This window comes from Rutidosis leptorrhynchoides, chromosome 4, assembly GCF_046630445.1.
Source record: "Rutidosis leptorrhynchoides isolate AG116_Rl617_1_P2 chromosome 4, CSIRO_AGI_Rlap_v1, whole genome shotgun sequence".
NCBI classification, from domain to species: Eukaryota; Viridiplantae; Streptophyta; class Magnoliopsida; order Asterales; family Asteraceae; genus Rutidosis; species Rutidosis leptorrhynchoides.
The window spans coordinates 119,097,200-119,169,288 of NC_092336.1; positions in this window are offsets into that span (position 1 = coordinate 119,097,200).

Sequence of the window (72,089 nt, forward strand, 5' to 3'; positions counted from 1 at the left end):
TCAAGACATTGTTCTTTCGACTGAAATGACTACCTCTACAAAAATGACTTGTAACCTGTATTTTCGACTATAAACCTATACTTTTTCTATTTAGTTTCATAAAATACAGTTCAATATGAAACCATAGCAAGTTGATTCACGCAAAACAGATTTAAAACGAAGAAGTTATGGGTAAAACAAAATTGGATATTTTTGCTTGTTGTAGCTACGTGAACTTTGTAACAAATCTATACTAATCATAATTTAACTAACTTATATTATATTATACATGTATTCTAACATATATTATGTAATCTTGATAGACCATAGACACGTATACTATGTTTTGACATATCATATCGACGTCATCTATATATATTATTTGGAACAACCATAGACACTCTATATGCGGTAATGTTCGAGTTAACTATATAGGGTTGAGGTTGATTCCAAAATAATATATATACTTTGAGTTGTGATCAAGTCTGAGACTTGTATACACTGGGTCGTGGATTGATTCGAGATAATATATATTGATTTATTTCTGTACTACTAACTGTGGACAACTAATTGTGGACTACGGACGTTGGACTGTTAACTTAACAAACTTAAATCGTTAAAACATAATAAAACATATTGTGAATATATTTCTATCATACTTTGATATATATGTATATATTTGTTATAGGTTCATGAATCGACCAGTGGTCAAGTCTTATTTCCGACGAAGTAAAAATCTGTGAAAGTGAGTTATAGTCCCACTTTTAAAATCTAATATTTTTGGGATGAGAATACATGCAGCTTTATAAATTTTTTACAAAATAGACACAAGTACGCGAAACTACATTCTATGGTTGGATTATTAAACCGAATATTGCCCCTTCAAGTCTGGTAGCCTAAGAATTAGGAAAATGGCCCCTATTTGACGCGAATCCTAAAGATAGATATATTGGGCCTAACAACCCCCATTCAAGTTATGAATGGCTTTAGTGCTTCGATTTATATGGTGATTGCGATTTCCAATTTATGACATACTTGTGAGTATGTGGGGAATATTCTATATGCATTAAAGTTAATGTCGGTTACCAGGTGTTCATCATATGAATGATTTTTATACACTTGCGAGTGTAAGATTATTGAATAAATGAAATCTTGTGGTCTATTATTATGATTTGATAAATATATAGGTTAAACCTATAACTCACCAACATTTTTGTTGACGTTTTAAGCATGTTTATTCTCAGGTGATTATTAAGAGCTTCCGCTGTTGCATGCTAAATAAAGACAGGATTGGAGTCTGCATGCTTGTATTATATTGTTTAAAAACTGTATTCGAAGACTTAAGTTGTTGTGTAATATTATTGTAAACCATTATGTAATGGTCGTGTGAGAACGCTATATTTTAGATTATCATTATTTGATAATCTTCGTAATGTTTTTAAACCTTTATCGATAAAATAAAGGTTATGGTTTGTTTTTAAAAATCGAATGCAGTCTTTGAAAAACGTCTCATATAGAGGTCAAAACCTCGCAAAGAAATCAATTATTATGAAACGTTTATAATCGATATGAACGAGACATTTTAGTTGGTATCGGAGCGTTGGTCCTAGAGAATCAAAAATTGCATTAGTGTGTCTTATCGAGTTTGTTAGGATGCATTAGTTAATCTGGACTTCGACCGTGTTTTCTTTAAAAACGATTGCTTAACATTTTTTTGTTGGAAACTACATATTGTTAACATGTAAATATTATGTGATATATTAATCTCTTAACGTGTTTGATATTGTGTGATAGATGTCTACCTCTAGTACAAATCCCATCGACTCACCTAATAATAATGAAGAGTCGAATATATTTTGGGAAGATTCACAAATTCCCGAAGAGGAACCGGAAGAAGAGGAACCGGAAGAAGAGGTTCAGGAGGAGGAAATATTCGGAACCACAGTAAAACAGATAAATAAAAGAAAATCCTCAACCAATGGGCCAAAGTTAAAAATGGTCAATGGTGTTTCCACGGAGGAAGCAAAATATTGAGAAAATTACCAATTTTCTGATGAATCGGATCCAGACGAGGATTTCGATGATGTTATAGAAATTACCCCGGCTCAATTTAATAAGGCAAAAGAAAATAATAAGAGAAAAGCTATCAAAATATAAAAACCCGAGTCCAAAACCGATGAACTTTATGTTAACATGAAGTACCCTGATGGGGTGTACCGTAAACACCCGCATTTCTTAAACTTTCACTATAACTCGGGAACATCTAAGCCACCAGGTTTTTCTAAACCATTTGTGAAAACGACGGCTCGTATTAGAGGAGCACCATATATCCCTAGAAAATTAGCGAAACGAACCAAGTCCAAGGAGGAAGAAACAAGTGAGTCAGAATAAAGAGTTGTAATCATGTTGGGTAATATATGTATTATAGTATGCTTGTACTTTTATGTTATATGTAAAAATTGCCTGTATTATGTGTTAATTATCTTTTATGAATCTAATCCTCGTCTATTTTACAGTATAAAAAAACACAATGGACGTTAAGGATTGTAAAGACCCCGTCCTAATCCTCCTGGACGAAGTCATCAACATTTGGTTCCATTGCGATGATCGAATCCAAGTAATATCCTTAAAATGAGCAAATGCACAGTGGAAGACTTAATTCGTACCTGAGAATAAACATGCTTAAAAGTGTCAACCAAAAGGTTGGTGAGTTCATAGGTTTATCATAACAATCATTTCAATATCTTAATAGACCACAAGATTTCATATACACAAACGTTTTAATAAAAATATTCTAAGTGGTTGAGCACTTGGTAACCATACTTAACATTTAATCAACGTCGCATATTCCCTTTATTATGAAATCTCACTACACCGTACCAAGTGTAGTCTACAAAACGAAGTACTGTGCAACCGTTGAATACTGGTCGTCCAGTCCGGTTGGGGTTGTCAGGCCCGATAGATCTATCAACAGGATTCGCGTTTACAATACCGCACGTAAATGGTAGTTACCAAGCTACAGGGAAGTATGCCAGTGGTACAACTCAACGTAGAATATATTTTAAGTACTTATGTCTATTCGTAAAGCATTTATAAAAGCAGCGCATGTATTCTCAGCCCGGAAATATATATTGCAAAAGCAATTAAAAAGGGAGCAAATGAAACTCACCTGACAACTTCAGAAATAAATCACAGAGATGTGACCGAATATCGGAATGCAAGTAACCGTAGACCTCAACCTAGAGAACATATGTTGGTCAATAAGTATCTAATAAGCTAGGTCAGTCCATAGGGTAAGTATAGTCCTATTGCTCAAGTCCGACTCATAAATTTAGCAAAAGTCAACAAAAGTCAACGCAAGTCAAAGTAAGTCAAATGTAAGTCAAACGCAAGTCAAACACAGTCAACATGGTTAACACAAGTCAAAAACTCGTAATATTACTCAACTTGGTCAAATACTCAAACATAGGTCAAACAACACGTTTTAGTTCATAAATGGTCAATTATACAATCATAGTTTATTGTCATGCATAACGTTCATGTACATGTAGCAAACTTCGCATAATATCTCATAGCACAAAATTCATGGTAACATGGCAAACTCCAGATCACAAATAGACTCAAAATAGATTCCAAAAAGTCTGGCCAGGGTCTCATACTATGTCTACAAGTCGGGAATCAGAAGGGGTACATTTATCATTTACTAAATCAGTTTCTGACCGCGCACTGATATCGTAATGGTTATAACCGGAGCTAGGGACATGGAATTAATACAAGGTCAGTGGCAATGGTTCAAGGATAAGTCAAAATATAACATATCCAAAAATAAGTAACTTTGGTTTAGCCAATTGGTACAGTTTATTCAATAAATTTAGATGTCCTGTTTCAGTTCATTTCAGAAATTACCAAAACTATGGCCCTAGTGTGCACAATGCATAAGTTTTCAGAGGTTGCAATAAACTAAACATATATCCCATATCATGTAAAGATTCATATTCCAGAAGCATTCATGTTAATTCACAAAACACAAACCACAGAGTACAAATCAGAGAACAAGTGGAAGATTCGATCCTAGTTTAGCTAGTCACTTTCGCATGCAATTAGCCTAAGATATAGATACAATTAGACAATTATATCTACACGAAAAGTGAATTACTATCTGTGTATATTTCAGATATGAAAAGATCTCATCTCATAAGTCAATACATTTTAGCATACAAGTCCATTTTCATGCATGTGCTGGAAAAATCTACATTTTCATTCGATTAGGCATAACACGAGTTTTACTCAAACAAATGACATGATATCCTAGTGTAACCTGAGTGTTTTTGAATTTTCTATCCAATGGTAATCAAAACATGAGCCAATTCGTGACCCATCAATACCAGTTTTCTGATCAAGCATAAAAACACAACGATAATTCAAACGGTCATAACATAAGCATACGGAAACGAAATCAAGCGAATCCAAAGCCTAAAATCAATAGTTTTTCATGAGGATTATGAATATCACATAATATCATGCAATGTAAAAATTCAAATTTCTGTTACCATCAAATACAAATTCGTGATTTATCAAAAAGTCATCAAACGATCAAATTAACGAATACTATCATGCATACATACAAGGACTTGAGCACTAGACACTATATCTACCCTAAAATGTAAAAAAAAACATGAAAACCTAAAAATTAGAGTTTTTTAAACTTACCCTAATCAAGAAATTGTTGGTATATATGTGTAGAGGTCTTCGAGAGGAGTCCGAATATGTAAACGATTTTATGATCAAGTGATTATTGAAGGTGTTCTTGAGTGATTCTTTCTATGGTGTTTATGTATTGTTTTTGAAGCTAGATTATGATGGGTTTTTGCTGAGATGAGGAGGTTGAGAAGAGATTTCTAGTGTGTGTGTTTTATAGAGTAAGAAATGAGGATTAGAATTGAAATGGAAATGGTTAAGTGTGTATATAGTTAGGCGTCATTTTTGATTCCTCATAAAGGGATTCCTAAGTTGAATTTTGAGCTAGAAGTTTAATACTAGAAGTTAAGAAATGTTTAAACATGTTTCCCCATGATTAATAGGTTGAAAATGATGTTTTACTATTGGTATATATGAATAGTAAATACATCTAGAAATTGTATATAGTACATGTCTCATGAGTCATATATAATAACAAACATGTCATTTTCCATGATAAAAGGTTGAAAATGATGTTTTCCTATTGGTATATTCCAATAGTAAATACATCTAGCAACTGTGTATAATACGGGTATAAATACCGTATGAATACGAGTAGAATTCTTGAGAAAATCGAATGCGAATACGAGTATAGCTATCTTTGTTGAGTATAAATATGTTAGTAGAAGTATTTAAGTCTTTCAAAAGTGTGTATATTACATATTAATACAATACATATATATTCATTTTAACATAAGGGTTATTACGTCGTTAAGCGTTACATATATATAATGTTTCGAAACCCTTAAGTTAGTAGTCTCATTTTATATATATAACCCATTGTTAATATACTTAATGAGATACTTAATTATCATATATTCAAGTTAGATATAATCCATATATATCCATATATATACATAAGTATATAATTAATACAAGTTATGACGTTCGTGAATCGTCGGACAAATGGATGGTCAACTGTTTGTATAAAACTCATTTTTAAAAGTTTTAAAACTTGTCAAAATTCATTGCTTATCATGACGAAATCATATAGAGAATTGGTTTAAAATAAGTTAAAATTTTCCGGGTCGTCACAGTACCTACCCGTTAAAGAAATTTCGTCCCGAAATTTGATCGAAGTCGTCGTGGCTAACAATAAGAATGTTTTCATGACGAATATGAGTTGATAAATAGAGTTTCATCATTTTTGAGTAATATGGATAAAACAATTCGATTACGCGAAGAGTATAACTGAAGCTATCGCAAAGGATTGAAATATAGAAATAGAAATTCATCTTATCTTTTGACGTAGGTTGATTTCCAGAATTCAGGGAATTTAAAGAAATCCTCTAATCAGAAAGGAAATGTAATAGCACGATCTGATTTGTTAAATTACCAGAAATCACGGAAAGATAGAAATATCAAGAAAATATTTTTCTTAACACGTTTAGAGGTTAAGTAGAATGAAAGAGTCGTGTAACATGGCACCTGATGAGGATATGATTTGTGAACCATCATCATGTTCTATTAGAAATTCAGCATGACTTACTGTAATATAATCACGTTGGCCGGACGTCATTATATTATACTAACCCATGCTTCAATTTCCAACACTTCTCTACAATTCATTCATAATTTATACTTAGATTTTACAGAAGTTTTCAATATAATGAAATACAGAAAACACGATGAGGTAGATAATTTCGGACAAGAATATTTATAAAAATATCCTCAGAAATATCGAAGATATTTATGATGATATTAAGTTCGAAGGTTGATGAAGAAGAGTTTTCCGCAAGATTTTAACATGACTTCGGAGAATGATATTCTCTAAAGATTTCATCGGATTCAGAATTACCTGGATTCTTTGAATATAGGGTTTGGTCCTTGTATTTGTCCTTGGTCTCCTTCATGGTTAGCTCAATTCGTTTTTTTTTTCAGTACCAAATTTTCTATCGAGCGTTCCCAACATTCCATTCTTTATCATCAAACTTTTGTCCATTTAGGCCATCTACAATTTTACTGTTTTCTCTGCATTTAATGCAGTTATATCTGAATCATCGATTATCAATCCGAGGTGGTTTCAAGAGAATTGTGTTTTTAGATGATTAAACGCTGATGGTAATATGGTGGCATATAAAAGGTTCCCTGGTAACAATAAAAGAGCACGCATATATATCAAGGTTATAATATGATTGTTTCGAATGAAAAGTCGAAGTTGACTTGCTAGAGCTGTGACAAAATTGGCTATCTTAAAAAGGAATTGTAAAGTTATTTTGGGTAATAACAACACTAAAGGAGCTAGCACAAATACGTGTTAAACATTTACTCCGGTTCCGAGTGTTTTCAGGTGGATAACTACATACGTCAATCATTTCTTCCATAGATGAAGTGCGGTTGGTTCATCCCCTCAATTGAGGTGTTTTCAAGAATCATGAAAAGTTTGAACGCAGATTGTATTCGTCAAGATACAAATGAGGTTTAAGATGAAATCAAGTGGCAAACTTGAAGAGATGTTTAGTTTCATATGTTATAATCAATATTTTAATTCATTTTAATTGTCCAATGTCGTTAGTCTACAGTCGATAGTCCACATTTAACAGTCCAGTAATTCAAATATAGTTTAATATTATATTCGAATTAATTAATACGTGTCGTGACCCGTATACGTCTCAGACTCGATCACAACTCAAACTATATATATTATTGTAGAATCAACCTCAACCCTGTATAGCTAACTCCAGCATTACTGCATATAGAGTGTCTATGGTTATTCCAAATAATATATATAGATGTGTCGATATGATATGTCAAAACCTTGTATACGTGTCCCGATATTTAAAGTGCATAAAATAAATAACAGAAATTAAATGACGATAAATAAAATTGCGAGAATTAAAATTACGATAAATAAATTGCGATAAATAAATGTAATTGGAATTAACAGTTCGCTAGGAATAGTTAGCTAGGATTTTGTTAGCGTGGATTCTTAATAGAATTTCTCATAGTTAATTTGTTTGTTTCTAACAAATTTTATTTTGTTCAATGTTTTCTTCATTATGCCACTTGTTGGATTCTGGTAAATCAAAATCCAAATATGAAATTGGATGAAAATGGTTATTCTGCGGTGAACGGATACGTATATCGGTGGTTGTAAGTAGGATAGTAAATGACTGTTGAATCAGATTCGAAGAATGTACAGTGTAACTTATTAGTGTGAAATCTAAATATTCCTCGGGCATTACCTACCCGTTAAAATATTTTCACCATTAACAGTTTGTACAAAAGAATTTTTAATTACAATCTTTATGAAAACATATATACATATATATTTTCTTCAGATGTAATCATGGATTTAATGAGTTAACATAATATTAATCTCATTTGATTTATCGTTAGAACTAGAATGGATAATCTCTAAAACTTTAGAGATTACTTAATCGCCATGTCGAACGGGGATAAATGATGTAGAACATCATGTAGAACGATGATTACGCTTGAGGTACAGAATGAGGTGTTGAGGCATGGATTGTTGATGATACTGGTGCTGTTGCTGATGGTACTGTTGGTGTCGATAATGTTGTTGAAGTTGGTAAATCTTGCACCATATTCTCCAAAAATCGTTACTCAAGCGCGAAGCTCTTTGACTTCTTCGATTACTCCGAGATGATTGTCGGTAAGAACGAGTGAATGAATAAGGTTTAGAATCTGAGATAGTATGTAATCATGACGAGATATTCGAGAAATAATGGTGGAATTGATATTTCGGACTGGTTCACCGGTAAGTGCTTCAGGTTCTTCGCCAAGAGGTGAATTTGGTTGATGGAATGGATCACCTTTTTTTTTTTTTTTTTTTGCCTCCAATGAATAAGTAGGCTACGAACTCATCAGATGAATTGGTTGATTCATTCTGGTGACACTGCTTTCGGAGCTTAGGTGAAACTCCATATCAGAATAGCAGTCGGAATTCGAGGAATTCGAACTGGTTGAGGGATTCATCTCGTACGATCAGATGAAGGATTTTCAACAAGAAATAGATTATAGGATGTAGATTAGTACCCTGCAATACCTAATTTACATATGCATATATAATACTAAAATCCCATAAGTTACGGAGGAATCTACGGAAGCTGTCAGGCAAAAGTAACAATAACAGATACGCTAAGATATGAATTTATCTATACACTGTCTATGCAATAGAGGCAGTAAGACGTGTCTAGACTTTAAGGATGATAAGCAAGTAATTTTTGACACGAAATGATAAGAAAAATGTTTGACATGCAGACACGGTCAAAGTCCAGACCCACTAATGCATCTAAACAACTATCAGTTAGACACACTAATGCAAGACCTGGTTCGCTAAGACCACCGCTCTGATACCACATGTAAAGACCCCGTCCTAATCCTCCTGGACGAAGTCATCAACATTTGGTTCCATTGCGATGATCGAATCCAAGTAATGTCCTTAAAATGAGCAAATGCACAGCGGAAGACTTAATTCGTACCTGAGAATAAACATGCTTAAAAGTGTCAACCAAAAGGTTGGTGAGTTCATAGGTTTATCATAACAATCATTTCAATATCTTAATAGACCACAAGATTTCATATACACAAACGTTTTAATAAAAATATTCTAAGTGGTTGAGCACTTGGTAACCATACTTTACATTTAATTAACGTTGCATATTCCATTTATTATGAAATCTCACTACACCGTACCAAGTGTAGTCTACAAAACGAAGTACTGTGCAACCGTTGAATACTGGTCATCCAGTCCGGTTGGAGTTGTCAGGCCCGATAGGTCTATCAAAAGGATTCGCGTTTACAATACCGCACGTAAATGGTAGTTACCAAGCTACAGGGAAGTATGCCAGTGGTACAACTCAACGTAGAATATATTTTAAGTACTTATGTCTATTTCGTAAAGCATTTATAAAAGCAGCGCATGTATTCTCAGCCCGAAAATATATATTGCAAAAGCAATTAAAAAGAAAGCAAATGAAACTCACCTGACAACTTCAAAAATAAATCACAGAGATGTGACCGAATATCGGAATGCAAATAACCGTAGACCTCAACCTAGAGAACATATGTTGGTCAATAAGTATCTAATAAGTTAGGTCAGTCCATAGGGTAAGTATAGTCCTATTGCTCAAGTCCGACTCATAAATTTAGCAAAAGTCAACAAAAGTCAACGCAAGTCAAAGTAAATCGAATGTAAGTCAAACGCAAGTCAAACACAGTCAACTTGGTTAACACAAGTCAAAATCTCATAATATTACTCAACTTGGTCAAATAGTCAAACATAGGTCAAACAACACGTTTTAGTTCATAAATGGTCAATTACACAATCATAGTTTATTGTCATGCATAACGTTCATGTACATGTAGCAAACTTCGCATAATATCTCATAGCACAAAATTCATGGTAACATGGCAAACTCCAGATCACAAATAGACTCAAAATAGATTCCAAAAAGTCCGGCCAGGGTCTCATACTATGTCTACAAGTCGGGAATCAGAAGGGGTACATTTATCATTTACTAAATCAGTTTCTGACCGCGCACTGATATCGTAATGGCTATAACCAGAGCTAGGGACATGGAATTAATACAAGGTCAGTGGAAATGGTTCAAGGACAAGTCAAAATATAACATATCCAAAAATAAGTAACTTTGGTTTAGCCAATTGGTACAGTTTATTCAATAAATTTGGATGTCCTGTTTCAGTTCATTTCAGAAATTACCAAAACTATGGCCCTAGTGTGCACAATGCATAAGTTTTCAGAGGTTGCAATAAACTAAACATATATCACATATCATGTAAAGATTCATATATTCCAGAAGCATTCATGTTAATTCACAAAACACAAACCACAGAGTACAAATCAGAGAACAAGTGGAAGATTCGATCCTAGTTTAGCTAGTCACTTTCGCATGGAATTAGCCGAAGATATAGATACAATTAGACCATGATATCTACACAAAAAGTGAATTACTTTCTGTGTATATTTCAGATATGAAAATATCTCATCTCATAAGTCAATACATTTTAGCATACAAGTCCGTTTTCATGCATGTGCTGGAAAAATCTACATTTTTATTCGATTAGGCATAACACGAGTTTTACTCAAACAAATGACATGATATCCTAGTGTAACCTGAGTGTTTTTGAATTTTCTATCCAATGGTAATCAAAACATGAGCCAATTCGTGACCCATCAATACCAGTTTTCTGATCTAGCATAAAAACACAACGATAATTCAAACGGTCATAACATAAGCATACGGAAACGAAATCAAGCGAATCCAAAGCCTAAAATCAATAGTTTTTCATGAGGATTATGAATATCACATAATATCATGCAATTTAAAAATTCAAATTTCTGTTACCATCAAATACAAATTCGTGATTTATCAAAAAGTCATCAAACGATCAAATTAACTAATACTATCATGCATACATACAAGGACTTGAGCACTAGACACTATATCTACTCTAAAATGTAAAAAAAAAAAAACATGAAAACGTAAAAATTAGAGTTTTTTAAACTTACCCTAATCAAGAAATTGTTGGTATATATGTGTAGAGGTCTTCGAGAGGAGTCCGAATATGTAAACGATTTTATGATCAAGTGATTATTGAAGGTGTTCTTGAGTGATTCTTTCTATGGTATTTATGTATTGTTTTTGAAGCTAGATTATGATGGGTTTTTGCTGAGATGAGGAGGTTGAGAAGAGATTTCAAGTGTGTGTGTTTTATAGAGTAAGAAATGAGGATTAGAATTGAAATGGAAATGGTTAAGTGTGTATGAAGTTAGGCGTCATTTTTGATTCCTCATAAAGGGATTCGTAAGTTGAATTTTGAGCTAGAAGTTTAATACTAGAAGTTAAGAAATCTTTAAACATGTTTCCCCATGATTAATAGGTTGAAAATGATGTTTTACTATTGGTATATACGAATAGTAAATACATCTAGAAATTGTATATAGTACATGTCTCATGAGTTATATATAATAACAAAGATGTTATTTTCCATGATAAAAGGTTGAAAATGATGTTTTCCTATTGGTATATTCCAATAGTAAATACATCTAGCAACTGTGTATAATACGGGTATAAATACCGTATGAATACGAGTAGAATTCTTGAGAAAATCGAATGCGAATATGAGTATAGCTATCTTTGTTGAGTATAAATATGTTAGTACAAGTATTTAAGTCTTTCAAAAGTGTGTATATTACATATTAATACAATACATATATATTCATTTTAACATAAGGGTTATTACGTCGTTAAGCGTTACATATATATAATGTTTCGAAACCCTTAAGTTAGTAGTCTCATTTTATATATATAACCCGTTGTTAATATACTTAATGAGATACTTAATTATCATATATTCAAGTTAGATATAATCCATATATATCCATATATATACATAAGTATATAATTAATACAAGTTATGACGTTCGTGAATCGTCGGACAAATGGATGGTCAACTGTTTGTAAAAAACTCATTTTTAAAAGTTTTAAAACTTGTCAAAATTCATTGCTTATCATGATGAAATCATATAGAGAATTGGTTTAAAATAAGTTAAAATTTTCCGGATCGTCACAAGGATAGACAACCAAATATTTTAGAAGACTTACCAGGGGATATGATTGATGAAATCTTGTCTAAAGTCGGTCAGAATTCATCGGCACAATTATTTATGGCGAAATTAGTTTGTAGGACATTTGAAAGACGTTCCAGGCATGTCTTGGTTTATAAAAGGCTTTCCTTTAATAGATGGTGTATATCACATTGGGGAGAACCTAAGTTACGCCGTGTTTTCTTTAAGGCATTAAGTGCGGGAAACCCTACTGCAACTTTCCGCTACGGGTTGATAGCCTATTTTGACTCCACATATCCCAACATAGGACTTCGTTCTTTAGAAAGAGCTTCAAACATGCAACATAAAGAAGCATGTTATGTTTACGGGTTAGTGATGTTCGCTTCTCACCAAATTGAGAAAAAGAACATCGGGTTGCAACTTTTAAATAAAACATTCCCACAAGTGACGGATTCAGTAGTTGGAGTAAGAAATAAAGTTTTTAGATTGTTACGGGGCTGTTCGGCATTACGTAACCCCTGTCCTTTTGACGACGTTACAACATGCTGCCTAGTCAACGGTCACAACGGTTACTTTCCACAAGACCAAGGATGGGAAATAGTATTAGTAAAACCCGAATGCATGACTTGTTTCTGGACTTACGAATTACGTATCTTTATTGTCTTTGCTGAATGACTTGCGTTAAACTAGAAATTGTCTTCACAACTGCCTTGTTTCAAAGTTATTGTGTGCTATATTTCATGCTATATGTAAAATAACTGTATTGTAAGTTTGTAAAATATTGTATAAAAGTTTGAACGCGAAATATTATTGTAATCAGTTTTTCATATAGAATTGTAGTAGTTGAATTGTATATTAGCTACTAAGTATGAACTTAACCGGTAGGTACTACCCGAATGAAAAATTATAAAACGCTAATATGAAGAAAAAGCTTTTATAAATAAGTTCATATTTTGCTACAAAATACTATTGACTACTCTTAATATTCTATATGATTAACTTAATTCTTTTGGATATTTTTGAAGGAGATGGCACCGACTACTCGTCAGAACTTGAACATGAGCGAGGAAGACTTCCGTGTTTTCCTTGCAGCAAACATAGCCGCAGTACAAGCTGCAATGCAAAACAACAATAACTCTGAATCCAGCAATGGAACTAATGCCACAAGAACTCGTGTAGGATGCTCCAACAATGAATTCACTGCCTGTAAACCTCTGGAATTCGATGGAACCGAGGGTCCAATCGGATTAAAATGATGGACCGAGAAGGTTGAATCGGTGTTTGCCATATGTAAATGTACTGAAAAAGACAAGGTAAAGTACGCTACGCATACCTTCACGGGTACCGCGTTAACATGGTGGAACACTTATCTCGAGCAGGTGGGACAAGATGCTGCTTACGCACTACCGTAGTCAGCATTCAAACACTTAATGAACGAACAGTACCGTCTCAGAAACGAGGTCAATAAGCTCAAGGTAGAGCTTAGAGGGTTATGAACACAAGGGTTTGATATTACCACGTATGAATGACGATTCACAGAGTTGTGCCTATTGTGTCAGGGAGCGTTCGAAGATGAAGAAGAGAAGATTGACGCATTTGTAAAAGGGTTACCAGAAAGAATTAAAGAAGATGTGAGTTCACACGAACCCGCCTCCATACAGAAGGCAAGTCAAATGGCTCATAAGCTCATAAATCAGATTAAGGGAAGAATTAAAGAGTAGGCGGCCGAAGAAGCCAACACGAAACAAGTCAAGAGGAAGTGGGAAGAAAACAGTGGAAAGAGTCATCAATACAACAACAACAACAACAATAATCGCAATTACAAACTCAATAACTACCACGACAACCGCAACTTTAACCGCAACAACAATAACAATCCCAACAACAATTACAACAACCGTTCCAACAATAACAACAACCGCAAAAACAACAATCCCAACAATAACAACCAGAGGCAGAAACCACGCCAGAGGTGTGAAGGATACCATCCGACTGGGCTTTGTATGACATTGTGTACTAAGTGTAATGGAAAGGGTCATGGTACGACGAAGTGTGAAGTTTACGGACCAATGGCTAACATGAATAAAGGAACAAATAATGTCGGAACAAATAATACCGCCATTATTTGTTATGGATGTGGGAAGCCGGGTCACATCAGAAATGAATGCCTAAATCAGGGGAATACTAATGGACAGGGCCGCGGAAGAGTTTTCAATATTAATACAGCAGAAGCGCAGGAAGACCTGGAGCTTGTTACAAGTACGTTTCTTATTGACAATAAATCTTCTTATGTTTTATTTGATTCGGGTGCGGATAGAAGCTATATGAGTAAAGATTTTTGTGCTAAATTAAGTTATCCATTGACGCCTTTGGATAATAAATTTTTACTCGAATTAGCAAACGGTAAATTAATTACAGCAGATAATATATGTCGGAATCGATTAGCGAAACGTTTAAGATTGATTTGTTACCAGTAGAGTTAGGGAGTTTTGATGTGATAATTGGCATGGACTGGTTGAAAGAGGTGAAAGCAGAAATCGTTTGTTACAAAAATGCAATTCGCATTATGCGAGAAAAAGGAAAACCCTTAATGGTGTACGGAGAAAAGAGCAACGTGGAGCTAAATCTTATTAGTAATTTGAAGGCGCAAAAACTAATAAGAAAAGGTTGCTATGCTGTTCTAGCACATGTCGAGAAAGTACAAACTGAAGAAAAGAACATCAATGATGTTCCCGTCGCAAAAGAATTTCTCGATGTATTTTCGTAAGAATTACCCGGACTACCTCCACACCGATCCGTTGAATTTCAAATAGATCTTGTACCGGGAGCTGCACCAATAGCTCGTGCTCCATACAGACTCGCACCTAGAGAAATGAAGGAATTACAAAGTCAATTACAAGAACTTTTAGAGTGTGGTTTCATTCGACCAAGTACATCACCATGGGGAGCTCTGGTGTTGTTTGTCAAAAAGAAGGATGGTACATTCAGGTTATGTATCGACTACCGAGAGTTCAACAAACTTACCATCAAGAACCGTTATCCACTACCAAGAATCGATGACTTATTTGATCAACTACAAGGTTCGTTGGTTTATTCGAAGATTGATTTACGTTTCGGGTATCATCAAATACGGGTGAAGGAGGATGATATTCCGAAGACTGCTTTTAGAAATCGTTATGATCATTATGAGTTTATGGTTATGCCGTTTGGATTGACTAACGCACCAGCTCTGTTCATGGACCTCTTGAACTAGTGTGTGGACCATATCTTGACAAGTTTGTTATTGTTTTCATTGATGACATACTTATTTACTCAAAGAATGATCAAGAGCACGAAGAACATTTGAGAAAAGTGCTAGAATTGTTGAGGAAGGAAAAATTGTACGCTAAATTTTCAAAGTGTGCATTTTGGTTGAAAGAAGTTCAATTCCTCGGTCATATAGTGAGCAAAGAAGGTATTCAAGTTGATATGGAAAAGATTGAAACCGTTGAGAAGTGGGAAACAACGAAAACTCCTACGCAGATACGCCAATTTTTAGGATTGGCTGGTTACTACAGAAGATTCATTCAAGATTTTTCCAAAATATCAAAACCCTTGACTGCATTAACGCATAAAGGAAAGAAATTTGAATGGAAGGATGAGCAAGAGAAAGCGGTTCAATTATTGAAGAAAAAGTTAACTACGGCACCTATATTGTCATTGCCTGAAGGGAATGATGATTTTGTGATATATTGTGACTCCTCAAATCAAGGCCTCGGTTGTGTATTAATGCAACGAACGAAGGTAATTGCTTATGCGTCTAGACAATTGAAGATTCACTAGCAGAATTATACAACACATAATTTGGAATTAGGCGCGGTTGTTTTTGCATTAAAGACTTGGAGGAACTACTTATATGGGGTCAAAAGTATTATATATACCGACCATAAGAGTCTCCAACATATATTTGATCAGAAACAACTGAACATGAGGTAGCGTAGGTGGATTGAGTTGTTGAATGATTATGATTTTGAGATTCGTTACCACCCGTGGAAGGCGAATGTGGTAGCCGACGCTTTGAGTAGAAAGGACAGAGAACCTATGTTTCATGACCTGTTCTAATCCATCTAGACGATGTCCATATCGATTAAAAACGATTCACAATAGTTGATTACATCGCGAGGTATTTGACCTCTATATGATACATTTTACAAACATTGCATTCGTTTTTAAAAGACAAACTTTCTTTACATCGAAAGTTGACGGCATGCATACCATTTCATAATATTTCCAATTATAATTGACTTAATAATAATCTTGATGAACTCGATGACTCGAATGAAATGTCTTTTGAAATATGTCATGAATGACTCCAAGTAATATCTCTAATGTGAGCAAATGCACAGCGAAAGATTTCTTTCATACCTGAGAATAAACATGCTTTAAAGTGTCAACCAAAAGGTTGGTGAGTTCATAGGTTTATCATAAAATAATAAAATTCATCATTTTAATAGACCACAAGATTTAAAATGCTGCATGGTACAAATGGGCCCGAATCCCATACCCACCTGTAATGTACATGCGATATCTTTTAAATACAGTACACCTTTCTCGTGTACGAAATCATCTTTTCATAAATCTTAGTAACCGTACGCATATCTCGTGCACAAAATTACATACACATAACCTGTGTATAAAATCATTCTCTCGATACATAACCTTCACTTTACTTTCATTGCTCAGCTTGGTAACCGACCTTAACATATAATTCGCATCAATAATATCCCCAAAACAGAACATCTCGTCTGTATAATAATCATATAAACTTCGAAGTACTAAACACCATGCCCACTAGCCCTTCCATCTAGTGAACATTCTGGGTGGGGGTGTTAAACCCGGTAGCTACCTTTAGGATTCGCGTCAATTAGGCGTGCACTAATTCTCAAAATTAGTGATGTTCCATAATTCTTAGGTTACCAAACAATAATAATCAGGGGAAAAGTATTCATATCAATTGTGGCAATTATCACGTCCACATAATTCAATGGTGGCAATTATCACGTCCACATAATTCATTCGAGGAATGTTTTGCTTGTGTCTATCTCGTCAAATATTTATAAGAGCATTTCATGTATTCGCAGTTCAAAATGTATTTCAAAAGCATTTAATAAAGCAGTTGTAAAAGTAGCGCATGTATTCTCAGTCCCAAAAATGTAAAGAGTAAAAGGGAGCAAATGAACTCACCATATTGTATTTTGTAGTAAAAATACATATGACTATATTGAACAATGCAGGGTTGGCCTCGTATTCATAAACATATATCATTCATATATGTATTAAAATATATACTTGTGATCGATTATATATATATATATATATATATATATATATATATATATATATATATATATATATATATATATATATATATATATAAATTTGTTAATTATATCCTTTTTTATATTAATAACATATATATGTTTCTTATATATTCATTTTGTATATGAAAATATTGATTTTAGTTATGTTATATGTATTAAATATGTTATATATATATTATTTGTTTGTTACTAATACTAATTATAATGATACAAAAGTTATATTAATATTGGTAAAAATAATAATAATAATAATAATAATAATAATAATAATAATAATAATAATAATAATAATAATAATAATAATACTTGATATTACTAAATAAAATAATAATGTTAATAATAATTATATTAATTATAAGTATAGTGATATTAATAATAATAATACTTGTAAAAATATCAATTTTTTTTACTGATAGTTATGATAATAATAATAACTATAATCATAATAGTAATTATAATATATCTATATATTTAGTTATAATGATAATGATAATGATACTTCGTTTAAAAGTTCATAACTATGATTATTCTTATATCATCATTATTTTCAAGTTCAAGTTCAAGTTTAAATTATAACATATGATTATTGATCATCTTTTTATGAAAAGCATCTTCGTAACATATCTATTAACTTTACATTCATATTCTAGTTCTTACACATTTTATAATCTTTTATGACATGACACATAGTTTTTAATTATATTAGTAACCATTTCATAATACTTACAATAGTAGTAATAATAACCTTAACATTAATATTAATGATGATAATAATTATAATAATAACACTTGTATTAATAATAATAAGTGTCCTAAACTAACAATAATAATAATAACAATAGTCATAATAACAATAATACAATAGCAATAATAATTGTAATATCAATATTAATAATAATTATTATTATAATGATAGAAAAAAATAATAAGACTACCTTAGGAGCTTTTATAAAAAGAATGCCCGGAACCGGGCTCGAACCCGAGACCTCTCGTTTGCACAACCAACACCCAAACCAGCGGACCACTTTTGTTTTTTTGATAATTATTACAAGCCCAAATATATATAACCCTTTTCTATTCATCTTCTTCTTCTTCATGGGATTAAACAACCAGGTACTAAACTAATCATATCAATAAATTTAAAATCGGTTTTTGGATTTAATAACATCACATAAATGCCTGTGATTGTTGTTTCAATTTAACAGACTCAACAACAACAAAAAAATATAAAAAGAAACAGCAACAGCTACCGTCGCTGTTTGCAGTGAAGAAGAAAAAATTTGATTTCATTTTCTCGAACGTATTAGACAAAATTCATAACACGAAAAATGTTGCAAATGATTAATGGAAGCTTTATGATTCATTAATTTCAGTTGAAACGACTCCTATAACTCCAATTTACTCCTAGAACACTCGGTTGACTTTTGACAGTTAAAAGTTTGACTCCAAAATTTGAATTCGATAAAAGGAATTGAGACATGAGATTTTGCAAGTAGTTTCACTATAAGATTTCTTACCAAACTGTAATTTTAGATTTTTAAATTTCGTTTGGAATCGAGTTATGGATAAAAAGTTTTTGAGACAGGGGAAACGATTTTCTTTCTGTTTTCGATTCTATACTGACAAAAGAACGTACATATAATGTGAATATAACTGATTTAATTTACTTTGTAATGTTGATTGAATGGACATATAACAAGATTAATCCATAACAGAAAGAAACAAAGAAGGAAATAAAAAGGACATATATTGAATTGTACTAAAATCGATTTTTAATTGCAATTGGATTGATTCTTGTATTCAGCTTTTGAGACACAGACATATTTTTAAAAGTAGATGTTGAATGAAAACAGATTCGTATATATGTACGTATGATTATATGAAATTAATGATTAATAATAATAATAATACAAATATTATTTAAGAATACTAATAATAATAATATTAGAATTAATAATATATCAAATAACACTAGTAATGATAAAATTATTGATAAAAGTAATAAAAGTAATGATACTTATAATTTTATGATAAAATAACAATTTTAATAATATCAATAATATTAATCATAATAATAACATTATTAATGATCATAATACTAATAATACTAATTATTTTAATGACAATAGTAATAATAATAATATGTATATACATCAACTTTCATGTTTATATGTTATATATTTAAAATAATGATATTAAAAATATAAATGTTGATATTAATATTGAAAGTAATAATAATATTACTTGAGTAACTACATTTAATTTATAATTAAATTTGATATCTTAATATTATTTATTATTAATTATGTAATATAATATTTTAATAACTAACAACTACTGAATATTTAATATTTACACATAATATTTATATATTTTATATATTACAATATAGTAACTAATAATAGCAATCATATATATGTATGTTCATTTTAAATTATAATTAATTCTTATTTTACATATTTGATTTTTTTTTAAATTATATTTTATTACTTTCAATTATTATATGTATATTTACATTTATTTTTATATATATATCAATATTTTTATTTACAACATTGGTTCGTGAATCGTCGGGAATGGAAAAAAGGTTGAAGTGTATCCATGTAAATAGTTCAAAGATTTTTGAGATTCAACATTATAGACTTTGCTTATCGTGTCAGAACATATAAAGATTAAGTTTAAATTTAGTCGAAAATTTTCGGGTCGTCACAGTACCTACCCGTTAAAGAAATTTCGTCTCGAAATTTGAGTGTGGTCGTCATGGCTAACAATAAAGATATTTTCATGAAGAATATGAGTTGATAAATAGAGTTTTATCATTATTGATTAATGTAGATAAAACGATTCGATTATGTGAAGCGTACGAGTGAAGCTGTCACAAAAGATTGGAATAAGGTAATAGATATTCATCTTTACCTTTGACGTACTCAGGTTTGAATTCCGGAATTCAAGGGATTTAAAAGAAAATCTTCATAATAAGATTTGGTTCTTCGGTAATTGAGAAAATTAGAATCCTCTTTGCTTAAATGTGGTAATCTGTCTCGATTGCTATGTCTGATATTTCACTATAATTCTACTCCCTTCGTTTTCCTTTTTATTTTGTAGTTTCATCCTTTTGTTTTCTCTTCCCGACTTTAAGTCAAGCGAATAATAGTCTAAAATTCATAGATATGAAATTTCAAATGAACATGATTTATGTTCTAAGAAAGAAATTGTAATAGCACGATCTTGATTGGTTAAATTACCAGAATTCAAGAGAAAAGATAGAATTATCAGGAAGATATGTTCTCGCTATGTTTGGAGATTCGGTAGAATGTAAGAGTCGTGTAACATGGCACATGATGACGTTATAATCTGTGAATCATCACGTTCCATTAGAAACTCAGCATGACTTACTGTAATATAATCACGTTGATCAAGTGTCATTATATTATACTAACTCATGCATCAATTTTCCACACTACTTCAAAAACATTCAAATTTAAACTCGGAGGTTTTCAGAAGATAGAAACTAAACAGTTTCCTTTATGATGTAATACAGATAGAACGAAGAGATAAATAATTTTGGACGAGAATATTTATGAAAATATCATCAGAAATATCGAAGATATTTATGATGATATTTTGGAATTTCTAAGTTCGATGGTTGATGAAGAAAGATTTCCCGCAAGATTTTAACATGAGTACGGAGCAAGATATTCGTTGAAGGTTTCATCTGATCCAGAATTACCTGGATTCTTTGAATATATGGTATGGTCCTTGTATTTGGCCTTGGTCTCCTTCCTGGTTTGCTCAATATATTTTTCAGTACTAAATTTTCTATCGAGCGTTCCTAACACTCCCTTCTTTATCATCAAACTTTTGGCCGTTTAGATCATCTACAATTTTTCTGTTTCCTCTGCATTTAATGCTACGATATCTGAATCATCGATTATCAATCCGACGTGGTTTTAGGAGGATTGTGTTTTTAGATGATTAAACGCTGATGGTAATATGTTGGAATATAAAAGATTCTCCGGTAACAATAAAAGAGCACGCATATATGTTAAGGTTATAATAAGTTTGTTTCGAACGAAAAGTCGAAGTTAACTTGTTGAAGCTGTGATAAATTTGGCTAATTTGGAAAGAAATTGAAAAGTTATTTTCGGTAATAATAACGCTAAAGGAGTTAGCACAGCTACGTGTTAAACGTTTACTCAGTTCCCGAGAGTTTTTCAGGTGCATAGCTATATGCATAAATCTTTCCTTCCGTAGATGAAGTATGGTTGGTTCACTCTCTTGCTTGAGGTGTTTTCAAGAATCATGAAAGGTTTAAACGCAGATCGTAATCGTCAAGATACAAATGAAGTTTAGGATGAAATCAAGTGGAAAACTTGAAGAATTGTTTAGTTTCATATGTTATAATCAATATTTTAATTCATTTTAATTGTCCAATATTGGTAGTCCTCAGTTGATAGTCCACAGTTAGCAATATATAATATTCGAATTAATTAATACGTGTCGTGACCTGTGTACATGTCTCAGACTCGATCACAACTCAAAGTATATATATTATTGTAGAATCAACCTCAACCCTGTATAGCTAACTCTATCATTACTGTATATAGAGTGTCTATGGTTATTCCAAATAATATATATAGATGCGTCGATATGATATGTCAAAACCTTGTATACGTTTCCCGATATTTAAAGTGCGTAAAATATATAACAGAAATTAAATGACGATAAATAAAATTGCGAGAATATAAATTGCGATAAATAAATTGAGATAAATAAAATGTAATCAGTTAGCTAGGAACAATAAGCCAGGAACAGTTAGCGTGGATTCTTAACAAAATTTTTCTCATAGTTAATTTGTTTGTTTCTAACAAATTTTATTTTATCCAATGTTTTCTTAATTATGCCACTTGTTGGATTCTGATAGGACAAAATCCAAATATGAAATTGAATGAAAATGGTTATTCTACGGTGAACGGATACGTATATCGGTGGTTGTAAGTAAGATAGTAAATGACTGTTGAATCAGTTTAGAAGAATGTACAGTGTAACATGTTAAGGTGAAATCTAAATATTCTTCGGGTATTACCTACCCGTTAAAATATTTTCACCATTAACAGTTTGTACCAAAGAATTTTTAATTACCATCTTTATGAAAACATATATACATATATATTTTCTTCAGATGTAATCATGGATTTAATGAGTTAATATGATATTAAACTCGTGTGGTTTACGGTTAGAACTAGGGCACATAATATCTAAAGGATTAGAGGTTACATAACCATCATGTCGAATGAAGATAAAGGATGTAGAACGATACGCAGAACGAAGATTATGCTCAAGGTACAGATTGTGATGTTGAGGTGTGTGATGTGGATGTTGTTGTTGGTGGTACTACTGGTGCTAGTGGTGCTGTTGGTACGGATGGTGCTGTTTGTGATGCCTGCAAGTTGTGCATCATATTTTCCAAATTGATTACTCGAGCGCGAAGCTCGTTGACTTCTTCCATTATTCCGGAATGATTGTCGGTCGGAACGAGTGGATGAATAACGTTTTGAATTTGAGATAGTATAGAATCATGGCGAGGTATTCGGGAAATGAGGGTGAAAATGGTGTTTCAAACAGATTTGCCGGTAAGTGCTTCAGGTTCATCGCCGAGATTGGTTTCAGATTGTGCTAAAATTCTCCAGATCACCCTAAAACGACCCTAACATCAAGAATCTCGGAAAGTTTCTTGCCATTCGAGGTCGTCAGGATTCCGAAAAAAGTCATTTTACTCATTTTTAATGTTCTCTTTGAACGTTTTTTTAATTTATATCGTATTATTAGTTTTTTGTATGCATGACTTAGCATGGTATATATATTGTTTTAAGGCCTATTATTTCACTCGCGATGTAATTATATATAACGCATATAATTTCGAATCTAATGTCACTTCATTAAAGACACTTTTTAAATCATTAACATGTGCCGCCAGATGGAGTAGCATCGGGCGGTGCATAATCTTCGGTTTAAGATTGTGCTGAAATTTTCAAGATCACCCTAAAACGGCCGAACGAGCAAGACTCTCTGAAGGTGCTTGCCATTTAAGGTCGTATAGATTCCACAAAAGACATCTTTCTAGGCAAATTCGCACCACGCACCAAACACCACCGACGTTTCATGGTGCTTGGTGTTTTGTGTCTTTGGCCAAAATGTTAGATCAATCGTATCTTTTGTCTCGTAGCTCCAGTTTGGTCACCGTTTTTTTTAGATGGTGTATCTTTTCGAGATCTATCCGTTGGCAAACTGCCATAGGCGGTTTGTCCCAAATATTTTTCGAAACGAGACCTCTAAAGCTTTTAATTTTGTCTTTTAGACGCTCTTTTGACCGTTTTCAATATTATTCCTTTTGTGTATGCATGACTTTGCATGGTACAAATAGTTTAAAGGCCTATTATTTCACTCACAATGTAATTATGTATGACACATAAAATTTTGAATCTGATGTCACTTTATTAAACACGCTTTTTAAATCACAAAGATGCGCCGCCAAATGGAGTAACATTTGGCGGAGCATCACCTTTGGTTTTAGATTGTGCTGAAATTCTCCAGATCACCCTAAAACGACCCTAACATCAAGAATCTCATAAAGTGTCTTGCCATTCGAGGTCGTCAGGATTCCGATAAAATATATTTTACTCCTTTTTAATGTTCTCTTTGAACGTTTTTTCAATTTATATCGTATTATTAGGTTTGTGTATGCATGACTTAGCATGGTATATATATTGTTTTAAGGCCTATTATTTCACTCGCAATGTAATTATATATAACGTATATAATTTCGAATCTAATGTCACTTCATTAAAGACGCTTTTTAAATCATTAATATGTGCCGCCAGATGGAGTAGCATCGGGTGGCGCATAACCTTCGGTTTAAGATTGTGCTAAAATTCTCAAGATCACCCTAAAACAGCCGAACGATCAAGAATCTCTGAATGTGCTTGCCATTTGAGGTCGTATAGATTCCACAAAAGACATCTTTCCAGGCAAATTCGCTCCACTCACCAAACACCACCGACGTTTCGTGGTGCTTGGTGTTTTGTGTCTTAGGCCAAAATGTTAGATCAATCGTATCTTTTAACTCGTAGCTCCAATTTAGTCGAGTTTTTTTAGATCGTGTATTTTTTTGAGATCTATCCGTTGGCAAATTGCCATAGGCGGTTTGTCCCAAATATTTTTCGAAACGAGACCTCTAAAGCCTTCAATTTTGCCTTTTTAGACGCTCTTTTGATCGTTTTCAATATTATTCCTTTTGTGTATGCATGACTTTGCATGGTACAAATAGTTTAAAGGCCTATTATTTCACTCACAATGTAATTATGTATGACACATATAATTTTGAATCTGATGTCACTTTATTAAACACGCTTTATAAATCACAAAGATGCGCCGCCAAATGGAATAACATTTGACGGCGCATCACCTTTGGTTTCAGATTGTGCTGCAATTCTTCAGATCACCCTAAAACGACCCTAACATCAAGAATCTCGGAAAGTGTCTTGCCATTCGAGGTCGTCAGGATTCCGAAAAAATACATTTTACTCATTTTTAATGTTCTCTTTGAATGTTTTCAATTTATATCGTATTATTAGTTTTGTGTATGTATGACTTAACATGGTATATAGTTTTAAGGCTTATTATTTCATTCGCAATGTAATTATATATAACGCATATAATTTTGAATCTAATGTCACTTCATTCAAGACGCTTTTTAAATCATTAATATGTGCCGCCAGATGGAGTAGCATCGGGTGGCGCATAACCTTCGGTTTAAGATTGTACTGAAATTCTCAAGATCACCCTAAAACAGCCGAACGATCAAGAATCTCTGAACGTTCTTGCCATTTGAGGTCGTATAGATTCCACAAAAGACATCTTTCCAGGCAAATTCGCTCCACTCACCAAACACCACCGACGTTTCGTGGTGCTTGGTGTTTTGTGTCTTAGGCCAAAATGTTAGATCCATCGTATCTTTTAACTCGTAGCTCCAATTTGGTCGAGTTTTTTTAGATCGTGTATTTTTTTGAGATCTATCCGTTGGCAAACTGCCATAGGCGGTTTGTCCCAAATATTTTTCGAAACAAGACCACTAAAGCCTTCAATTTTGCCTTTTTAGACGCTCTTTTGACCGTTTTCAATATTATTCCTTTTGTGTATGCATGACTTTGCGTGGTACAAATAGTTTAAAGGCCTACTATTTCACTCACAATGTAATTATGTATGACACATATAATTTTGAATCTGATGTCACTTTATTAAACACGCTTTATAAATCACAAAGATGCGCCGCCAAATGGAATAACATTTGGCGGCGCATCACCTTTTGTTTCAGATTGTGCTGAAATTCTTCGGATCACCCTAAAACGACCCTAACATCAAGAATCTCGGAAAGTGTCTTGCCATTCGAGGTCGTCAGGATTCCGAAAAGATACATTTTACTCATTTTTAATGTTCTCTTTGAATGTTTTCAATTTATATCCTATTATTAGTTTTGTGTATGTATGACTTAACATGGTATATAGTTTTAAGGCTTATTATTTCATTCGCAATGTAAATATGTATAACGCATATAATTTCGAATCTAATGTCAATTCATTAAATACGTTTTTTAAATGATTAATATGCGCCGCCAAATGGAGTAGCATCTGGCGGCGCATAACCTTCGGTTTCAGATTATGCTGAAATTCTCTAGATCACCCTAAAACGGTCGAACGAGCAAGACTCTCTAAACGTGCTTGCCATTCGAGGTTCTATAGATTCCGAAAAAGACATCTTTCCTGGAAAATTCGCACCACGCACCATACACCACTGACGGTTCGTGGTGCTTGGTGTTTTTGTCATTGGTCAAAATATTAAATCTATCGTATCTTTTGACTCGTAGCTCTGATTTAGTCACCATTTTTTTAATCGTGTGTTTTTTCGAGGTCTATCCATTGGCAAACTGCCGTAGGCGGTTTGTCCCAAATATTTTTCAAAATGAGACCTCTAAAGCCTTCAAGTTTGTCTTTTTAGACGCTCTTTTAACCGTTTTCAATTTCTTTCATATTATTCCTTTTGTGTATGCATGACTTTACATGTATTATTTCACACACAATGTAATTATGTATGACACATATAATTTTGAATCTAATGTCACTTTATTAAACACGCTTTTTAAATCACAAAGATGCGCCGCCAAATGGAGTAACATTTGGCGGCACATCATCTTTGGGTTCAGATTGTACTGAAATTCTCCAGATTACCCTAAAACAACCCTAACATCAAGAATCTCAGAAAGTGTCTTGCCATTCGAGGTCGTCAGGATTCCGAAAAAAGACATTTTACTCGTGTTTAATGTTCTCTTTGAACGTTTTTTCAATTTATATCGTATTATTAGTTTTGTGTATTCATGACTTGGCATGGTATATATAGTTTTAAGGCCTATTATTTCACTCGTAATGTAATTATATATAACGCATATAATTTCGAATCTAATGTTACTTAATTAAAGACGCTTTTTAAATCATTAATATGTGCCGCCAGATGGAGTAGCATCGGGCGGCGCATAACCTTCGGTTTAAGATTGTGCTGATATTCTCAAGATCACCCTAAAACGGCCGAACGAGCAAGACTCTCTGAACGTGCTTGCCATTCGAGGTCGTATAGATTCCAGAAAAGACATCTTTGTCGGAAAATTCGTACCACGCACCAAACACCACCGACGTTTCGTGGTGCTTGGTGTTTTGTGTCTTTGGCCAAAATGTTAGATATATCATATCTTTTGACTCGTAGCTCCGATTTTGTCACCTTTTTTTAAATCGTGTATTTTTACAAGATCTATCCGTTGGCAATCTGCCCTAGGCGGTTTGTCCCAAATATTTTTCGAAACGAGACCTCTAAAGCCTTCAATTTTGCCTTTTTAGACGCTCTTTTGATCGTTTTCAATATTATTCCTTTTGTGTATGCATGACTTTGTATGGTACAAATAGTTTTAAGGCCTATTATTTCACTCACAATGTAATTACGTAAGACACATATAATTTTGAATCTAATGTCATTTTATTAAACACGCTTTTTAAATCATAAAGATGCGCCGCCAAATGGAGTAACATTTGGCAGCGCATCACCTTTGGTTTCAGATTATGCTGAAATTCTCCAGATCACCCAAAAACGACCTTAACATCAAAAATCTCGGAAAGTGACTTGCCATTCGAGGTCGTCAGGATTCCGAAAAAGTCATTTTACTCATTTTTAATGTTCTCTTTAAATGTTTTCAATTTATATCGTATTATTATTTTTGTGTATGCATGACTTATCAGGGTATATATTTTTAAGGCTTATTATTTCACTCGCAACATAAATATGTATAACACATATAATTTCGAATCTAATATCAATTCATTAAACACGTTTTTAAATGATTAATATGCGCCGCTAGATGGAGTAGCATCGGGTGGCGCATAACCTTCGGTTTCAGATTGTGCTGAAATTCTCAAGATCACCCTAAAACGTTCGAACGAGCAAGACTCTCTAAACATGCTCGCCATTCGAGGTTCTATAGATTCCGAAAAAGACATCTATCCTGGAAAATTCGTACCACGCACCATACACCACTGACGGTTCGTGGTGCTTGGTGTTTGTGTCTTTGGCCAAAATGTTAGATCTATCGTATCTTTTGACTCGTTGCTCCGATTTGGTCACCATTTTTTTTAAATCATGTATTTTTTCGAGGTCTATCTGTTGGCAAACTACCGTATGCGGTTTGTCTCAAATATTTTTCAAAACGAGACCTCTAAAGCCTTCAAGTTTGTCTTTTTAGACGCTCTTTTCACCGTTTTCAATTTCTTTCATATTATTACTTTTGTGTATGCATGAATTTGCATGTATTATTTCACTCACAATGTAATTATGTATGACACATATAATTTTGAATCTGATGTCACTTTATTAAACACGCTTTTTAAATCACAAAGATTCGCCGCCAAATGGAGTAACATTTGGCTGCGCATCACCTTTGGTTTCAGATTGTGCTGAAATTCTCTAGATCACCCTAAAACGACCCTAACATCAAGAATCTCAGAAAGTGTCTTGCCATTCGAGGTAGTCAGGATTCCGAAAAAAGGACATTTTACTCATTTTTAATGTTCTCTTTGAATGTTTTCAATTTATATCGTATTATTAGTTTTGTGTATGCATGACTTAGCATGGTATATAGTTTTAAGGCTTATTATTACATTCGCAATGTAAATATGTATAACGCATATAATTTTGAATCTAATGTCAATTCATTAAACACGTTTTATAAATGATTAATATGCGCCACCAGATTGAGTAGTATCTGGCGGCCCATAACCTTCAGTTTTAGATTGTGCTGAAATTCTCAAGATCACTCTAAAACGGCCGAACGATCAAGACTCTCTAAACGTGCTTGCCATTCGAGGTTCTATAGATTCCGAAAAAGACATCTCTCCTGGCAAATTCGCACCACGCACCATACACCACCGACGGTTCGTGGTGCTTGGTGTATGTGTCTTTGGCCAAAATGTTAGATCTATAGTATCTTTTGACTCGTAGCTCCGATTTAGTCATCGTTATTTTAATCGTGTATTTTTTCGAGGTCTATCCGTTGGCAAACTGCCATAGGCGGTTTGTCCCAAATATTTTTCAAAACGAGACCTCTAAAGCCTTCAATTTTGCCTTTTTAGATGCTCTTTTGATCGTTTTCAATTTCTTTCACATTATTCCTTTTGTGTATGCATGACTTTGCATGGATTATTTCAATCATAATGTAATTATGTATGACACATATAATTTTGAATCTAATGTCACTTTTTTAAACACGTTTTTTAAATCACAAAGATGCGCCGCCAAATGGAGTAACATTTGACGGCGCATCACCTTTGGTATTAGATTGTGCTGAAATTCTCCAAATCACCCTAAAACGACCCTAACATCAAGAATCTTAGAAAGTGTCTTGCCATTCGAGGTCGTCAAGATTCCGAAAAAATACATTTTACTCATTTTTAATGTTCTCTTTGAACGTTTATTCAATTTATATCGTATTATTAGTTTTGTGTATGCATGACTTAGCATGGTATATATATTGTTTTAAGGCATATTATTTCACTCGCAATGTAACTATATATAACGCATATAATTTCGAATCTAATGTCACTTCATTAAAGACGCTTTTTAATTCATTAATATGTGCCGCCAGATGGAGTAGCATCGGGCGGCGCATAACCTCCGGTTTAAGATTGTGCTGAAATTCTCAAGAACATCCTAAAACGGCCGAACGAGCAAGACTCTCTGAACGTGCTTTCCATTTGAGGTCGTATAAATTTCACAAAAGACATCTTTCCAGGAAAAATTCGCTCCACGCACCAAACACCACCGACGTTTCGTGGTGCTTGGTGTTTTGTGTCTTTGGCCTAAATGTTAGATCAATCGTATCTTTTGACTCGTAGCTCCAATTTGGTCACTGTTTTTTTTAGATCGTGTATTTTTTCGAGATCTATCTGTTGGCAAACTGCCATAGGAGGTTTGTCCCAAATATTTTTCGAAACGAGACCTCTAAAGCCTTCAATTTTGCGTTTTTAGACGCTCTTTTGACCGTGTTCAATATTATTCCTTTTGTGTATGCATGACTTTGCATGGTACAAATAGTTTAAAGGCCTATTATTTCACTCACAATGTAATTATGTATGACACATATAATTTTGAATCTGATGTCACTTTATTAAACACGCTTTTTAAATCACAAAGATGCACCGCCAAATGGAATAACATTTGGCGGCGCATCACCTTTTGTTTCAGATTCTGCTGAAATTCTCCAGATCACCCTAAAACGACGCTAACATCAAGAATCTCGGAAAGTGTCTTGCCATTCGAGGTCGTCAGGATCCCGAAAAAAATACATTTTACTCATTTTTAAGGTTCTCTTTGAATGTTTTCAATTTATATCGTATTATTAGTTTTTTGTATGCATGACTTAGCATGGTATATAGTTTTAAGGCTTATTATTTCATTCGCAATGTAAATATGTATAACGCATATAATTTCGAATCTAATGTCAATTCACTAAATACGTTTTTTAAATGATTAATATGCGCCGCCAGATGGAGTAGCATCTGGCGGCGCATAACCTTCGGTTTCAGATTGTACTGATATTCTCAAGATCACCCTAAAACGGTCGAACGAGCAAGACTCTCTAAACGTGCTTGCCATTCGAGGTTCTATAGATTCCGAAAAAAACATCTTTCCTGGCAAATTCGCACCACACACCATACACCACCGACGGTTCGTGGTACTTGGTGTTTGTGTCATTGGCCAAAATGTTAGATCTATCGTATCTTTTGACTCGTAGCTCCGATTTAGTCACCGTTTTTTAATCGTGTGTTTTTTCGAGATCTATCCGTTAGCAAAGTGCCGCAGGCGGTTTGTCCCAAATATTTTTCAAAACGAGACCTCTAAAGCCTTCAAGTTTTCCTTTTTAGACGCTCTTTTAACCGTTTTCAATTTCTTTCATATTATTTCTTTTGTGTATGCATGACTTTGCTTGTATTATTTCACACACAATGTAATTTTGTATGACACATATAATTTTGAATCGAATGTCACTTTATTAAACACGCTTTTTAAATCACAAAGATGCACCGCCAAATGGAGTAACATTTGGCGGCACATCATCTTTGGTTTCAGATTGTACTGAAATTCTCTAGATCACCCTAAAATGACCCTAACATCAAGAATTTTGGAAAGTGTCTTGCCATTCGAGGTCGTCAGGATTCCGAAAAAAGACATTTTACTCATGTTTAATGTTCTCTTTGAACATTTTTTCAATTTATATCGTATTATTAGTTTTGTGTATGCATGACTTAGTATGGCATATATAGTTTTAAGGCCTATTATTTCACTCGTAATGTAATTATATATAACGCATATAATTTCGAATCTAATGTCACTTCATTAAAGACGCTTTTTAAATCATTAATATTTGCCTCCAGATGGAGTAGCATCGGGCGGCGCATAACCTTCGATTTAAGATTGTGCTGAAATTCTCAAGATCACCCTAAAATAGCCGAACGAGCAAGACTCTCTGAACGTGCTTGCCATTCAAGGTTGTATAGATTCCAGAAAAGACATCGTTACATGCAAATTTGCACCATGCACCAAACACCACCGACGTTTCATGGTGCTTGGTGTTTTGTGTCTTTGGCCAAAATGTTAGATCTATCGTATCTTTTGACTCGTAGCTCCGATTTGGTCACTGTTTTTTTAAATTGTGTATTTTTTTAAGATCTATCCGTTGGCAAACTGCCGTAGGCGGTTTGTCCCAAATATTTTTCGAAACAAGACCTCTAAAGCCTTCAATTTTGCCTTTTTAGACGCTCTTTTGACCGTTTTCAATATTATTCCTCTTGTGTATGCATGACTTTGCATGGTACAAATAGTTTTAAGGCCTATTATTTCACTCACAATGTAATTATGTATGATACATATAATTTTGAATCTAATATCATTTTATCAAACACGCTTTTTAAATCACAAAGATGCGTCGCCAAATGGAGTAACATTTGGCGGTGCATCACCTTTGGTTTCAGATTGTGCTGAAATTCTCCAGATCACCTAAAAATGACCTTAACATCAAAAATTCTCGGAAAGTGTCTTGCCATTCGAGGTCGTCAGGATTCCGAAAAAAGACATTTTACTCATTTTTAATGTTCTCTTTAAATGTTTTCAATTTATATCGTATTATTAGTTTTGTGTATGCATGACTTAGCATGGTATATAGTTTTAAGGCTTATTATTTCACTCTCAATGTAAATATGTATAACGCATATAATTTCGAATCTAATATCAATTCATTAAACACGTTTTTAAATGATAAATATGCGCCGCCAGATGGAGTAGCATCGGGCGGCGCATAACCTTCGGTTTCAGATTGTGCTGAAATTCTCAAGATCACCCTAAAACGGTCGAACGAGCAAGACTCTCTAAACGTGCTCGCCATTCGAGGTTCTATAGATTCCGAAAAAGACATCTTTCCTGGAAAATTCGCACCACGCACCATACACCACTGACGGTTCGTGGTGCTTGGTGTTTGTGTCTTTGGCCAAAATGTTAGATCTATCGTATCTTTTGACTCGTTGCTCCGATTTGGTCACCGTTTTTTTTAAATCGTGTATTTTTTCGAGGTATATCTGTTGGCAAACTACCGTAGGTGGTTTGTCTCAAATATTTTTCAAAACGAGACCTCTAAAGCCTTCAAGTTTGTCTTTTTAGACGCTCTTTTAACCGTTTTCAATTTCTTTCATATTATTACTTTTGTGTATGCATGAATTTGCATGTATTATTTCACTCACAATGTAATTATGTATGACACATATAATTTTGAATCTAATGTCATTTTATTAAACACGCTTTTTAAATCACAAAGATGCGCCTCCAAATGGAGTAACATTTGGCGGCGCATCACCTTTGGTTTCAGATTGTGCTGAAATTCTCCAGATCACCCTAAAACGACCCTAACATCAAGAATCTCAGAAAGTGTCTTGCCATTCGAGGTCGTCAGGATTCCGAAAAAGACATTTTACTCATTTTTAATGTTCTCTTTGAATGTTTTCAATTTATATCGTATTATTAGTTTTATGTATGCATGACTTAGCATGGTATATAGTTTTAAGGCTTATTATTTCATTCGCAATGTAAATATGTATAACGCATATAATTTCGAATCTAATGTCAATTCATTAAACACGTTTTTTAAATGATTAATATGCGCCACCAGATTGAGTAGCATCTGGCGGCACATAACCTTCGGTTTTAGATTGTGCTGAAATTCTCAAGATCACCCTAAAACGGCCGAACGATCAAGACTCTCTAAACGTGCTTGCCATTCGAGGTTCTATAGATTCCGAAAAAGACATCTTTCCTGGCAAATTCGCACCATGCACCATACACCACCGACGGTTCGTGGTGCTTGATGTTTGTGTCTTTGGCCAAAATGTTAGATCTATCGTATCTTTTGACTCGTAGCTCCAATTTAGTCATCGTTATTTTAATCGTGTGTTTTTTCGAGGTCTATCCGTTGGCAAACTGCCATAGGCGGTTTGCCCAAATATTTTTCAAAACTGGACCTCTAAAGCCTTTAATTTTGCCTTTTTAGATGCTCTTTTGACAGTTTTCAATTTCTTTCATATTATTCCTTTTGTGTATGCATGACTTTGCATGGATTATTTCACTCATAATGTAATTATGTATGACACATATAATTTTGAATCTAATGTCACTTTATTAAACACGTTTTTTAAATCACAAAGATGCGCCGCCAAACAGAATAACATTTGACGGCGCATCACCTTTGGTTTTAGATTGTGCTGAAATTCTCCAGATCACCCTAAAACGACCCTAACATCAAGAATCTTAGAAAGTATCTTGCCATTCGAGGTCGTCAGGATTCCGAAAAAAATACATTTTACTCATTTTTAATGTTTTCTTTGAACGTTTTTTCAATTTATATCGTATTATTAGTTTTGTGTATGCATGACTTAGCATGGTATATATATTGTTTTAAGGCATATTATTTCACTAGCAATGTAACTATATATAACGCATTTAATTTCGAATCTAATGTCACTTCATTAAAGACACTTTTTAAATCATTAATATGTGCCGCCAGATGGAGTAGCATTGGGCGGCGCATAACCTTCGGTTTAAGATTGTGCTGAAATTCTCAAGAACACCCTAAAAAGGCCGAACGAGCAAGACTCTCTGAATGTGCTTGCCATTTGAGGTCGTATAAATTCCACAAAAGACATCTTTCCAGGCAAATTCGCACCACGCACCAAACACCACCGAAGTTTCGTGGTGCTTGGTGTTTTGTGTCTTTGGCCTAAATGTTAGATCAATCGTATCTTTTGACTCGTAGCTCCAATTTGGTCACTGTTTTTTTTAGATCGTGTATTTTTTCGCGATCTATCTGTTGACAAACTGCCATAGGAGGTTTGTCCCAAATATTTTTCGAAACGAGACCTCTAAAGCCTTCAATTTTGCCTTTTTAGACGCTCTTTTGACCGTGTTCAATATTATTCCTTTTGTGTATGCATGACTTTGCATGGTACAAATAGTTTAAAGGCCTTTTATTTCACTCACAACGTAATTATGTATGACACATATAATTTTGAATCTGATGTCACTTTATTAAACACGCTTTTTAAATCACAAAGATGCACTGCCAAATGGAATAACATTTGGCGGCGCATCATCTTTGGTTTCAGATTGTGCTGAAATTCTCCAGATCACCGTAAAATGACCCTAACATCAAGAATCTCGGAAAGTGTCTTGCCATTCGAGGTCGTCAGGATTCCGAAAAAAATTACAATTTACTCATTTTTAATGTTCTCTTTGAATGTTTTCAATTTATATCGTATTATTAGTTTTGTGTATGCATGACTTAGCATGGTATATAGTTTTAAGGCTTATTATTTCATTCGCAATGTAAATATGTATAACGAATATAATTTTGAATCTAATGTCAATTCACTAAATACGTTTTTTAAATGATTAATATGCGTCGCAAGATGGAGTAGCTTCTGGCGGAGCATAACCTTCGATTTCAGATTGTGCTGAAATTCTCAAGATCACCCTAAAACGGTCGAACGAGCAAGACTCTCTAAACGTGCTTGCCATTCGAGGTTCTATAGATTCCGAAAAAAAACATCTTTCCTGGCAAATTCGCACCACGCACCATACACCACTGACGGTTCGTGGTGCTTGGTGTTTGTGTCATTGGCCAAAATGTTAGATCTATCGTATCTTTTGACTCGTAGCTCCGATTTAGTCACCGTTTTTTTAATCGTGTGTTTTTTCGAGGTCTATCCGTTGGCAAACTACCGTAGGCGGTTTATCCCATATATTTTTCAAAACGAGACCTCTAAGCCTTCAAGTTTTCCTTTTTAGACGCTCTTTTAACCGTTTTCAATTTCTTTCATATTGTTTCTTTTGTGTATGCATGACTTTGCATGTATTATTTCACACACAGTGTAATTTTGTATGACACATATAATTTTGAATCGAATGTCACTTTATTAAACACGCTTTTTAAATCATAAAGATGCGCCGCCAAATGGAGTAACATTTGGCGGAACATCATCTTTGGTTTCAGATTGTACTGAAATTCTCCAGATCACCCTAAAACGACCCTAACATCAAGAATTTCGGAAAGTGTCTTGCCATTCGAGGTCGTCAGGATTCCGAAAAAAGACATTTTAATCATGTTTAATATTCTCTTTGAACGTTTTTTCAATTTACATCGTATTATTAGTTTTGTGTATGCATGACTTAGCATGGTATATATAGTTTTAAGACCTATTATTTCACTCGTAATGTAATTATATATAACGCATATAATTTCGAATCTAATGTCACTTCATTAAAGACGCTTTTTAAATCATTAATATTTGCCGCCAGATGGAGTAGCATCGGGCGGCGCATAACCTTCGGTTTAAGATTGTGCTGAAATTCTCAAGATCACCCTAAAACAGCCGAACGAGCAAGACTCTCTGAACGTGCTTGCCATTCGAGGTCGTATAGATTCCAGAAAAGACATCTTTACATGCAAATTCAAACCACGCACCAAACACCACCGACATTTAATGGTGCTTGGTGTTTTGTGTCTTTGGCTAAAATGTTAGATCTATCGTATCTTTTGACTCGTAGCTCCGATTTGGTCACTGTTTTTTTAAATCGTGTATTTTTTTAAGATCTATCCGTTGGCAACCTGCCGTAGGCGGTTTGTCCCAAATATTTTCGAAACAAGACCTCTAAAGCCTTCAATTTTGCCTTTTTAGACGCTCTTTTGACTGTTTTCAATATTATTCCTTTTGTTTATGCATGACTTTGCATGGTACAAATAGTTTTAAGGCCTTTTATTTCACTCACAATGTAATTATGTATGACACATATAATTTTGAATCTAATGTCATTTTATTAAACACTCTTTTTAAATCATAAAGATGCACCGCCAAATGGAGTAACATTTGGCGGCGCATCACCTTTGGTTTCAGATTGTGCTGAAATTCTCCAGATCACCCAAAAACGACCTTAACATCAAAAATCTCGGAAAGTGTCTTGCCATTCGAGGTCGTCAGGATTCCGAAAAAAGACATTTTACTCATTTTTAATGTTCTCTTTAAATGTTTTCAATTTATATCGTATTATTAGTTTTGTGTATGCATGACTTAGCATGGTATATAGTTTTAAGGTTTATTATTTCACTCGCAATGTAAATATGTATAACGCATATAATTTCGAATCTAACATTAATTCATTAAACACGTTTTTAAATGATAAATATGCGCCGCCAGATGGAGTAGCATCGGGCGGCGCATAACCTTCGGTTTCAGATTGTGCTGAAATTCTCAAGATCACCCTAAAACGGTCGAACGAGCAAGACTCTCTAAACGTGCTCGCCATTCGAGGTTCTATAGATTCCGAAAAAGACCTCTTTCCTGGAAAATTCACACCACGCACCATACACCACTGATGGTTCGTGGTGCTTGGTGTTTGTGTCTTTGGCCAAAATGTTAGATCTATCGTATCTTTTGACTCGTTGCTCCGATTTGGTCACCATTTTTTTAAATCGTGTATTTTTTCGAGGTCTATCCGTTGGCAAACTACCGTAGGCGGTTTGTCCCAAATATTTTTCAAAACGAGACCTCTAAAGCCTTCAAGTTTGTCTTTTTAGACGCTCTTTTAACCGTTTTCAATTTCTTTCATATTATTACTTTTGTGTAACGACCAGACTTTTTCGACTTGCTTTTGTACTTTGTATTTTAGCGAAACTGCGTATTTGTGCGTACTGTGTTACTTTATACTCTGGAAACTTGATATACGTAGTTTACTTCCAATTATATGTTAAAACGTGCCTTAGAGTACGTAGGATACTTAACTTGATCATTGGATGCCTTTATAACTGTTAGTGTTACTTAACGTTTCCAATAAACCGCAAACTGCTCGCACTTTTGACTTTTGTCGTAATCGGAATATTATGACAGCGAAATATTAATTATTATTTTATAATAATAATTACCTGGATTTTTGGATGCTTAATTTTAACTAATTCTTTACTAGATCACAATAGTTAGTCTTGTTGGACTTTCTACCTTATTGGACCTTAGCCCACCCTACACTAGCTAGTGGCCCAATTAATTAGCCCAAGTATTATTACTAGTGACCCATAATAAATAAAATAAATAAAATAAATTAATTAGTGAGTCATAGAAGCATTTGGATAAGGATTATCCATCTTGTTACATGGAATTCTAGCATAAGTACATGCTTTAGACAACCACTAACCAAAAAGCAAAATGGTCCCCCCCCCCCCCCCCTCTTTGAAAATCACGGCCATATGGCCCTCCACCTCATCAATCCATGTCAAATTTTGCCTATAAATACTAGCAATTTCCTCTCATTTTACACATGCTCTCATTTGAACTTCACACACACTTACCCTCTTACTTCCTTTCTAGCATTTCTCACTTGTAAGTTTTGATCATTTTCTTCTTCTTTCACCTTTCTAATTCATGTATCATCATCATTATGGAAGATCAAGCTCTTTAGCCTTGATCTTGATTATATCTTGTTGATTCAAGCATGAATCCTTCAAGAACATGGAAGATTCAAGCTTTCTAGCTTTGAATCTTCACCAACTTTGTAGATCTGCTTCTTTTATGCTTTAATCTTGTTATTTTATGATAAAGATTCAAACTTTTGTTTGCAATCTTCATGTATCTTCAAGATCTAAGCTTTATGCTTCAAGATCTTCAAGAACAACCAAGATGCAAGCTTTCTAGCTTGAATCTTCATATCTTGTTATTGGATCTAAGTTTTCTAGCTTATGATCTTGTTGTTTTGTTATAAAGATCAAAACTTGTGTTTATGGTCTTCATGAAACTTAAAGATCCAAGCTTTATGCTTCAAGATCTTCAAGAACACTAAAGGTTCAATCTTTCTAGCTTTGTGACCTTATAAATTGTGTGAAAGGGATCCAAGCTCTCCAGCTTAGGGTTCCATCACTTCATTTGACTTAGATCATGTTCATACTTGTTTGATTGATGTAAAGTTTGTAACTTTGTTTGTAAAAAGGACTTGTAATTGTGTTAAGACTAAAGATATGATGTAACCTTGGTTCATCATCCATCTAAGACTCTTAAATGAGTTGTGTTACCACTTGGTCTTAACATATTGTGTATTTATGGTAGAATCTTGGTCAAAAGTGATGCTAAACCATCAATGAGTTGTACACTTGAAGCTACAAGCATCAAGGATGAGAACCGTGATGAGCATCAAGCACCAAGAACCCCACCGGAGCACTTGTCCACTGATTTTCATATCTTATCAGACCACCTGGGCTACTAGAAAGTTTATTTTCAGTTAGTTCGGTTCGATTAGATGATTTTCCGTGTAGGCCTCGTCTTAATTCGAGTTATGGTTTAGGATTTATGGCCCTCCGAGAGTCACTACACCCTATTAAAATTGTGCTGAAATTTCTGACCTACTCGCACTTAAACCATCGCCACGGTCAAACGAAGACGTGTTAGGTTCTGAAAATTGGTCATCTATTAGGGGACTCATATACGGAGCCATATCCACTGACTATGCGTCTTTTGGATTTACGTAGAGGTCGTAGCAGCTGACCGAAGTCAGCCTATTGTTTCGATCTCTATTCTTGTCAAACTTACTTAGCTTTTATGATGATGAATGATGATGATGATGACACTTAAACTTATTTTATGCACTATTAGAATTTATTAAAACAACCTACTGACCTAGTAACCTTTGATTTAGGTTGACGACCTTTCGGACCGACTTACTACTTGCGTACTTTCATTACCGACTTTACCGCTTTTATCACTGTGAGTTATAGCATCCCTTTTTACTTTAACTATTTTGGGATTGAGAATGCATGCGCTTTTTACGTTTTACATACTAGGCACGAGTACTTAAACTTTATATGTGTGTGGGTTATACAACGGCATAAACATTCTCCTTAGCACGGTAACGTTTAGTCATTGGTTTTTGAACCGGTGAATGCGAATCTTAGATATGGATCCATAGGGTTTGACATCCCCACTCGGGCTAGTCGCGCTAGCATTTAACGGGTGTTTAATACTTCGTGAACATACGCACTCACCAAGTGTACTTTCAGGGGGTTATAAATGTTAAGTCCTATTACCGGGTGCATACGGTTATACATATACTTTTCATACTGTTTTGTTATACTGAAATCTCGTGGCCTACCTTACGTTACTGTTACAACTTAAACTATAGCTCACCAACATTTGTGTTGACTTTTAAGCGTATATTTCTCAGGTGCCTAGAGGTTTCTTGCTCCAGCTGTTAGACTTGATGTCATGCTGTTAGACTTGATGTCATGCTGTTATTGAATTGATGTTAAGGACCTGCTGTATTAGTTATCCGCTGCATTACTAGAGATGTCTCATTCATGGAACTTTTCTGTTGCATTCGTAGTTTATGTTAATTTCAAACAATGGCTTTGTAACGACCTTAGGGTCAAGTACTTATGTTTATGCTCCTATTCGTAGGATGCACGTTATCTTTTGTAAAATGCTATCTTTTATGAATGCAAACTGGTTTTTAAACAGCATATAGTGTTTGACCGTGTAAAGATCATGTTGATGATGAATCGTACACGATGGTTTTGTACGGGGTGTCACATTTGGTATCAGAGCATTTGTTGTAGGGAATTAGGTTGCATTAGTGAGTCTAGACCGACCCGAGTCGGATTCACTAATAGGACTAATCTACAACTTGTTAGTTTACTTGTTTCTGTGAGACTTACTACATGCTTTTGTCTACTTTTTCAGCTGTATGATCTTGCTGCATGCTATTGCTTATCTTTACTGCCATGCGAAGTTGCTGTATGCTTACTTCTGCTAATGCATGTTACGATATGTATCCGCATGTTATTTCTGTTTAGCACTGTTATTATTACTGCCATGCTAGGTTGCTGTAGTGCCTAATACGTGCTTGCTCTATGACTTACTAACACGGAAAAGTTATTTTTCCTTGTTCAGATGTCGGATATTCCACCTGTCATCATTTTGGACAGCGATTCAGACTCGTCATCCACCTCACCTACTGCTGCTACCAACACACAGGTCCCGTTAACCAGTGACCCCGGCGCTTCATCCTCCGAAACCAGCAGCCATACGCCTGCCCCAGAGGTTACCTCAGGCGGAGACCAGGACCCCCCGGAGATTCCAGCTCTACTTGCCCCAGGACCCTCGGAGCCGCAGCCCCGCTCCGGTGGTGTTGTGATTCCCGGGGAATACGGGGACGTCTTGTTCCGTAATGAGCATAACCATTGGTGCCGACACCTTCCTGATGGACGTGTCATACCGATCCCACCTTTCAGATACCGGATCATGACTACCGGTCGCCGAGCGCCGCGCCCTCCAGCTGTTTTTGATGATTCATCATCCGACGACTCATCCACAGACGACTCTAGTGATGATGACTCCGAAGAGCAACCTGATGATGCACCTGTACAGCCATCCTCCACCCCGCTGAAGAAGCGGTACCGTTTCGATGGCACCGTTATTTCGGGGATCAACGGAGGTCGAGCGTTCACTGACGCACATGGTCAGCGTCGTAGGATTACTGCCCGTAAGCGGGTTGTGCCTTACCCTGCTAATCCTTTCGTGCGTAAGCCTTACCACTATGCAGCATCTACTTCTGGTGCTGGACCATCTGCACCATCGGCACCACCTGCACCAGCAGCACCGCCTACTCTGCCAGCCCCTCCCTCTGTCGAGGAACTGATGAGGGAGGTGGAGATCCTCCGTGCTCGGGTAACTGAGCTCGAGGACCAGATGTCCCACGTAATATACATCCTTTACCCACCGTCACCATAGGGCATTGTAGTAGATTTCATTATGTAATCTCGTTTATAGTTCATGTTTTACTTATGTATTGTACGAACCTATGCGAATGTATGCAACTTATTATTAATGAATGGAACTTTGTATTGTTTAATTCTTGCACAGTGTTCTATTTACGTTACTGTATGTTGGTTTTGCGGTATTTGTACCTAGTTGCGTTACTTAATTGGCATGCGTTGTGTTGTTCCCCTGTTTACCATATACTGTATTATTATATATTAAATGCTAGATTTTGACTTAAGTCAAAATTTCTGTTTAGAAGAGCAATGGTTAACGGACGAGCAGCACCCACAGCAGCCCAAATTGAGGAAATGATTGCGGAACGAGTAGCCGCAGCCATGGCAAATGTCATTCCCCCAGCCCCGCCGGTTAACCAGAACGACCAGAACGGTTGCACATACAAAGAGTTTCAAAGCTGCAAGCCCCACAACGTTAGTGGCACTGAGGGGCCAGTTGGTTTGACTAGGTGGTTTGATAAATTGGAAGCTGTGTTCCGCGTCAGTAACTGCTCAGAAGCAAAAAAAACCAAGTATGCCTCATGTACGCTGTCAGACGACGCCCTAACCTGGTAGAACACACTGGCTTAAGCTAAGGGTATTGATGAGGCTTATGCCATTCCGTGGGAAGAATTCAAGGGGGCCATGATCGAAGAGTACTGCCCCAGGACAGAGATACAGAAAATGGAGGCTGAGTTATGGGAGTTAAGGGTTGTGGGCAACGATCTTGATGGTTACAACCGTAGGTATCTGGAATTAGCGCTGATGTGTCCCACGATGGTCACCCCGGAGTTTAATAGAATGGAGCAATACTTGTGGGGACTTCCCAAGTCCATTCAAGGCAATGTCACCTCTTCTAATCCACCCAACGTCCCGGTAGCTATGCGCATGGCGCATACCCTTATGAACCAAATTATCAGCAAAAAACCGGAAAAGGCTAAATCCGAATCGGGAGCCAGTGGTGAGAAGCGTAAGTGGGACTACAACAACAAGGGGAGAACCTATGATCAAACCCCCGCTAAAATGCCTAACGACGGAAGGAACCCCAACCCGAACACTAGCTCGAACCCCAACTACAAGGGTGCTCTACCACAGTGCAAGAGGTGCTACAAGCACCATACTGGGTACTGTAATGCGGTCTGTGAAATATGCAACAGAATTGGGCACGTTGGCAAGAACTGCAAGATTCCCATTCCAGCTGTGAGGACAAACCAAAATGGGCCAAGGAAATGCTATGAGTGTGGACAGCAGGGCCACTTTAGGAATGATTGCCCCAATAAAAAGAAGGACGGCGGACCACCGCGTGGTAGAGCTTTCAACGTTAATGCAAGGGATGTCTGTGAGAACCCCGACTTGGTTACAGGTATATTCACAATCAACAAACTATTAGCCTCTGTCCTATTTGATACCGGTGCCGATAGAAGCTATGTCTGTAGAAATTTTTGCTCTAAGATAGATTGGTCATTAGTACCTTTAGAAGACAATATGCTAGTAGAAGTAGCCAATGGGAAACTTGAGAAAGTTGACCAAATTGGACGAGGAGCTATTATTAATATAGCTGGTGTGGATTTCACAATTGACTTAATACCTATCAAATTGGGGAGTTTTGACGTGATTGTCAGTATGGACTGGTTAACCAAAGTAAAGACCGACATTATCTGTGGAGACAAAGCTCTTCGTATACCACAAGGAGACGGTGAGCCACTGACTATTTACGGAGAAAGATGTAACTCGAAGCTGAACCTCATTAGCTGTATGAAAGCGCAGAAGATCATGAAGAAAGGACGACTTGCTGTTTTAGCGCACGTGAAGGCTTTAGAATCAGAGGAGAAGAGTGTGAATGACGTGCGAATCGTGAATGAATTCCCTGACGTCTTTCCGGAAGAGTTGCCTGGATTACCGCCACCAAGAGCAGTGGAGTTCCAGATCGATCTAGTGCCGGGAGCTGCACCCATAGCTCGCGCACCTTATCGACTAGCACCTTCCGAACTGCAAGAGTTGCAGAGTCAACTTCAGGAATTGCTCGACCGAGGGTTTATCCAACCAAGCTCGTCGCCTTGGGGCGCACCTGTTTTATTCGTGATGAAGAAGGACGGATCCTTCTGCATGTGTATCAACTACCGCGAACTCAACAAATTGACGATCAAGAATCGATATCCTCTTTCCCGAATTGACGATCTTTTTGATCAGCTACAAGGATCGAGCGTGTACTCTAAGATCGATTTGCGATCCGGTTACCACCAGTTGAGGGTGAAAGAGAGTGATGTGATGAAGACTGTGTTTACAACCCGCTATGGTCATTACGAGTTTCTCGTGATGCCGTTCGGATTAACCAACGCACCAGCCGTGTTCATGGACCTCATGAATCGTGTCTGCAAGCCTTATCTGGATAAATTCATTATCGTCTTCATAGATGATATCCTCATCTACTCCAAGAGCGAAGAAGAACATGAGCAACATCTTCGATTAGTGCTTGAATTCTTGAGACGAGAGCAGCTTTATGCAAAAATTCTCCAAGTGTGAATTTTAGCTAAAAGAAGTCCAATTTTTGGGTCATATCGTGAGTGATCAAGGTATCAAAGTTGACCCCGCCAAGATTGAAGCTATCAGCAAGTGGGAGACACCCACTACTCCGACTCACATCCGCCAATTTCTAGGTCTTGCCGGTTACTATAGAAGGTTTATTGAAGGTTTTTCGTTGATTGCGCGTCCTTTGACCACACTAACTCACAAAGGAAAGAAGTTCATTTGGGAAACCGAACAAGAAGCAGCATTTCAAACCTTGAAGCAGAAGTTAACCACCGTACCTATCCTATCTCTTCCCGAAGGCAGTGACGACTTCGTTATGTACTGCGATGCTTCGAAGAATGGTTTTGGTTGTGTATTGATGCAAAGAACGAAGGTCATTGCTTATGCATCTCGTCAGCTGAAGATTCATGAGCGAAACTACACTACTCATGATCTCAAACTTGGAGCCGTTGTCTTCGCATTGAAGCTGTGGAGACACTATCTCTATGGAACAAAGAGTACCATATTCACCGATCACAAAAGTCTCCAGCACATCTTTGATCAGAAGCAGATGAACATGAGACAACGATGATGGATTGAGATGCTGAACGACTATAATTGTGAACTTCGTTACCATCCTGGTAAGGCCAATGTTGTAGCCGACGCTCTGAGTCGAAAAGAGAGAACGATACCTCTTCGTGTGCGGGCTCTGAACATCACCATCCATTCAAACCTCCACAGTCAGATCCGGGTAGCCCAAGAAGAGGCTCTCAAGGAGGATAACATATCTCGCGAATACCTAAACATCCTCATCTCTAAATTCGAGGTTAAGGAGTCTGGACTCCGATGTTATGCCGGAAGAATTTGGGTACCTCATTATGGAGATTTACGAAGCCTTTTACTTGATGAAGCCCACAAGTCGAGATATTCGATTCATCCGGGAGCTGGAAAAATTTACCACTATCTCAAGGAACAGTATTGGTGGCCAAATCTTAAGAAGGATGTTGCAACTTATGTTAGGAGGTGTTTGACTTGTTCGAAGGTTAAGGCTGAACATCAGAGACCATCTGGATTACTTCAACAACCGAAAATCCCACAATGGAAATGGGAAGCAATTACAATGGATTTCATCACAAAGCTACCAAAGACGATGGGCGAATACGATACAATCTGGGTTATCGTTGACCGTCTTACCAAATCTGCTCATTTTCTAGCAATGAAGGAAACAGATACAATGGAGAGACTTGCTCAACTGTACATCAAAGAGGTTGTATCTCGTCATGGCGTGCCCTTATCAATTATCTCAGATTACGATCCCCGTTTTGCTTCCAGATTCTGGCGTTCTTTGCAAGAAGCCTTGGGAACTCGTCTCGACATGAGCACCGCGTATCACCCCCAGACCGACGGTCAGAGCGAATGAACGATTCAGACTTTAGAGGACATGTTACGTGCCTGTGTTATTGACTTTGGAAAGTCTTGGGAAAGGCATCTGCTGCTAGCCAAATTCTCTTACAATAACCGTTATCATTCGAGTATTAAAGTCGCGCCTTTTGAAGCGTTGTATGGCCTTAAGTGCCGTTCTCCTATTTGTTGGGCCGAGTTAGGCGAAGTGCAAATCACCGGACCTAAGATAGTCCATGAAACAACGGAGAAGATTTCTCAGATTCAGCCAAGACTTAAGACGGCCCACGATCACCAAAAGAGTTATGCTGATCTTAAACGTAAAGACTTTGAATTCAACGTGGGTGACCGAGTAATATTAAAGGTCACACCTTGGAAAGGTGTAATTCGTTTTGGAAAGTGCGGAAAGTTAAACCCGAGATATATTGGTCCTTTTGAAATTTTGGAACGTGTTGGACCCGTTGCTTATCGTCTGGATCTTCCGACTCAGTTAAGTGCTGTTCATCCTACCTTCCATGTATCAAATTTGAAGAAGTGCCTTGCTCCACTGGAACTTGTCATACCATTGGAAGAACTTATGATTGATGACAAACTCCACTTCGTGGAAGAGCCTATCGAAATTATGGACCGTGAGGTCAAAACCTTGAAACGCAATAAGATTCCAATTGTACGAGTTCGATGGAATGCCAAGCGTGGACCTGAGTTTACCTGGGAACGAGAGGATCAAATGATGTAGAATTATCGTCACCTTTTCCCGACTCCATCACCATCAGCATAAATTTCGGAACGAAATTTCCAATAACAGGTGGGTAATGTAACGACCCGACTTTTTCGACTTGTTTTTGTGCTTTGTATTTTAGCAAAACTGCATATTTGTGCGTACTGTGTTACTTTATACTCTGGAAACTTGATATACGTGGTTTACTTCCAATTATATGTTAAAACATGCCTTAGAGTACGTAGGATTCTTAACTTGATCATTGGAAGCCTTTATAACCGTTAGTGTTACTTAACGTTTCGAATAAACCGCGAACTGCGCGCACGTTTGACTTTTGTCGTAATCGGAATATTATGACTGCGAAATATTAATTATTATTTTATAATAATAATTACCTGAGTTTTTGGATGCTTAATTTTAACTATTTATTTACTAGATCACAATAGTTAGTCTTGTTGGACTTTCTACCTTATTGGACCTTAGCCCACCCTACACTAGCTAGTGGCCCAATTAATTAGCCCAAGTATTATTACTAGTGACCCATAATAAATAAAATAAATTAATTAGTGAGTCATAGAAGTATTTGGATAAGGATTATCCATCTTGTTACATGGAATTCTAGCATAAGTACATGCTTTAGACAACCACTAACCAAAATGCAAAATGGTCCCCCCCTCTTTGAAAATCACGGCCATATGGCCCTCCACCTCATCAATCCATGTCAAATTTTGCCTATAAATACTAGCCATTTCCTCCCATTTTACACATGCTCTCATTTGAACTTCACACACACTTACTCTCTTACTTCCTTTCTAGCATTTCTCACTTGTAAGTTTTGATCTTTTTCTTCTTCTTTCACCTTTCTAATTCGTGTATCATCATCATTATGGAAGATCAAACTCTTTAGACTTGATCTTGATTATATCTTGTTGATTCAAGCATGATTCTTCAAGAACATGGAAGATTCAAGCTTTCTAGCTTTGAATCTTCATCAACTTTGTAGATCTACTTCTTTTATGCTTTAATCTTGTTATTTTATGATAAAGATTCAAACTTTTGTTTGTAATCTTCATGTATCTTCAAGATCCAAGCTTTATGCTTCAAGATCTTCAAGAACAACCAAGATGCAAGCTTTCTAGCTTGAATCTTCATATTTTGTTGTTGAATCTAAGTTTTCTAGCTTATGATCTTGTTGTTTTGTTATAAAGATCAAAACTTGTATTTATGGTCTTCATGAAACTTAAAGATCCAAGCTTTATGCTTCAAGATCTTCAAGAACACCAAAGGTTCAAGCTTTCTAGCTTTGTGACCTTATAAATTGTGTGAAAGGGATCCAAGCTCTCTAGCTTAGGGTTCCATCACTTCATTTGACTTAGATCATGTTCATACTTGTTTGATTGATGTAAAGTTTGTAACTTTATTTGTAAAAAGGACTTGTAATTGTGTTAAGACTAAGGATATGATGTAACCTTGGTTCATCATCCATCTAAGACTCTTAAATGAGTTGTGTTACCACTTGGTCTTAACATATTGTGTATTGATGGTAGAATCTTGGTCAAAAGTGATGCTAAACCATCAACGAGTTGTACACTTGAAGCTACAAGCATCAAGGATGAGAACCTTGATGAGCATCAAGCACCAAGAACCACACCGGAGCAATTGTCCACTAATTTTCGTATCTGATCAGACCACCTGGGCTACTAAAAAGTTGATTTTCAGTTAGTTCGGTTCAATTAAATGATTTTCCGTGTAGGCCTCGTCTTAATCCGAGTTACGGTTTAGGATTTATGGCCCTCCGAGAGTCACTACACCCTATTAACATTGTGCTAAAATTTCTGACCTACTCGCACTTAAACCGTCGCTACGGTCAAATGAATACGAGTTAGGTTCTGAAAACTGGTCAGCTGTTAGGGGACTCATATACGGAGCCATAGCCACTGACTATGCATCTTTTCGATTTACGTAGAGGTCGTAACAGCTGACCGAATTCAGCCTAATGTTTCGATCTCTATTCTTGTCGAACTTACTTAGCTTTTATAATGATGAATGATGATGATGATGACACTTAAACTTATTTTATGCACTATTAAAAGTTATTAAGATAACCTACTAACCTAGTAACCTTTGATTTAGGTTGACGACCTTTCGGACCGACTTACTACTTGCGTACTTTCATTACTGACTTTACCGCTTTTATCACTGTGAGTTATAGCATCCCTTTTTACTTTAACTATTTTGGGACTGAGAATGCATGCGCTTTTTACGTTTTACATACTAGGCACGAGTACTTAAACTTTATATGTGTGTGGGTTATACAACGGCATAAACATTCTCCTTAGCACGGTAACGTTTATTCATTGGTTTGGGAACCGGAGAACGCGAATCTTAGATATGGATCCATAGGGTTTGACATCCCCACTCGGGCTAGTCGCGCTAGCATTTAACGGGTGTTTAATACTTCGTGAACATACGCACTCGCCAAGTGTGCTTTCAGGGGGTTATAAATGTTAAGTCTAGTTACCGGGTGCCCACGGTTATACATATACTTTTCATACTGTTTTGTTATACTGAAATCTCGTGGCCTACCCTACGTTACTGTTACAACTTAAACTATAGGTCACCAACATTCGTGTTGACTTTTAAGCGTGTATTTCTCAGGTGCCTAGAGGTTTCTTGCTCCCGCTGTTAGACTTGATGTCATGCTGTTAGACTTGATGTCATGCTGTTATTGAATTGCTATTAAGGACCTGCTGTATTAGTTATCCACTGCATTACTAGAGATGTCTCATTCATGGAACTTTTCTGTTGCATTCGTAGTTTATGTTAATTTCAAACAATGGCTTTGTAACGACCTTAGGGTCAAGTACTTATGTTTATGCTCCTATTCGTAGGATGCACGTAATCTTTTGTAAAATGCTATCTTTTATGAATGCAAACTGGTTTTCAAACAGCATATAGTGTTTGTCCGTGTAAAGATCATGTTGATGACGAATAGTACACGATGGTTTTGTACGGGGTGTCACATTTGGTATCAGAGCATTAGTTGTAGGGAATTAGGTTGCATTAGTGAGTCTAGACCGACCCGAGTCGGATTCACTAATAGGACTAATCTACAACTTGCTAGTTTACTTGTTTCTGCGAGACTTACTACATGCTTTTGTCTACTTTTTCAGCTGTATGATCTTACTGCATGCTATTGCTTATCTTTACTGCCATGCGAACTTGCTGTATGCTTACTTCTGCTAATGCATGTTACTATCTGTATCCGCATGTTATTTCTGTTTAGCACTGTTATTATTATTGCCATGCTAGGTTGCTGTAGTGCCTAATACGTGCTTGCTCTATGACTTACTGACACGGAAAAGTTATTTTCCTTGTTCAGATGTCGGATATTCCACCTGTCATCATTTTAGGCAGCGATTCAGACTCGTCAGCCACCTCACCTACTGCTGCTACCGACACACAGGTCCCGTTAACCAGTGACCCCGGCGCTTCATCCTCCGGAACCAGCAGCAATACGCCTGCCCCAGTGGTTACCTCAGGCGGAGCCCAGGACCCCCGGACATTCCAGCTCTACTTGCCCCAGGACCCTCGGAGCCGCAGCCCCGCTCCGGTAGTGTTGTGATTCCCGGGAAATACGGGGACGTCTCGTTCCGTAATGAGCATAACCATTGGTGCCGACACCTTCCTGATGGACGTGTCATACCGATCCCACCTTTCAGATACCGGATCATGACTACCGGTCGCCGAGCGCCGCCACCTCCAACTGTTTTCGACGATTCATCATCCAACGACTCATCCACAGACTACTCTAGTGACGATGACTCCGAAGAGGAGGACCCTGATGATGCACCTGTACAGCCACCCTCCACCCCGCCGAAGAAGCGGTACCGTTTCGACGGCACCGTTATTCCGGAGATCAACGGAGGTCGAGCGTTCACTGACGCACATGGTCAGCGTCGTAGGGTTACCGCCCGTAAGCGGGTTGTGCCTTACCCTGCTGATCCTTTCGTGCGTAAGCCTTACCGCTATGCAGCATCTGCTTCTGGTGCTGGACCATCTGCACCGCCGGCACCACCTGCACCAGCAGCACCACCTGCTCTTCCAGCCCCTCCCTCTGTCGAGGAACTGACGAGGGAGGTGGAGATCCTCCGTGCTCGGGTAACTGAGCTCGAGGACCAGATGTCCCACGTAATGGACATCCTTTACCCAAGGTTACCATAGGGCATTGTAGTAGATTTCATTATGTAATCTCGTTTGTAGTTCATGTTTTACTTATGTATTGTACGAACCTATGCGAATGTATGCAACTTATTATTAATTAATGGAACTTTGTATTGTTTAATTCTTGCACAGTGTTCTATTTACGTTACTGTATGTTGGTTTTGTGATATTTGTACCTGGTTGCGTTACTTAATTGGCATGCGTTGTGTTGTACCCCTGTTTACCATATACTGTATTATTATATATTAAATGCTGGATTTTGACTTAAGTCAAAATTTCTGTTTAGAAGAGCAATGGTTAACGGACGAGCTGCACCCACAGCAGCCCAAATTGAGAAAATGATTGCGGAACGAGTAGCTGCAGCCATGGCAAATGTCATTCCCCCAGCCCCGCCGGTTAACCAGAACGTCCAGAACGGTTGCACTTACAAAGAGTTTCAAAGCTGCAAGCCCCACAACTTTAGTGGCACTGAGGGGCCAGTTGGTTTGACTAGGTGGTTTGAGAAATTGGAAGCTGTGTTCCGCGTCAGTAACTGCTCAGAAGCAAACAAAACCAAGTATGCCTCATGTACGCTGTCAGATGGCGCCCTAACCTGGTGGAACACACTGGCTCATGCTAAGGGTATTGATGAGGCTTATGCCATTCCGTGGGAAGAATTCAAGGGGGCCATGATCGACGGTTCGTGGTGCTTGGTGTTTGTGTCTTTGGCCAAAATGTTAGATCTATCGTATCTTTTGACTCGTAGCTCCGATTTAGTCACTGTTTTTTAATCGTGTGTTTTTTCGAGGTCTATACGTTGGCAAACTGCCATAGGCGGTTTGTCCCAAATATTTTTCAAAACGAGACCTTTAAAGCGTTCAATTTTGCCTTTTTAGATGCTCTTTTGACCGTTTTCAATTTCTTTCATATTATTCCTTTTGTGTATGCATGACTTTGCATGGATTATTTCACTCATAATGTAATTATGTATGACACATATAATTTTGAATCTAATGTCACTTTATTAAACACGCTTTTTAAATCACAAAGATGCGCTGCTAAATGGAGTAACATTTGGCGGCGCATCACCTTTGATTTTAGATTGTGCTAAAATTCTCCAGATCACCCTAAAACGACCCTAACATCAAGAATCTTAGAAAGTTTCGTGCCATTTGAGGTCGTCAGGATTCCGAAAAAATACATTTTACTCATTTTTAATGTTCTCTTAGAACGTTTTTTCAATTTATATCGTATTATTAGTTTTGTGTATGCATGATTAGCATGGTATATATATTGTTTTAAGGCCTATTATTTCACTCGCAATGTAATTATATATAACGCATATAATTTCAAATCTAATGCCACTTCATTAAAGACGCTTTTTAAATCATTAATATGTGCTGCCAGATGGAGTAGCATCGGGTGGCGCATAACCTTCGGTTTAAGATTGTGCTGAAATTCTCAAGATCACCCTAAAACGGCCGAACAAGCAAGACTCTCTGAACGTGCTTGCCATTTGAGGTCGTATAGATTCCACAAAAGACATCTTTCCAGGCAAATTCGCACCACGCACCAAACACCACCGACGATTCGTGGTACTTGGTGTTTTGTGTCTTTGGTCAAAATGTTAGATCAATCGTATCTTTTGACTCGTAACTCCAATTTGGTCACCGTTTTTTAGATCGTGTATTTTTTTCGATATCTATCCGTTGGCAAACTACCATAGGTGGTTTGTCCCAAATATTTTTTGAAACGAGACCTCTAAAGCCTTCAATTTTGCCTTTTTAGACGCTCTTTTGACCGTTTTCAATATTATTCCTTTTGTGTATGCATTACTTTGCATGGTACAAATAGTTTAAAGGCCTATTATTTCACTTACAATGTAATTATGTATGACACATATAATTTTGAATCTGATGTCACTTTATTAAACACGTTTTTTAAATCAAAAAGATGCGCTGCCAAATGGAATAACATTTGGCGGCGCATCACCTTTGGTTTCAGATTGTGCTGAAATTCTACAGATCACACTAAAACGACCCTAACATCAAGAATCTCGGAAAGTGTCTTGCCATTTGAGGTCGTCAGGATTCCGAAAAAAGACATTTTACTCATTTTTAATGTTCTCTTTGAATGTTTTCAATTTATATCGTATTATTAGTTTTGTGTATGCATGACTTAGCATGGTATATAGTTTTAAGGCTTATTATTTCATTCGCAATGTAAATATGTAAAACACATATAATTTCGAATCTAATGTCAATTCATTAAACACGTTTTTTAAATGATTAATATGCGCCGCCAGATGGAGTAGCATCTGGCGGCGCATAACCTTCGGTTTCAGATTGTGCTGAAATTCTCAAGATCACCCTAAAACGGTCGAACGAGCAAAAGTCTCTAAAAGTGCTTGCCATTCGAGGTTCTATATATTCCGAAAAACACATCTTTCCTGGTAAATTCACACCACACACCATACACCATCGATGGTTCGTGGTGCTTGGTGTTTGTGTCATTGGCCAAAATGTTAGATCTATCGTATCTTTTGACTCGTAGCTCCGATTTAGTCACCGTTTTTTTAATCATGTGTTTTTTCGAGGTCTATCCGTTGGCAAACTGCCGTAGGCGATTTGTCCCAAATATTTTTCAAAACGAGACCTCTAAAGCCTTCAAGTTTGCCTTTTTAGACGCTCTTTTAACCGTTTTCAATTTCTTTCATACTATTCCTTTTGTGTATGCATGACTTTGCATGTATTATTTCACAAACAATATAATTATGTATGACACATATAATTTTGAATCTAATGTCACTTTAGTAAACACGCTTTTTAATTCACAAAGATGCGCCGCCAAATGGAGTAACATTTGGCGGCACATCATCTTTGGTTTCAGATTGTACTAAAATTCTCCAGATCACCCTAAACCGACCCTAACATCAAGAATCTCAGAAAGTGTCTTGCCATTCGAGGTCGTCAGGATTCCGAAAAATGACATTTTACTCATGTTTAATGTTCTCTTTGAATGTTTTTTCAATTTATATCGTATTATTAGTTTTATGTATGCATGACTTAGCATGGTATATATAGTTTTAAGGCCTATTATTTCACCCGTAATGTAATTATATATAAAGCATATAATTTCGAATCTAATTCCACTTCATTAAAGTCGCTTTTCAAATCATTAATATGTGCCGCCAGATGGAGTAGCATCGGGCGGCGCATAACCTTCGGTTTAAGATTGTGCTGAAATTCTCAAGATCACCCTAAAACGGCCGAACGAGCAAGACTCTCTGAACGTGCTTGCCATTTGAGGTCGTATAGATTCCACAAAAGACATCTTTCCAGGAAAATTCGCACCACGAACCAAACACCACCGACGTTTCGTGGTGCTTGGTGTTTTATGTCTTTGGCCAAAATGTTAGATCAATCGTATCTTTTGACTCGTAACTCCAATTTGGTCACCGTTTTTTTAGATCATGTATTTTTTTGGAGATATATCCTTTGGCAAACTGCCATAGGTGGTTTGTCCCAAATATTTTTCGAAACGAGACCTCTAAAGCCTTCAATTTTGCCTTTTTAGACGCTCTTTTGACCGTTTTCAATATTATTCCTTTTGTGTATGCATGACTTTGCATGGTAGAAATAGTTTAAAGGCCTATTATTTCACTCACAATGTAATTATGTATGACACATATAATTTTGAATCTGATGTCACTTTATTAAACACGTTTTTTAAATCACAAAGATGCGCTGCCAAATGGAATAACATTTGGCGGCGCATCACCTTTGGTTTCAGATTGTGCTGAAATTCTACAGATCACCCTAAAATGACCCTAACATCAAGAATCTCGGAAAGTGTCTTGCCATTTGAGGTCGTCAGGATTCTGAAAAAAGACGTTTTACTCATTTTTAATGTTCTCTTTGAATGTTTTCAATTTATATCGTATTATTAGTTTTGTGTATGCATGACTTAGCATGGTATATAGTTTTAAGGCTTATTATTTCATTCGCAATGTAAATATGTAAAACGCATATAATTTCGAATCTAATGTCAATTCATTAAACATGTTTTTTAAATGATTAATATGCGCCGCCAGATGGAGTAGCATCTGGCGGCGCATAACCTTCGGTTTCAGATTGTGCTGAAATTCTCAAGATCATCCTAAAACGGTCGAACGAGCAAAACTTTCTAAACATGCTTGCCATTCGAGGTTCTATAGATTCCGAAAAAGACATCTTTCCTGGTAAATTCACACCACGCACCATACACCATCGACGGTTCGTGGTGCTTGGTGTTTGTGTCATTGGCCAAAATGTTAGATCTATCGTATCTTTTGACTCGTAGCTCCGATTTAGTCACCGTTTTTTTAATCGTGTGTTTTTTCGAGGTCTATCCGTTGGCAAACTACCGTAGGCGGTTTGTCCCAAATATTTTTTAAAACGAGACCTCTAAAGCCTTCAAGTTTGCCTTTTTAGACGCTCTTTTGACCGTTTTCAATTTCTTTCATATTATTACTTTTGTGTATGCATGACTTTGCATGTATTATTTCACACATAATGTAATTATGTATGACACATATAATTTTGAATCTAATGTCACTTTATTAAACACGCTTTTTAATTCACAAAGATGCGCCGCCAAATGGAGTAACATTTGGCGGCACATCATCTTTGGTTTCAGATTGTACTGAAATTCTCCAGATCACCCTAAAACGACCCTAACATCAAGAATCTCATAAAGTTTCTTGCCATTCGAGGTCGTCAGGATTCCGAAAAATGACATTTTACTCATGTTTAATGTTCTCTTTGAAAGTTTTTTCAATTTATATCGTATTATTAGTTTTATGTATGCATGACTTAGCATGGTATATATAGTTTTAAGGCCTATTATTTCACTCGTAATGTAATTATATATAATGCATATAATTTTGAATCTAATGCCACTTCATTAAAGACGCTTTTTAAATCATGAATATGTGCCGCTAGATGGAGTAGCATCGGGCGGCGCATAACCTTCGGTTTAAGATTGTGCTGAAATTCCCAAGATCACCCTAAAACGGCCGAACGAGCAAGACTCTCTGAACGTGCTTGCCATTTGAGGTCATATAGATTCCACAAAAGACATCTTTCCAGGCAAATTCGTACCATGCACCAAACACCACCGACGTTTCGTGGTGCTTGGTGTTCTGTGTCTTTGGCCAAAATGTTAGATCAATCGTATCTTTTGACTCGTAGCTCCAATTTGGTCACCGTTTTTTTTAGATCGTGTATTTTTTCGAGATCTATCCGTTGGCAAACTTCCATAGGCGGTTTGTCCCAAATATTTTTCGAAACGAGACCTCTAAAGCCTTCAATTTTGCCTTTTTAGACGCTCTTTTGATCGTTTTCAATATTATTCCTTTTGTGTATGCATGACTTTGCATGGTACAAATAGTTTAAAGGCCTATTATTTCACTCACAATGTAATTATGTATGACATATATAATTTTGAATCTGATGTCACTTTATTAAACACGTTTTTTAAATCACAAAGATGCGCCGCCAAATAGAATAACATTTGGCGGCGCATTACCTTTGGTTTCAGATTGTGCTGAAATTCTCCAGATCACCCTAAAACGACCCTAACATCAAGAATCTTGGAAAGTGTCTTGCCATTCGAGGTCGTCAGGATTCCGAAAAAAGACATTTTACTCATTTTTAATGTTCTCTTTGAATGTTTTCAATTTATATCGTATTATTAGTTTTGTGTATGCATGACTTAGCATGGTATATAGTTTTAAGGCTTATTATTTCATTCACAATGTAAATATGTAAAACGCATATAATTTCGAATCTAATGTCAATTCATTAAACACATTTTTCAAATGATTAATATGCGCCGCCAGATGGAGTAGCATCTGGCGGCGCATAACCTTCGGTTTCAGATTGTGCTGAAATTCTCAAGATCACCCTAAAACGGTCGAACGAGCAAAACTCTCTAAACGTGCTTGCCATTCGAGGTTCTATAGATTCCGAAAAAGACATCTTTCCTGGCAAATTCACACCACGCACCATACACCATCGACGGTTCGTGGTGCTTGGTGTTTGTGTCATTGGCCAAAATATTAGATCTATCGTATCTTTTGACTCGTAGCTCCGATTTAGTCACCGTTTTTTTAATCGTGTATTTTTTCGAGGTCTATCCGTTTGCAAACTATCGTAGGAAGTTTGTCCTAAATATTTTTCAAAACGAGACCTCTAAAGCCTTCAATTTTGCCTTTTTAGACGCTCTTTTGACCGTTTTCAATTTCTTTCATATTATTCCTTTTGTGTATGCATGACTTTGCATGGATTATTTCACTCATAATATAATTATGTATGACACATATAATTTTGAATCTAATGTCACTTTATTAAATACGCTTTTTAAATCACAAAGATGCGCTGCTAAATGGAGTAACATTTGGCGGCGCATCACCTTTGGTTTTAGATTGTGCTAAAATTCTCCAGATCACCGTAAAACGACTCTAACATCAAGAATCTCAGAAAGTTTCGTGCCATTCGAGGTCGTCAGGATTCTGAAAAAAATACATTTTACTCATTTTTAATGTTCTCTTAGAACGTTTTTTCAATTTATATCGTATTATTAGTTTTGTGTATGCATGATTACCATGGTATATATATTGTTTTAAGGCCTATTATTTCACTCGCAATGTAATTATATATAACGCATATAATTTCGAATCTAATACCACTTCATTAAAGACGCTTTTTAAATTAATAATATGTGCCGCCAGATGGAGTAGCATCGGGCGGCGCATAACCTTCGGTTTAAGATTGTGCTGAAATTCTCAAGATCACCCTAAAACGGCCGAACGAGCAAGACTCTCTGAGCGTGCTTGCCATTTGAGGTCATATAGATTCCACAAAAGACATCTTTCCAGGCAAATTCACACCACGCTACAAACACCACCGACGTTTCGTGGTGCTTGGTGTTTTGTGTCTTTGGCCAAAATGTTAGATCAATCGTATCTTTTGACTCGTAGCTCCAATTTGGTCATCGTTTTTTTTAGATCGTGTATTTTTTCGAGATCTATCCGTTGGCAAACTGCCATAGGCGGTTTGTCCCAAATATTTTTCGAAACGAGACCTCTAAAGCCTTCAATTTTGCCTTTTTAGAAGCTCTTTTGACCGTTTTCAATATTATTCCTTTTGTGTATGCATGACTTTGAATGATACAAATAGTTTAAAGTCCTATTATTTCACTCACAATGTAATTATGTATGACACATATAATTTTGAATCTGATGTCACTTTATTAAACACGTTTTTTAAATCACAAAGATGCGCCGCCAAATGGAATAACATTTGGCGGCGCATCACCTTTGGTTTCAGATTGTGCTGAAATTCTCCAGATCACCCTAAAACGACCCTAACATCAAGAATCTCTGAAAGTGTCTTTCCATTCGAGGTCGTCAGGATTCCGAAAAAAGAAATTTTACTCATTTTTAATGTTCTATTTGAATGTTTTCAATTTATATCGTATTATTAGTTTTGTGTATGCATGACTTAGCATGGTATATAGTTTTAAAGCTTATTATTTCATTCGCAATGTAAATATGTAAAACGCATATAATTTCGAATCTAATGTCAATTCATTAAACACGTTTTTTAAATGATTAATATGCGCCGCCAGATGGAGTAGCATGTGGCGGCGCATAACCTTCGGTTTCAGATTGTGCTGAAATTCTCAAGATCACCCTAAAACGGTCGAACGAGCAAAACTCTCTAAACGTGCTTGCCATTCTAGGTTCTATAGATTCCGAAAAAGACATCTTTCCTGGCAAATTCGCACCACGCACCATGTAGTGACCCGAACTTTTCCATGTTTATATATATTAATTGAGATTGATATTTACATGATTAAATGTTTCCAACATGTTAAGCAATCAAACTTGTTAAGACTTGATTAATTGAAATATTTTCATATAGACAATTGACCACCCAAGTTGATCGGTGATTCACGAACGTTAAAACTTGTAAAAACTATATGATGACATATATATGGATATATATATATATATATAGTTAACATGATACTATGATAAGAAAACATATCATAAAGTATATTAACAATGAACTACATATGTAAAAACAAGACTACTAACTTAATGATTTTTAAACGAGACATATATGTAACGATTATCGTTGTAAAGACATTTAATGTATATATATCATATTAAGAGATATTCATACATGATAATATCATGATAATATAATAATTTAAAATCTCATTTGATATTATAAACATTGGGTTAACAACATTTAACAAGATCGTTAACCTAAAGGTTTCAAAACAACACTTACATGTAACGACTAACGATGACTTAACGACTCAGTTAAAATGTATATACATGTAGTGTTTTAATATGTATTTATACACTTTTGAAAGACTTCAATACACTTATCAAAATACTTCTACTTACCAAAAATGCTTACAATTACATCCTCGTTCAGTTTCATCAACAATTCTACTCGTATGCACCCGTATTCGTACTCGTACAATACACAGCTTTTAGATGTATGTACTATTGGTATATACACTCCAATGATCAGCTCTTAGCAGCCCATGTGAGTCACCTAACACATGTGGGAACCATCATTTGGCAACTAGCATGAAATATCTCATAAAATTACAAAAATATGAGTAATCATTCATGACTTATTTACATGAAAACAAAATTACATATCCTTTATATCTAATCCATACACCAACGACCAAAAACACCTACAAACACTTTCATTCTTCAATTTTCTTCATCTAATTGATCTCTCTCAAGTTCTATCTTCAAGTTCTAAGTGTTCTTCATAAATTCCAAAAGTTCTAGTTTCATAAAATCAAGAATACTTTCAAGTTTGCTAGCTCACTTCCAATCTTGTAAGGTGATCATCCAACCTCAAGAAATCTTTGTTTCTTACAGTAGGTTATCATTCTAATACAAGGTAATAATCATATTCAAACTTTGGTTTAATTTCTATAACTATAACAATCTTATTTCAAGTGATGATCTTACTTGAACTTGTTTTCGTGTCATGATTCTGCTTCAAGAACTTCGAGCCATCCAAGGATCCATTGAAGCTAGATCCATTTTTCTCTTTTCCAGTAGGTTTATCCAAGGAAATTAAGGTAGTAATGATGTTCATAACATCATTCGATTCATACATATAAAGCTATCTTATTCGAAGGTTTAAACTTGTAATCAATAGAACATAGTTTAGTTAATTCTAAACTTGTTCGCAAACAAAAGTTAATCCTTCTAACTTGACTTTTAAAATCAACTAAACACATGTTCTATATCTATATGATATGCTAACTTAATGATTTAAAACCTGGAAACACGAAAAACACCGTAAAACCGGATTTACGCCGTCGTAGTAACACCGCGGGCTGTTTTGGGTTAGTTAATTAAAAACTATGATAAACTTTGATTTAAAAGTTGTTATTCTGAGAAAATGATTTTTATTATGAACATGAAACTATATCCAAAAAATTATGGTTAAACTCAAAGTGGAAGTATGTTTTCTAAAATGGTCATCTAGACGTCGTTCTTTCGACTGAAATGACTACCTTTACAAAAACGACTTGTAACTTATTTTTCCGACTAGAAACCTATACTTTTTTTTGTTTAGATTCATAAAATAGAGTTCAATATGAAACCATAGCAATTTGATTCACTCAAAACGGATTTAAAATGAAGAAGTTATGGGTAAAACAAGATTGGATAATTTTTCTCATTTTAGCTACGTGAAAATTGGTAACAAATCTATTCCAACCATAACTTAATCAACTTGTATTATATATTATGTAATCTTGAGATACCATAGACACGTATACAATGTTTCGACCTATCATGTCGACACATCTATATATATTTCGGAACAACCATAGACACTCTATATGTGAATGTTGGAGTTAGCTATACAGGGTTGAGGTTGATTCCAAAATATATATAGTTTGAGTTGTGATCAATACTGAGATACGTATACACTGGGTAGTGGATTGATTCAAGATAATATTTATCGATTTATTTCTGTACATCTAACTGTGGACAACTAGTTGTAGGTTACTAACGAGGACAGCTGACTTAATAAACTTAAAACATCAAAATATATTAAAAGTGTTGTAAATATATTTTGAACATACTTTGATATATATGTATATATTGTTATAGGTTCGTGAATCAACCAGTGGCCAAGTCTTACTTCCCGACGAAGTAAAAATCTGTGAAAGTGAGTTATAGTCCCACTTTTAAAATCTAATATTTTTGGGATGAGAATACATGCAGGTTTTATAAATGATTTACAAAATAGACACAAGTACGTGAAACTACATTCTATGGTTGAATTATCGAAATCGAATATGCCCCTTTTTATTAAGTCTGGTAATCTAAGAATTAGGGAACAGACACCCTAATTGACGCGAATCCTAAAGATAGATCTATTGGGCCTAACAAACCCCATCCAAAGTACCGGATGCTTTAGTACTTCGAAATTTATATCATATCCGAAGGGTGTCCCGGAATGATGGGGATATTCTTATATATGCATCTTGTTATTGTCGGTTACCAGGTGTTCACCATATGAATGATTTTTATCTCTATGTATGGGATGTGTATTGAAATATGAAATCTTGTGGTCTATTGTTACGATTTGATATATATAGGTTAAACCTATAACTCACCAACATTTTTGTTGACGTTTAAAGCATGTTTATTCTCAGGTGAATATTAAGAGCTTCCGCTGTTGCATACTAAAATAAGGACAAGATTTGGAGTCCATGTTTGTATGATATTGTGTAAAAACTGCATTCAAGAAACCGATTTCGATGTAACATATTTGTATTGTAAACCATTATGTAATGGTCGTGTGTAAACAGGATATTTTAGATTATCATTATTTGATAATCTACGTAAAGCTTTTTAAACCTTTATTTATGAAATAAAGGTTATGGTTTGTTTTAAAAATGAATGCAGTCTTTGAAAAACGTCTCATATAGAGGTCAAAACCTCGCAACGAAATCAATTAATATGGAACGTTTTTAATCAATAAGAACGGGACATTTCAGTTGGTATCCGAGCGTTGGTCTTAGAGAACCAGAAAATTTGCATTAGTGTGTCTTATCGAGTTTGTTAGGATGCATTAGTGAGTCTGGACTTCGACCGTGTTTTCTTTAAAAATGATTGCTTAACATTTTTGTTGGAAACTATATATTTTTAACATATGAATATTATGTGATATATTAATCTCTTAACGTGTTTGATATTATGTGATAGATGTCTACCTCTAGAACAAGTCCCATTGACTCACCTAATAATAATGAAGAGTCAAATGTAAATTGGAATGATTTGTGGACTGATTCACAAGTTCCCGAAGAGGAACCGGAAGAAGAGTCGGAACCGGAAGAAGAATCGGAACCGGAAGAAGAATCGGAACCGGATGAAGAAATAGAACCGGTGGGGGAAATAATAAAACGGTTAAGTAAAAGAAAATCCTCAACCAACCGACCAAAGTTAATTATGGTCAATGGTGTTTCCGCCAAGGAAGCAAAATATTGGGAGGATTACCAATTCTCCGATGAATCGGATTCCGACGAGAATTCCGATGATGTTATAGAAATTACCCCAACTGAATTTAAAAAGGCAAAAGAAAATAATAAGGGAAAGGGCATAAAAATAGAGAAATCTAATTCCAACCCCGATGAACTTTATATGTATCGTCAACCCCCGAAGTCCTTAAGTTGTAACAATGACCCGGGAACCTCTAAACCACCAGGTTTTTCTAAACCAATGTGGACAACGACGGCTCGTATTAGGGGAACATCATATATCCCTAGAAACTTGGCAAAACGAACCAAAACCGAAGAAGAAGAAACGAGCGAGTCGGAATAAGATAGTTGTATTCGTGTGGTGTAATATATGTAATATAGTGTTCTTATGCTTTATGATATATGTAAAAATTGCTTGTATTAATAAGTATTTTTTTATGAAACTAACTCTTGTCTATTTTACAGTTTAAAAACACAAAATGGATAGACAACCCAATATTTTAAGAGACCTACCCGGAGACATGATTGATGAAATCTTGTCTAGACTCGGCCAGAATTCTTCGGCACAACTATTTAAGGCGAGATCAGTTTGTAAGACATTCGAAGAACGTTCCAAGAATGTCTTGGTTTATAAGAGACTTTCGTTTGAAAGATGGGGGATATCACATTGGGAAACCCATAAGTTACGATGTGTTTACTTTGACGCATATATTGCGGGGAACCCAAATGCTATTTTACGCAACGGGTTAAGAAATTATTTTGACTCAATATATCCGAATATTGGACTTCGTGATTTAGAAAAAGCGGCTAACATGCAACATAAAGAAGCATGTTATGCTTACGGATTAGTAATGTTCGCTTCTCACCAAAGTGAGAACAAGAACATCGGGCTACAACTATTAAACAAAACGTTTCCACAAGTGACGGAGTCGGTAATTGGGGTAAGAAATGAGGTTTTTAGATTATTACGGGACTGTTGGACATTACGTAACCCTCGTCCCTTTGATGACGTTACAACACGCTATCTTATCAAAGGCCATAACGGTTATGTTGCACAAGACCAAGGATGGGAAGTAGTCCTAGTAAAACCAGAATGCATGACTTGTTTCTGGACGTATGAATTACGTGTCTTTATTGCCTTTGCTGAACGACTTGTGTACTAGCTAGAATTGTCTTCACAACTATCTTGTATCAAAGTTATTGTGTGCTATATTTCATGCTTTATGTAAAATAAGCGGTATTGTAAGTTTGTAAAATATTGTATAAAAGTTTGAACGCGAAATATTATTACAATCAGTTTTTCATATAGAATTGTAGTAGTTGAATTGTATATTAGCTACTAAGTATGAACTTAACGGGTAGGTACTACCCGAATTTAAACTTATAAAACGCTAATATGAAGAAAAAGCTTTTATAAATGAGTTCATATTATGCTACGAAATACTATTAACTACTCTTAATATTCTGTATGATTAACTTGTTCCATTTAACTATTTTGAAGGAAATGGCACCGACTACTCGACACACCATGAATATGAATGAAGAGGAATTCCGTACTTTTCTAGCTTCAAACATAGCCGCAGTACAGGCTGCGCTACATACCAACAATAACCTTGGATCTAGCAGTACAGGAAATCGTGTAGGATGCACCTACAAAGAATTCACTCCCTGCAAACCTTTGGAATTTGATGGAACCGAAGGACCGATTGGATTGAAACGGTGGACCGAGAAGGTTGAATCGGTGTTTGCCATAAGTAAGTGTACTGAAGAGGACAAAGTGAAGTACGCTACGCATACCTTCACAGGTTCTGCGTTAACATGGTGGAATACCTATCTAGAGCAAGTGGGACAAGATGATGCGTACGCACTACCGTGGTCAGCATTCAAGCACTTGATGAACGAGAAGTACCGTCCCAGAACCGAGGTCAATAAGCTCAAGACAGAACTTAGAGGGTTACGAACCCAAGGATTTGATATTACCACGTACGAAAGACGATTCACAGAATTGTGCCTATTGTGTCCGGGAGCATTCGAAGATGAGGAAGAGAAGATCGACGCATTTGTGAAAGGATTACCGGAAAGAATCCAAGAAGATATAAGTTCACACGAGCCCGCCTCCATACAACAGGTATGTAGAATGGCTCACAAACTAGTGAACCAGATTGAAGAAAGAATTAAAGAACAGACTGCTGAAGAGGCCAATGTGAAGCAAGTCAAAAGAAAGTGGGAGGAAAACGGTGATAAGAATCACCAATACAACAACAACAGCAATTACAACAATAATCGCAACAATTATCCCAACAATCGCAACATCAATCGTAACTACAACAAACGGCCCAACAACAACAACAACAACAACAACAGTAACTACAACTGTCATAACCCGTCCTTAACCATAAGAACGTGTTAGATAACGTATGATTTCATTGCGAGGTATTGACCTCTATATGCGACATTTTTAAAAGAGAAACTGCATATATTATACATTACAAACCATAACCATTATTTTTGTTACAAGCTTTAGACAATAAAAAGATGATTATCGTTTAGCGATAATCTTCGACTTATAAACTTTACATATAATGATAACAACACGATTTCGAGCATATTTTACAACACAAATCCTTGGGTATGCAGTTTTATTTTTGACACAAATATGCGTACGCAAGATCCTGCTCAAATTCAACATAATGCAGCGGAAGCTTTAGTAATCTCCTGAGAATAGACATGTTTTAAAAGGTCAACATAAAGTTGGTGAGATATAGGTTTAGTGCCGGCAGCAATATATATATATAGACCACAAGATTTCGTATATAAACAGTTTAATAAAAATATTCTAAGTGGTTGAGCACTTGGTAACCATACTTAACATTTAATCACGTCGCATATTCCCTTTAATATGAAATCTTACTACACCGTACCAAGTGTAGTCACAAAACGAAGTACTGTGCAACCGTTGAATACTGGTCGTCCAGTCCGGTTGGGGTTGTCAGGCCCGATAGATCTATCAACAGGATTCGCGTTTACAATACCGCTGTAAATATTAGTTACCAAGCTACAGGGAAGTATGCCAGTGGTACAACTCAACGTAGAATATATTTTTCAGTTACTTGTGTCCATAACGTAAAACATAAAATACATGTATTCTCATCCCGAAATATTTAGAGTTTAAAAGTGGGACTATATACTCACTTTCGTCTTGAAGATATATATATAATTTGACTTGGTCTCCGGTTGATATCACGAACCTATCCATATATAATATATCAATACCTTTTCTTTTTAAACAAACGTCACATATATATACTTGTTATACTTTTAATACTTTGAATAATTCCTTAGTCCGTAGTTAGCAGTTCGTTGTTAGTAATTCAATTTTAATGGTTCATTTTTAGATGTTTAATATACCCGCAATGAAATAAATAAAACCCCCAACGAAATAAATAAAACCCCATCGTATATGTATTGGTCGAGATTAATCTTGACCCACGGTACCGGTGTTGTCAAATGACGTGTTGCGTACATAAAGTACCGGTGTTGTCAAATGACGTGTTGCGTACAATCATGGGATCTTATGATTAATCTTCTCGTGTTGTTTACGGGTGATCCTGAACCATATAAAATTGAATTATAAGTACATAAAATATCATGTTAACTTAAAAAGATGTGATTTATTTAATTTTTCCCAATTATTTTCGTGGCTAAACTAGTCTTGGATATCCGATTTTGTTTCAGTCATAGTTTCTTCGTTACAACTCCGTTTTCGTTGATTCAACTTGCCACTTCCTTGGATCGAGTCCCTCTTTAAGACTATGAACTGTAAATACCTTAGTTTGTATTCGAAATCACAGGTCATAGGTCAAACTTTAGTGAAACTTATGGAGTTGATCATTTTCCATCATGTAAACAACCTTAAATAATTATTTTTCTAAAAATACATATACTTTGAATTAAATCATGAAATTTTTATGTATTATCATATTCATAGAAAATATCATTTTTCCAGAAAATAAACCTCCAATTCAAGGTTCAAAATAGTTTTTAATTATCCAACCCAAAACAGCCCCCGGTTACACTCCGACACCGTAGATTCAGTTTTTAAGGTGTTCTTTGAAAAACCAAGTTATACCTTGTTAAGTTAGCATATAATTAAGATATGTTACAGGTCTTGAAGTATTTTAAAAGTTAAGTTAGAAGGATCTATTTAGTTTGCGAACAAGTTTGAAATCATTCAAACTATGTTCTAGTTTATAAACTCTTATATATATATAGCTATAAATATATGAATTGAAAAAGAGTTGAAGTAGAGTTTTTACCTCAAGTTTAAAATGTAAAGTTGCTGGAAAGAAGTAGTGAAATAAAAGTTGAGAGAGTTCTTGCAAGTGTGTGTGAAAATTGGAAGTAAAATTTGGAAAATGAATGTGTAAAAATGAGTTAGAAATGGTGCTTATTTATAGGCTTGAAAATTTGGTTTTTAGTGAAAATATCTAAGATAAGTTAAAATTTATTATGTCATGAATGACATATTATTCCAATAATTGAAGATTTCTATTGGTATATACCAATAGTAAATACTTCTAGAAGCTGTGTATAGTACCCTAGATATACGTATAGGATTATTGAGGAAACGGAACGAGAATTCAACTATAACTATCTTTTGTAAATATACTTATATTGTTTTATGTATAAAAGCCCTTTAAAAATGATTAAATACATTACTTATACGATATATGTATAAACATTATAAATCATCAGTATTTATGTCAAATAACGTTACGTATGGTTATTGTTTTGAAAACTTAAGTTAGTAGTTTCAAAATATACTTATGACTTTTTGTTATTAATACAAAATGAGATATTAAAACATCCTTAGATCATGTTAAATATGTATGTATAATTATCATATATTGTATAGTTCGTGATATCATCGGTCAAACTAGACGGTCAAACGTTGTGTAAAACTCTTTTCAAAAACATAAGTCTCAACAATTTGGATTGCTTATCATGTTGGTAAGGTTTAATTTATGTAAATATTAATCTCATAAGTATAGAACGATCGGAAAAGTCCGGGTCATTACAGTACCTACCCGTTAAATAAATTTCGTCCCGAAATTTTAAAATTGTACCTATTTTGCGTCATCGAGAAACAAGTGTGGATACTTTTGTTTCATCTGGTCCTCTCGTTCCCAAGTAAACTCGGGACCTCTTCTAGCACTCCAACGAACCTTGACGATCGGTATGTTGCTCTGCTTGAGCTGTTTAACTTCACGGTCCATGATTTCGATTGGTTCTTCGACGAATTGTAGTTTCTCGTCGACATGGATTTCTTCAAGAGGAATGGTGAGGTCTTCCTTTGTAAGACACTTCTTAAGGTTCGAGACGTGAAAGGTATTGTGTACTCCGGCGAGTTGTTGCGGTAACTCAAGTCGATAAGCTACCGGTCCAATGCGTTCGATAATCTTGAACGGGCCTACGTACCTTGGGTTCAGTTTACCCCTTTTTCCGAAACGTATTACACCTTTCCATGGTGACACCTTTAACATAACCATGTCCCCAATCTGAAACTCTAATGGTTTCCTTCGGACATCGGCGTAGCTCTTTTGGCGACTTCGGGCTGTTTTCAATCTCTCCTTGATTTGTACTATCTTCTCAGTCGTTTCGTGTATGATCTCGGGACCAGTTAATTGTCGATCTCCTACTTCATTCCAACAGATAGGAGATCTACACTTCCTTCCGTACAATGCTTCGAATGGCGCAGCTTTAATGCTCGCATGATAACTATTATTATACGAGAATTCTGCTAATGGTAAATATTTATCCCATCCGTTTCCAAAATCGATCACACATGCCCTGAGCATGTCTTCAAGAGTCTAAATTGTTCTTTCACTCTGCCCGTCGGTTTGCGGATGATATGCGGTGCTCATATCCAAACGAGTTCCTAGGGCCTCCTGTAGTGATTGCCAGAACTTTGAGGTAAATCTACTATCACGATCAGATATAATGGAAATAGGTATTCCATGCCTTGAAACTATTTCCTTTATATATAATCGTAATAATTTCTCCATTCTATCTGTTTCCTTTATAGGCAAGAAATGTGCAGATTTGGTAAGACGATCAACAATTACCCAAATGGTGTCGTATCCCCAGGCAGTCTTTGGTAACTTCGTGATGAAATCCATGGTAATACCGTCCCATTTCCATTCTGGAATTTCTGGTTGTTGAAGTAACCCTGACGGCTTCTGGTGTTCTGCTTTGACTTTGGAACAAGTTAAACATTCCCCAACATATGTTGCAACGTCTGTCTTCAAATTAGGCCACCAATAATGCGTCTTAAGATCTTGGTACATCTTTCCAACTCCAGGATGTATCGAATATCTTGTCTTATGTGCCTCGTTCAATATCAACTTCCTTAATCCACCCAAATTCGGTACCCAAATACGATTTGCAAAATATCGAATTCCATCTTCCCGCATAACGAGTTGCTTCTCATACTTCTTCATTATTTCATTTCCTATATTTTCTTTAGTAAGTGCTTCTCGTTGAACTTCTTTGATTTGTGAGTTGAGATTCATGCGAATTTTTATGTTCATCGCTCGTACTCGAATTGGTTCTCGTTCCTTTCTGCTTAGAGCGTCGGCCACCACGTTCGCTTTCCCGGGATGATAACGAATTTCACAATCATAGTCATTTATTAACTCAACCCACCTACGTTGCCTCATGTTCAGCTGTTTTTGATCGAAAATATGTTGAAGACTTTTATGATCAGTAAACACAGTGCATCTAACCCCATATAAGTAGTGTCTCCATATCTTTAACGCAAACACGACTGCTCCCAGTTCTAGATCATGCGTCGTATAATTCCGCTCGTGAATCTTCAATTGTCGAGATGCGTATGCAATAACTTTCTTTCGTTGCATAAGAACACAACCAAAACCTTGTCGCGAAGCGTCACAATATATTTCAAAATCATCGTTCCCTTCAGGTAACGATAAAATAGGCGCCGTAGTTAACTTCATCTTCAGTAATTGAAATGCGTTCTCCTGCTCCGAGGTCCATTCGTATTTCTTTCCTTTTTGCGTTAATGCTGTCAACGGCTTAGCTATTCGGGAAAAATCTTGAATAAACCTTCTATAATAACCGGCTAAACCCAAAAATTGGCGTATCTGCGTTGGTGTCTTAGGAGTCTCCCATTTTTCAATGGCTTCAATTTTTGCTGGATCAACCTGAATTCCTTTGCTACTAACAACGTGGCCAAGAAATTGCACTTCTTTCAACCAGAAAGCACATTTAGAAAATTTAGCATATAGCTGTTCTTTTCTTAACAACTCTAATATCAACTTTAAATGCTGCTCATGCTCTTGCTCACTCTTGGAATAGATAAGAATATCATCAATGAAAACGATAACAAACTTATCTAAATATGGACTACAAACTCGATTCATGAGGTCCATGAATACAGCTGGCGCATTTGTCAACCCAAACGGCATGACCAAAAATTCGTAATGACCATAACGTGTCCGAAAAGCAGTTTTCGGTATATCTTCTTCTTTGACACGTAATTGATGATAGCCCGACCTTAGGTCAATTTTTGAGTACACACATGATCCTTGGAGTTGATCAAATAAGTCGTCAATTCTCGGTAGTGGATACCGATTCTTGATAGTTAACTTATTTAATTCACGATAATCTATACACATCCTAAAAGATCCATCTTTCTTCTTAACAAAAAAAATTGGAGCTCCCCACGGTGAAGTGCTTGGTCGTATGAATCCACGGTCTAGTAATTCTTTTAACTGACTTTGAAGTTCTTTTAATTCGGACGGTGCAAGTCTATATGGAGCACGAGCCACTGGTGCAGCTCCTGGTACTAAATCTATTTGAAATTCTACAGATCTAAATGGAGGTAATCCCGGCAACTCTTCCGGAAAAACTTCAGGAAAATCTCTTGCCACAGGCACGTCGTTGATGCACTTCTCTTTTTCTTTCTTTTCGACTTTATTAACATGTGCTATAATAGCATAACATCCCTTTTCTAAAAACTTCTTGGCTTTCAAACAGCTAATGAGTTTTAGCTTTGAATTACCCTTCTCTCCATAAATCATCACCGGCATTTTATCCTTACCAGGAATGCGAATTGCCTTCTTGGCACACACAACTTCAGCTCCTACTTTGGACATCCAGTCCATGCCGACTATTACATCAAAACTTCCTAATTCTACGGGTATTAAGTCAATTTTAAACGTTTCTCCGGCTAAATTTATTTTACAATCACGGCAAATTTTATCGGCTTTAATTAGTTTACCATTAGCTAACTCAATCATGTACTTATCATCTAGAGGTAATGATGAACAATTCAATTTAGCGTAAAAGCCTCTACTCACGTAACTTCTATCAGCACCAGTATCAAATATAATAGATGCGGATAAGTTATTAATGGTAAACGTACCCGTAACAAGCTCCGGGTCTTCACATGCCTCTCTAGCATTAATAACAAATGCTCTCCCACGTGCAGGTCCGATATTCTTCTCTGGATTCGGGCACTGGCTCTTATAGTGACCTTGTTTTCCACACCCAAAACAAGTAATGGTAGCCAAAGCAGTTCTATTTGCATTGGTGGCAGGAGTCTTGGTACCATTTGTATTTGTAACGAGAGCCCTACAATCTTCAGCAAGATGACCCTTTCGATTACATTTGTTGCATACCACATTACAGTAGCCAGAGTGATGTTTGTGGCATCGGTTACATAAAGGATTTTGTCCTTTATAACCAGAGCTTAAACCACTACCCGCACCTTGCGTGTTTTCTTGTTTCTTAAAAGATTGTTGTTGGTTACCTCGATCATAATTTCCATTCTACTTTCTTTTGTTACCTGATACCTTCACATCAGTATTGGATACTTTCTTATCCATGATGACCTGATCCATTAGCTCGTTTGCCATGGTTATAGCTTCATGAATTGTCTTAGGTTTCGATGCTGTAACATTTGCCTTGACCTTTTTGGGCAAACCATCTTTGTACATTTCAATCTTCCGTTCTTCGGTTGGAACCAATTCAGGACATAGCAAAACTAATTCCATGAATCGCTGATTGTAGTTGGTGATTTCAGTACCAACAACCTTCAGGCTTCGTAATTCATCTTCCAACTTCCTAACCTCGTTCCTTGGACAATACTCGTTGATTAACATTGTTTTGAATTCTTCCCAAGGAGTATCATAAGCTACATCTCCTCCTACAGCCTTCACATAATTTTTCCACCACGTGAGTGCACTATCTTGTAAAGTGCATGATGCATACTTGGTCATGTCCTTTTCAACACAACCACTGATTTTAAACACAGTCTCCATCTTTTCTATCCATCGGGTTAAACCGATCGGTCCTTCTGTTCCACTGAATGATGAGGGCTTGCAAGCTTGAAAAGTTTTGTAAGTGCACCCCACACGAGGATTTGGGTTAACTGCAGCACCTCTTGCAGCCTCGACCCATAACATTCTGTCGTTCACTCGTTGATTGATGAGTTCCTGGATTTCTTGTTCCGTCATTCGGTTCAATCGCGCCATATTCTTCTATAAGAATGAAAAGAAAATAATTATTCACATGGAATATTATAGATGTAGTGTATATTTACAGTACATTATAGCTTATTAATAATATGAACCAGGTATTATTATAAAAGCCTTTTCTTCTTATTAGCGTTTTATAATTATATCTAGGGTAGTACCTACCCGTTAATGTCCATACTTAATAGCTTAGTACAGAATCAATTACTACCATCTAAATAATACTTAACCATGGAAAATTATTGCATTTCACACTTCACTATTTTACATATGCTTATCTTACATCGAACATTAAGCAAACCACACTAATAATATTATACAAAACATTATATGATCCCATGGTTTAATACGGCAGCGCATCGTTTGGTCTATTTTCTAGGACGTTTAGTTCTAATGAATGGCCTAACGCTTATCCTAGCTGTCTGCCTATATTTTGGCGGTGGGGCTGAAGAACTAGATGCCGGGACAGCACGAATAGGAATAGCGGGAATAGGGGTGGTAGTGTTTA